This window comes from Zalophus californianus, chromosome 3, assembly GCF_009762305.2.
Source record: "Zalophus californianus isolate mZalCal1 chromosome 3, mZalCal1.pri.v2, whole genome shotgun sequence".
Lineage (NCBI taxonomy): Eukaryota > Metazoa > Chordata > Mammalia > Carnivora > Otariidae > Zalophus > Zalophus californianus.
The window spans coordinates 153,813,214-153,885,302 of NC_045597.1; positions in this window are offsets into that span (position 1 = coordinate 153,813,214).

Here is a 72,089-nt window from a genome sequence, read left to right on the forward strand (position 1 = left end):
GCTGAAGGCAGCAGCTTAACTGACTGAGCCACCCAGGTGCCCCTCGTATTGTAGTTTTAAGTTTGATTCATTTTCTTTAGTTTCTGCACAAGTGGGCTGGGGATAATGTCCAGGAACAAGAAATGGTGAGTCCTCCTTTCTGCTCTCAGTTCTTTCTAAGTACTTTCAGGGCAGAAGTGCTCCTCTAATAACCACTAAAGACTGTAATTCAGGTCATATTTTTATTTATTTTTTAAGATTTTTATTTATTTACTTGAGAGAGAGAATGAGAGAGAGAGAGCACATGAGAGGGGGGAGGGTCAGAGGGAGAAACAGACTCCCTGCTGAGCAGGGAGTCCGATGCGGGACTCGATCCTGGGACCCCAGGATCATGACCCAAGCTGAAGGCAGTCGCCTAACCAACTGAGCCACCCAGGTGCCCTCAGGTCATATTTTTAATAATCCTGTCTAACAATCATATACCATAGAGGGGGCAATAACACCAAAGCCTCAGTAGTTTTCATATTTTGAAATTTAATGTTTCATAGTCTTGCTACAAAATATTTTTTCCTTATGATTCTATTTTAAATAATCTCAAATGCTTGAAGCACCAGATGACTAATTTGTACTTAATTTTCATTGACTTGCAAACAGAAGAAGACAAATGATTCAAACGTTAGATACTTCTTGGAATCCAGGTTAACCCAAGGCAATGGACATCTGTTTATGAGAAACATTTTGTGAAAGTTAAAATGATATAATTCTTCATCTTAACAAGACTACAAATAGTAATTAGCAACATTAATTTTTGAACTTTTTTTGTTTTGCTTTGAGTAATGATTTTCCATTACAGTAAAATGTATTTATAAATATTATCATTTATAGTATTTTATAATATGGAAATTGCTAACAGTGAGAAATAATGCTATTCAGCATAGTGGTCATTTGTGAATACAAAAAAAATATTGATTCAGGCAACCTGGGTGGCTCAGTTCGTGAAGCAACTGCCTTTGGCTTAGGTCATGATCCCAGGGTCCTGGGATCAAGCCCAGTGTTGGGCTCCCTACTCAGTGGGGAGCCTGCTTCTCCCTCTCCCACTTTTTCTCCATCAAGTAAATAACATCTTAAAAAAAAAGAATATTGATTCCTTGTATTTTGAAGAGTTTAACATAATTGATAGAAAGCAAAAACATTGTAGAGACCAGTAGTTCATCCAGTCCTATAGATTTTCTCATACAGAAGACTCAAAATACATATATTTCTTATTTGTTTGATTTTGTGAAACAGCAGTAGTTGCCATCTTGGCTACCGATGCCAAGAATTTAGGGCTATAGCAGATATATTTCCAAAGACTTTAAAATGTTTGCTCTTTTCTCATTTTGTAGTTTCCAAAGGCTCACATCCATTGAAAGCTTTGTTTTTCCAACTTGTCAAATTGAAGCATGCTCTTTGCTATATTGCAAAGCACTGGTAAGGAAATATCCATAGCAGCTCTCCATCCATCCATATTACCCAGCAAACATGCAACCCAAATGATTAGAGAATACAAAGAATCATTAGCTTACTTAAGCTTTGTATCCTTTAAAATTATTGTATTTTTAAAATTATTGTATTTTTAAAATTATATTTGGCATCATTCTCTCTGGTAGGTAACACTGTTAACCATGTGTGAAGAAAAGGAAGACAATTATTTTTATTTGCCAGTTAGGAAGAAAAATGAAATACCGTTAAGCCAATAGAAACATGACCCTGTTCCTTCTTTAAATTATATAGGGAGTAAGGCACTAAATATGTCTTAGTTGACAGCAATGCATGTAAGTTGTAGATTCACAATTCTGAAGAGCTATTTAGGGATGTTAGCATCTAGAAAACAAATTGAGCTCTCATAGTTCCCCTCCCTCTCTCCCTTTCTCTTTCCAATAGAATTAGGATTTGTGGATTCTACATTCACATCCTAATGTAGATAGATATTCACACATAGAATATAAAAATATCATATAAATGTATACATTTTAACATAAATCTCTTATTTAAAGGTATTTATCCATGTATTTTATCTTTATATTGTTTTGTTGGTCCATGTCTATAACCTGGAATTTACTTCAGTTAACACTCTCTGCAAATAGGTATTGCCAAGTATTATAAAAGAGAATATATTTAAAGGATTGTTCTTTAACAATTAAAATGGAGGAAAATTATGACCTATTTAACAACATTGAAGGTTGTAAAAATTACATGCTAGTGACATATATATACACACACACACACATATATATTATTTATGACACATATTAAACTCTATTCTTAGAAGGGAATATGCAGTTAATCTTTCATGAGCCCTGGTTAAGTAGTCCTTTCCTATATACTGCCAATACTTGGAAGCTGACATTCAGTAAAGCAGTAATCACTGCAGCAACAGATTTGGTATTGCCTTAATAAGAATATAGCATTTGAACAAATTGACAGTTTGACTTAAAGTCCTGAAAGTTTGAATCACTGTTTAATTGTGTTTTAGTCAGTTGGGACATGTTAGGAAAAAAAGTGCCAGCATTCAAAAGCAATCTTTTTTTTTTTTAAGATTTTATTTATTTATTTGAGGGAGAGAGAATGAGAGAGAGAGAGCACGAGAGGGAAGAGGGTCAGAGACAGAAGCAGACTCCCCGCTGAGCAGGGAGCCTGACGTGGTACTCGATCCCGGGACTTCAGGATCATGACCTGAGCTGAAGGCAGTCACTTAACCAACTGAGCCACCCAGGCGCCCAAAAGCAATCTATTTTCAACGTTAATAACCTTTGAAGAGGTTAGTGCACCTGAAGAATTTTAGAGTCTCTCTATATTCCATTTGTGCACTCTGACTTATTTTTTCATGTGTCAGCCATATTCATCTGATGATTATATCCTTCTTTATTCTTAACTGATGAACTTGGAATTAAATCTCTATTTGGCAATAATATATTTCCCATGAGCAGCCTAACTAGGCAGAACTCTGTTCAAGAACTCTGAGCAAAGTTCTAAAACTTGGGGAGTTAAAAAATGGCAGTTAATATATACACTTCTTTTTTTTTAAGATTTTATTTATGAGAGGGAGCGAGTGAAAGAGAACATGGGGGGGTGGGGAGGCAGAAGCAGAAATAGATTCCCAGCCAACCAGAAAGCCTGACCTGGGGCTTGATCCCAGGGCCCTGGGACCATGACCTGAGCCGAAGGCAGACACTCAATCAACTGAGCCACCCAGGCACCCCACATTTACACTTCTTTTATATTTTTCTATTTTATGCATTAGAAGTATTGATTAAAAAAATTAAGTAATGGTATAAATTCCTAACAGGTACCAGTTTTTCAGGCTAGAATGTTCCTAAAGATATTGTGTTAAGTGAACATCATTCCTATGACATAAATTATTACCATTAATTTTGACCAGTCTTTTGGCATTAAGGTGAGTATAACTTTCATTCTCCCAAATCTCATGTACCCTTATTTAACCCATTGTGAGGTATAAAAACGAATCCTAGCTTTTATAATGAACTCAGAAATGCCTAACACATTTATCTCATTTTAGATTTGTTAATAAATGTTGGTGGTGATGTACGCAAAATAGAAAAATATATTCAGGGAAAGTTTTATTCTTATCTATGATATTTATTTTTTTGTTCACTTCCTGGAATATTAATTAGTCTTGGTGTTAACAATAAATTTTATTCCTACTTGAGCAACCTGTGCAGAGCCTTTCTAAATAAGAGTTTTTAAGTGAAGCAATGTATTCATGAGAATATCTTGTACATTACAATACACATTCCTCGCTATTTAGCTGTAGATGTACAACACCTAAAGGGAATCTGTCAAAGATAGACATCTTAAATGGAGATAAATCAATTTGGAAGAAGCCAATTATAAAACATGAGTTAATTCATTTAGGGCACTTTCCCCACCTCATCTATGAGGATAGTAGACTTCTAAATGTGCTCTTAGGCTGATCGGGTGCGCCAAGGTTTACCTGGGACAATTCTGGGTTAAGCTTGTTGTCTCTATGTAATTATTCGTGGAGTTCCCTTTTACTGTCAAAACTTTTCCTGTTCAGTTGATAAATTATGTGGTCACCTTAGCTACATGTAATAGGGACTTACAGAAAAGAAATGAAGTACCAGCTAAAACATAGCAAAAGAACCAGAAAGCAGAAGGGTTAGGAATGTATCTGAGAACAGAGTAGAGAGTGTACTTTCACAAATGCCACTAGATCGTTATTTCCCAAAGTATTATATATCGGTCCAGAAATGCTACATGAAAAAAAAATGTGTGTGAAATAAGATTTGCTAATATGTCATATCAAATTAACTTTGGGGGGAGAAAAAGCACAGCATATATTATCATAGTAAATTTTCAGAGAATACCTTTAGAAAATAAAAAGTAAATGAATTATTCAAATGTCTTTAATCCAGCATTCTTTGGATGTTTATGACCATCAACTATTATTTCTTATATATAGTATCTACTAATATCTATAAGGAATAATATTCTGGAAGTATGGTTATCATACTTATCCAAACCTGGATACTTCTGAAAGTGAGAGGGTACTGCCTCATGATTAATAATTAAACTGGGAGAACAGTGTAAATGGGCATTTTCCTGGGTAAACCAGAACAGGCTGGGGGTGATCCTGGAATTAAGATTGCCCTATACATTGTTCACATAAATCATGAACCACTGAATCCTTAAATTACTGTCAATATTGAATACAATGCCCAAACGAACAGTACCTGGTTGTCCCTTTTACACAGTATTATGTAAATAGTGGGATCGGGGTGCCTAGGTGGCTCAGCCAGTTAAGCGTCTGCCTTCAGCTCAGATCATGATCCCAGGGTCCTGGGTTCAAGCCCCCCATTAGGTTCCCTGCTCAGTGAGGAGCCTGCTTCTCCCTTTCCCTCTGCCCCTCCCCCTGTTTGTGCTCTCTCACTGTCAAATAAACAAATAAAATCTTTAAAAAAAGAGTAAGATCATCATTCCTGTTGTAGGGTGGTAGAAAATGAGAGTGAATAAGTGATGAGGCATTTTTTTTTTTTTCAGCAAACATTTGGCCTGGACAGTGTAAGCTGGGGAAGACATGTGATAGCAGTTTAATAAAACAGTAGTTGGGAAGATTTTAATGCCCTATGAAATACAAGTGGTCAAAATACAAGCCTTCAAATACCAAAATAAATTAACTCAGTAATTTGAAAGGTAACATGTTAGTTATTCTTAAATGTAATTAAATTTCACATTCTGAATATGAATACATACATGTATGTTTTATACATATAATCCAAAGCATTTCTTGAAATAAGCAATAATATTGTTACATAAAACATTACAAAATGCATAAATATCATAAAAATCTAACTTGCCTAAAATGTCCATGAAGGGATTTAAAGTCAAAAGAATAAGAGAAAAATTAAAGTCAGGTTTTTCAGATTATGTACCTTCATTAACTCATAGCCCTAAAAACCAGTTAAATTTGGCCATGAGGCTTACATTAAAACAGTCTGAAAACTACTTTTCTATATTCATAGCGGATTATTTCATCCTAAACCAGACTAGGAAAAAAAAAATCAGAGAACAGGTAATTAGACAAGTATTTGAAGTCACAACGCAGTACAAGAAACCATGAGGGAATGAGGGGAAAATATAAAATAAAAATAAAATAAAAATGGAGAAAAGAAAATAGCATTCCTATACCTAAGGGGTTTACAGAATGAAGGAATCCAAAGTAGTTTTTCTTGGTTAATTTAATTGAGCATGTGATGAATTTTTAAAGACTGAAGAGTCATTACAGGTTATTTTCCACGGGTCCTTTAGTTTTACCCTTATCCAACTGGTTCTTTAGGTGAATGGACAATATCAACAGTCTCCCTTGTCCCCCAGCTTCCCATTGGGTCTTCCAAGAGAAGCTTCTGCATAAGATCAGAGGAAGGAATGGGTAAGATTAGATCTTTGTTCTTCTAGTAACATGCATGTGGTATCACCTTGGTCTGCATCCTCTGACCATTTATGTCTTTCAAAGTAGCTTTTTTTCCTTTATTTCAATAACCATTCTGTCCTTGTCCCTCTGGGCCTAGGGGGAAAATGCTTTTCCATTTAGTGGCCTGAGTGACTGCATTATCCCTTGTGGGTCCCCTACACACACCTTTAATTTGTAAATAGTCCTTTTAATAAACATTTCTTAAATTACCTTAATTTGAGTGTGCCACATATTTCCCATTTGGACCTTGTTCAATTCTAGAAAAAATAATAAAACAACTGTCCAAAGGTCTATGTTTCTGTGACTGGCCTCTATGATTTTTTTTGAAAATTCTGTTTAATTCATATCTTTTTCTTCGTTCTTCAGGTTGACTTTTTGACAAATGAGAAATGTAGATGTGATCAAGTCTTAACGGTTATGTGGTATCAAATCTTTATTCTTGGTGACCTGGGGCAGAAAGGAGCAGGGACATAAATAGTGTTTTGTCAGTTTTCCGTCTCAACCAACACACACTTGTATCTTAGGGCAAGGATCCAGTTTAAAGAAAAATATCACATTTTCCAACAGAAAACTTTTGGCAGATTTGCTCAAAAATCACACACACACACACACACACACACACACACACACGTATATATATATATACATATACATGAAAACATCCAAATTGTTGTTTTTCTGGGTATGTTGAATCTGTTTAAATGTCCATCTTTCCTGATATGTATAATAATATACAGACTTTATGTATAATTTGACTTTGTCAAAAAGATGTAATGTGCTTCCTCTATTGTCATTCTATTATGAAAAAAAATCTTCGGTGAGCTAATGGCATGTTGGTTATTTAGACTCTTTGGGAAGTTATACATACTGTGTTTCTTTAATTTAGCAGACATTTAGTATCAGTTCAATACACAGGAGCTATCTGCCTTTACATTTAAGATACGTATAATAGGATTGTTGTTTCTTTATTCTCAGCTGTATATCATTAGAGAATATCCTCTGAGAAATTCTCAGTGCCAAACGCCTTTCTTTGGACACTAATCCTGAAAAATATCCCTGGGAAATAAAAAAAAAAAAAGGCATAATGAGATCATAAAATTCCAGGAGATAATGCGTGATATGTCCCAGACATGAGATTAACAATACACATTAAGGGGTCTGAGCTGTACTGTGTTAAAGAAGCCTCAACACCTATTTTTAACTCAGAGATATACTTTGTGTAAAACTTAACAGCTAAATTATTTTTTCAAAGAATATATTTTACACAAAATTGATTTATAAAGGTAATGATGCTAATTAGCAAGACTTTATAATTCCTTTTAAAATGTTTTACTTCTCAGTGAGATTTATTTCCTAAAGGGCAACAGGTTTATGATCCTTAACTGGTATTCTCCCCAAAATCCTTGAAAAATATCCAGGAAGGACAATAATTAAATTAGTTAAACCTTCAATTAATTGTTAATTTTCCTGATAATCAAGAAATACTCAAAAGGGAGGTTTAATTGTATACTGCCCCTTTACTGAATTTGCTTATTACTTTTAGTGTTTTTTTGGTAGAGTGTTTAGGATTTGTATTTATACTATCATGTCATTTGCAAATAGTGAACTTTTTACTTCTTTACCAATTTGGATGCCCATTTTCTGATCACTACAGCTCCAGTACCATGTTGAATAAAATTGGTGAGAGTGGATATCCTTGTCTTTCTCCTGACCTTAAAGGGAAAGCCACCATTGAGTATGATGTTAACTGTGGGTTTTTCATATATGGCCTTTATTATGTTAAGGTATGTTCCTTCTAATCCCACTTTGTTGAGAGTTTTTATAATAAATGGATGTTGAATCTTGTTAAATCTATCTCTGCATCTATTGAGGTGATCATATGATTTTTATCCTTCATTTTATTAAAGTGGTATATGATATGAATATTGAACCATCCTTGTAACCTGGGAATAAATCCCACTTGATTGTGGTGGATAACATTTTTAGTGTATTGTTGTATATGGTTTGCTAATATTTTGTTGAGGATTTTTACATCTATGTTCATCAGAGATATTGGCCTGTAGTTTTCTTTTTTGTGGTGTCTTTGTCTGGTTTTGGTATCTAGGTAATGCTGGCCTTGTACAATGTATTTGAAAGCTTTGTTTCCTCATATTTTTTTGGAATAATTTGAAAATAACAGGTATTAACTCTTCTTTAATGTTTGGTAGTGTTCACTTGTGAATCCATCTGGTCCTGGACCTTTATTTTAGTTTTTATTTTTCAAGTTTTTATTTAAATTCCAATTAATTAACACACATTGTAATATCAGTTTCAGGTGTAGAATTTAGTAATTCATCACTTACATATAATACCCAGTGCTCATCACAACAAGTAAACTTCTTCATACCCATCACCCATTTAACCAATCCCACCACCCATCTACCCTCCAGCAACCCTCAGTTTGTTCTCTATAGTTACAGTCTGTTTTATAGTTTTCCTCTCTCTCTCTCTCTTTTTTTTTTGCCCCTATGTTCATTTGTTTTGTTTCTTAAATTCCACATATGAGTGAAATCATATGGAATTTGTCTTTCTCTGACTGACTTATTTCATTTACCATAATATTCTGTGGCTCCATCCATGTCATTGCAAATGGTAAAATTTCATTCTTTTACATGACTAATACTCCATGTGTACATATATCACATTATCTTTATCCATTCATCAGTCAATGGACATTTGAACTCTCTCCATAGTTTGGTTATTGTTGATAATGCGGCTATATCAGGGTGCATGTACCCCTTTGAATCAGTATTTTTGTATCCTTTGGGTAAATACCTACTGCAGCAATTGGTGGATCATAAGGTAGTTCTATTTTTTTAACTTTTTGAGGAACCTCCAGACTGTTTTCCAGAGTGGCCGCACCAGTTTGCATTCCCACACACAGTGTAAGAGGATTATACTTTTTTTTACATCCTTGCCAACATCTGTTGCTTCCTGTGTTGTTAATTTTAGCCATTCTGACAGGTGTGAGGGGATATCTCATTGTAGTTTTGATTTATATTTCCCTGATGATGAGTGATGTTGAGCATCTCTTTATGTGCTGTTAGCCATCTATATGTCTTCTTTGGAAAAATGTCTATTCATTTCTTCTGCCCATTTTTTACCTGGATTATTTATTTTTTGGATACTAACCCTTTATCAGATATGTCATTTGCAAATATCTTCTCTCATTCTGAAGGCTGACTTTTAGTTTTGTTGATTGTTTCTTTTGCTGTGCAGAAGCTTTTTATCTTTATGAAATCCCAGTAGTCCATTTTTGTTTTTGTTTCCCTTCCCTTTGGAGACGTGTTTAATAAGAAGTTGCTATGGCCGAGCTTAAAGAGGTTGCTGCCTGTGTTCTTCTCTAGGATTTTGATGGTTTCCTGTCTCACACTGAGGTTTTACATTCATTTTAAACTTATTTTTGTGTATGATGTAATGAAGTGGTCCAGTTTTATTCTTCTGCATGTTGCTGTCCAGATTTCCCAACACCATTTGTTGAAGTGACTGTCTTTTCTCATTAGATATTCTTTCTTGCTTTGTCAAAGATTAGTTGATCAGGGGTGCCTGGGTGTCTTAACGGTTAAGCATCTGACTCTTGATTTCAGCTCAGGTTATGATCTCAGGGTTGTGAGATTGAGCTCTGCATTGGGATCCATGCTCTGCAGGGAGTCTACTTGAGATTCTCTTCCTCTCCCTCCCCATCTTCCCCTCCCCCTGCTCAAAGTCTCTCTCTCTCTTAAATAATACATAAATAAATCTTTAAAAAAATTAGTTGCCTATTTCTGGGTTTTCTACTCTGTTCCATTGATCTACGGGTCTGTTTTTCTGCCAGTACCATACTATCTTGATCACTACAGCTTTGTAATATAGCTTGAAGTCCAGAATTGTGATTCCTTCAGCTTTGCTTTTCATTTTCAAGATTGTTTAGGCTATTCGAGGTCTTTTGTGGTTCCATACAAGTTTTAGGATTGTTTGTTCTAGCTCTGTGAATAATGCTGGTGGTATTTTGATAGGGATTGAATTAAATGTGTAGATTGCTTTGGATAGTACAGATATTTCAACAATATTTGTTCTTCTGATCTATGAGTATGGAATGTTTTTTCCATTTCTTTGTGTCTTTTTCAATTTCTTTTATAAGTGTTCTAGAGTTTACAGAGTATAGATCTTTTACCTCTTTGGTTATGTTTATTCCTAGGTATCTTATGGCTTTTGGTGCAACTGTAAGTGGAACAGATTCCTTTTTTTCTCTTTCTGCTGTTTAATTATTGGTGTGTAGAAATGCAACAGATTTCTATACGTTGGTTTTGTATCCTGCAAATTTGCTGAATTCATGTGTCAGTTCTAGCAATTTTTTCTGTGAGACTATAAGTGTGTGTATATTAAATATTCAGATACTTAAACTATAAAACAAATGTTCTTTCACCTTTCCCCCCAATCATTCAGCTCCAGTCTTAGTTCATTTGTCCTCAATGCTTTCTTTGCTTGTAGCCTGCTTCTCACACATATCTGCATAATAGTTGGCTCATTTTATTCAGATCACTTCTCAAAGTTAATCTTAACAGACTTCTTTTTGGTTAAGGCAATAGTCTCCAGGGTTCACATCCCCTAATTATTTGCTTAAAGTGCTTGTCATTAACTGTTAACTCTTATTTACTTGCTCATTTGTTTGTCTGTCTTCTACCACTAGAAATGTAAGTTCCATAAGAAAAAGTTTTGTCTGTTAATAGCTGTATCAACAGCACCTAGAACAACATCTGCCATAAAGTAGATGTTCAATAAGTATGTGCTGAATGAACAAATTCTAGAGTTAATTCAACATAGCATATAGTAAGAGTCCACTTTGAACCAGACAAGTTAAGAAGGTGTAACCCTTAATTTCAAAGAGCTGGGTTGATAAATAATTTTATTTTTATTTTATTTTTTTAAAGATTTTTATTTATTTATTTGACAGAGAGAGACAGCAAGAGAGGGAACGCAAGCAGGCGGAGTGGGAGAGGGAGAAGCAGGGTCCCCGCTGAGCAGGGAGCCTGATATGGGGCTTAATTCCAGGACCCTGGGATCATGACCTGAGCTGAAGGCAGATGCTTAATGACTGAGCCACCCAGGTGCCCCGATAAATAACTAATTTTAATATACTACCTTATTACACATTGACTGAGAAGAAGCAAAAGCATTGTGGTCTAATAATGAAAATTACTACTCAAGGATTAAGGAAATCTTAAATGTTACAGATATTCCACCAAGATTTCTGACTTGTATTCTGTTCCTCTGTCTAGTATACCCTTTTCATTTTGTTTACAAATAGTAAAATAGGAAAGTAATTTTTTATATAGTATAACATATATATGTAGATGCATGTATATGTGTATATATGTATATGTCTACATTTTAGTACAGTCTGACAATGTCTTTTAAATATTTAAAATATATTTACAGCTTATTCTTATTATTTTTTTCATTATATCTGTGTTTTTAAAATTCCAATTAGGTAACAGAGTGTAATATTAGTTTCAGGTGTACAATACTTTTTTTTTTTTTACAATTCAGACTTTAATTTTTTAGAGCAATTTCAGGCTCACAGTAAATTGAAAGGAAGACACAGAGATTTCCCACATGTCCCCTGCCCCCATACAAGCATATCCTCCCCCATTAGTCTATTTATACTTAATTTCATTTTTGATACAATAAAGTTTGGCAGTTATATTCATTGAGCCATTAAAAGTTTTTATTACATTTTTATTTCTGGCTTCCATTGTTTATGCTTAGAAGACATTTGTGAATTTTACTGTTCCCTTAAAGGTGATGATCTTTGTTTTGTTGCTTTTAAGACATTGTCTTTGTATTATAGCATTACTTAACATTTAATATTGTTTATTTGTACGTGTGCTGCTAGCACTTTTAAAATCTGTAATTTTATTTTTTTTCCAGCTTTGGAAAAAAAAAATCAGACTTGTCTTTTACATATTGCTTGTATCATATTCATTCTTTAAGGGGATTCAATTACTCATATGTTAGGTATTTTCATTATACCCCATATGTCTCTTATGCACCTTTGATTTTTTTCTTATTGTTTTATTGTCTTCATGTTCCAATTCATAAGTTCTCTTATCTATCTTGCACTATATTAATTCCCTCTTCAAATCTATAATCCTAATTTGGTTCTTTTTTTAATTTCTATGTGTTTTGACAATTCTTATTCAATTATTTCAAGAATATCTTCATATTCTTGAGCCAAGTTATATAGTAAGATTTAACATATTTGTTGATTACAATATCTGGATCACTCAGAATTATAGTTCGTATGTGTTTTTTTTTTTCTGAGTTATGTTTCACATTTCCCCCACTTTTGTTAATCTTTAGTAATGTTTGGATTGTATGTTGAATATTTTGAGTGATACTTTCTCCAAAGAGTATTTTTCATAGTCATTTACACTGGCTGGACTCAGTTCAAACTCTACCTCCCTCACCATGCAAGAAAATCTCTAATTTGTTTCTCTGGCCTTAACTGGGCTTCTTGGAGTTTAATCCCCACATACATACTACAGGGATCAGCCAGAGATTTAGACCCAGTTTAAATGCAGAATTTGGGGATGAGTAGGAGATTAAAGCAGAGTTTTTACCCCAAATTTGCTATTTATCTATTCTGTCTAGAAACTGCACCTTTATCTCCAGCTGCTATATTCACCCTACACTCCACTCTAGTTGTTTAAGCCAGCTGGTATAGTGTCTATCTAATAGTGTCTATCCAAGATTTTACCACCCCACATGGTACTGATTGTTGTCAATTTTCAGAGAAGAAACTTTAGAAACATGTAAACATACCAATGTCTTTCCTTTCTTCCAAGTATCCAGCCCTTCAAATCCACCTTCCTTTGGTCATCTAACATTGCCCTTGAGTAATTGCTTTTTATATTTAGTCTAGGGTATTTAGTTGTCATCTATAAGGTAGTTGGTCTGATAGAAGTTACTTTACCATTACATGTAACCTCCAATTCCCTCTTCAGCTGAATTCATTCCACTTGATGGTTAATTTTAGTTATTTATAATAATTATGTAAATTAAGAATAAATCATTGAATGGAAATACGCTTTTATACCTAATCTTAGCATTTTTAATGTTTATGTAGGACCAACTTGTTTTAACTATTTTCACACAATTTTTAAAAACATATATAGTTTGGAGCAGTCACTACAAATATTATAGTTTCCTCCTTTATTACATCTTTTATTAAATCGTAGACTGAGGTTTGGATTTGCTGTATTTTTTTTCTTTGTACCATCTGTTTTGCCTTTTTTTTTCTGTCCCAATACCTAGTTCTTGCTGTCTTCTAATTATAATTTGTAATTTTGGTATATAGAAGTTGAAATTCTAATGTAGTTTTGCAAATCTACTTTTATAATCAAGGGAAATTTAAAATTTAGATTTTAGGATGTCTGCATTTATTCATATTTCTATTCAAAAAACACAAAAAATCTCCCATTCTAGAGAACTTACTAGTTATTATGAACACAGTGATGGATAGGAACCTAATATTTATCCTTAAGGATTGGGGCACATGCAATTAAACCATTACAACATAATCATTGTAATGCACTATTGTCTCACATTATCCCAAATTGATAGGTAAAAAGTTCTAGTGTCTGACTCAAATTCTATTTGTGGGAAAACAGTCTGCTGTATTTACCTGTAGATTCGACTATAAATTCCTTAAGATAGCTTTTAGTATTTCTCATTGATGTTTCGTTGCCCTTTCTAATAGAATCCCTGAGGATCTCTCTCATTTATTACCTTTTTACAAGGATTTTGCACATCGTGCAACATGTAACATGCCTTTAACCCAATTCTGTTTTTATACTACAAAATCACCTTGTGCTGTTCTTACCTAATGCTGAAATGATTGAAATGTTGGCAGTTCATTTATTATGATTTTAACACTTTGAAAGAAAGGATTTATAAAAGATGTTAAAAGCTCTAGAATACTAACACTCAAATCTCCCTCTGCTTCTAACTAAGCTAATATATGTACACATTTCTGCAAGGTCAACAGCAAAAGAGTATATCTACTCATTGAGAAAGGAATTGAAAGTTGTCTCAAAGACAGCAAAAACCACAGCAACAATGCCTGAAGGCCACTACTTCCAATAGAAACAATCATCAACTAGTTCTAATGAATTCATTCATCATTTCTTTCACTAAAGAGAGCAGGGACTCTCTTAGATGTATTTGTACTCTCAGTTCCTAAGTTTTACTTTCAAAGCAAGAGTTAGGAAATATCTGTTGCCCTAAAATGACAGCCTACTATGTGTCTAACTGAGCTCAGTAGGTGAGAGTTATGAGTAAATTATATGATTCTTGCCCTCAAGGAATTCACAAAATTGAAAGACAGATAAATAAGCCAAACATTAATTGTGATTATATAATTGTAATCACATTAATGTGATTGTGATCTGATACACAGGGTACTATGGGAAACAGTGAGGGACTAACCTTGGCCTTTTAAAAAATAGTTCCAAAAATTATGAGTCATTAATGACAAAATAGGAAATTTCCAACTAAACTAAGGAAGAAGTCCCAAATCAATGTGTAAATAGCATGGAAGCAAAAAAGAGCTGGACCCTTTTCAGGAAATTTCAGCAATTCTCTATGTTGGGAAGTCAAATGGTATCAGGTCAAAATGATTTATAGATTTATTCCTAAGGTAATATGGAATGATATAGCATACTTGAGTGAGAAAAAATCCGGTTGTGTGGTGAACTTTTCTGTTTGCTTACTCAGCACTCAGTTACACCCCTACCTCCAGGTGTTAGAACTCTTATTTTGTTATTTAGTTGCCTACATTTTTTTTTTTTGGCCTACATTTTTTAACTTAGTCATTTTGGTTCAGGGAGGTTAATCTCATTCTAGGTTCAGGGGTGAGCATTGATTGTTCTAAACACCCAGGACTTCCCAAATTGTCTTTTTAAATCACCACACACATACATAAGATGTCTTGTAGAATTTCAAGATACGTCAGGGTAAATGGCTGAGGCTGCTTTCAGCAGGAAGAACCAGATGAAGTTCCATTGACTATGCTTTGCTCAGTGCCTTGAAGGATAGAAAGATGACAATTTCTCAGCACCTCTGTAATGCAGTCACAGTACTTCACTGGAGGAATGACTCTTCTAAACAGTAAATATTATATTTTTTGTACTTCATTGGGGAATTACTCCTCTAAACAGTTTATATTAATTATATCTTTTTGAGTTATGAGCCCATTAACACAAGTCCATTAACACAAGCTTCATCTTACTGTTCTTCTTTCAGAAGTAGATACATGGACTCTGAGAAACAAACTGAGGGTTCTAGAAGGGAGGGGGGGTAAGGGGATGGGTTAGCCTGGTGATAGGTATTAAAGAGGGCACAGATTGAATGGAGCACAGGGTGTTATACGCAAACAATGAATCATGGAACACTACATCAAAAACTAATGATGTAATGTATGGTGATTAACATAACATAATAAAATTAAAAAAAAAAGTAGATACATGGCCCATGTTTGGCAATATTAGATTGAAAGGATGAATTGGAGCAGAGATTGATTTCTTTTTTTTGTTTAAAGGAACTCTATAGCCCTTGTTGATATGCATAGCCATCTCATAATCATGAAAGGAGCAAAGTACAGGAAGAAGCTGATACACAAAATACAGAATGGAGAGTGAGGGTCTTTGAGCAGTTGCAAAGCATCTGTATTAACCACCATGATACCTAATTCCATATACTACCAAATAAGCCTACCTAGTGTTCAAGTCCAAAAGCACATGAAGTAGACCACTAAGAGATTATTCATATTTTGCTTCCTAAATTCCATTTTTTAGGGGGAGGAGCAGAGGGAGTGAGTCTTAAGCAGGCTCCATGCCCAGTGCAGAGCTGGATGCAGGGCTTGATCTCATGACCCTGAGATTATGACCTGAGCTGAAATCAAGAGTTGGATGCTTAACTGACTGAACCACTCAAGTGCCTCCCGCAAATGCTAAATTAAAAAAAGTTGTAAATGTGAAGTTTTGACATCAAATTTTGTGGGAAAGAGGTTGCCTTTTCTCCACATGCTCACCAAGACTTGTTATTTCTTGTCTTTTTTATACTAGTTATTCCGACTGGTGTAAGATGACACCTCATTATGCTTTTGATTTGTATTTTCCTGATGATGAGTGATGTTGAGTATCCTTTCATGTGTGTGTTGGCCATCTGTATGTCTTTGGTAAAATGGCTATTCAGGTCCTCTGCCCATTTTTTAATTTGATGGTTTGTTGTTTTGGTGTTAAGTTGTATTCATTTCTTATGTATTTTGGATATTAATCCCTTATCAGATATATCATTTGCAAATATCTTTTACCATTCATTAGGTTATCTTTTTGTTTAGTAGATAGTTTCCTTTGCTGTGCAAAAACTTTTTATTTTGGTATACTTCTCATAAAATTGAAAATAGAAATACCATATAATCCAGTAATTCCACTACTGGGTATTTTTACACACATACACACACACATACACACACACACAAAATGAAAACACTAATGTGAAAAGATATCTGTATACCTATTTTTATTGCAGCATTATTTACAATAGCCAAGATATGAAAGCAACCCAAGTTCCATCAATAGATGAATGGATAAGGATGTGGTTATATATATATATATAATGGAGCACTGACATTTAAAATTCTGGTAGAGGCAGGGCACCTGGGTGGCTCAGTTGGTTAAGCATCCAACTCTTGCTTTCACATCAGGTCATGATCTCAGGGTCGTGAGACTGAGCCCCACATCAGGCTCCATGCTGGGTGTAGAGCTTGATTAAGTTTCTCTCTATTTCTCCCTTTCTTAAAAAAAAAAAAAAATCTGATAGAGGCGGACAAGTTTGCAAATGGAATTCAGGAGTGCCAAATATTCAGAAAGAATCCAAAGAAAAGAAGTATGGGTAAGGGAGAAATCAGGGGATACTTAACTAAATCAACTGCTAGAACAACTATAGATCAAAGGTATAGATGTGCCTATGTGAATACCAGCAGTGATAAAGTAAGGAAAATAGGATGTGAATAAGTTATTGTGTAGTCTAGTGTATAGGGATGTGGGGGGCTATTTTTTTAAGACAGGAAAAATATGAGCAATCTCATAAACAGCAAGAAAAAAATTGATACGAAGAAAGTGAAGATATGGAAGAAAAGAGAGACAAGCTATGTCTATTGGAAAGGATATTTTAAGTAGGCAAAAACAAAACAAAAAAGCCCTGAGTAGGTGAAAGAATAGACAAATAGATTAATAATAAATAGATCAATCGGTTAGAATAAAATGACCAGAAACAAATTCACATATAGTCAACCAGTCTTTGGCTAAGGGGCAAAATGCAATGTAATGGAGCAAATATAGTTTCAACAAATGGTATTGGAACAATAGGAAATCTGCATTCAAAAAAAAAAGAAAGAAAGAAAAGTCTAGACATAGATTTTATATTCTTCACAAAAAGTAACTCAAAATGGGCATAGACCTAAATGAAACAGTAAAAATATAAAATTCCTAGAAGTTAACATTGGAAAAAATCTAGGTGACCTTGGTTATAACTTTTTACATATGAAATCAAGGGCAAGATCCTGTGGGCAGTTCATTCCCAATAGAGGAATGGAAGAGGAAGGGCCCAGAATACACATGCTAAAGAAAAAATTGGTAAGCTGGACTTCATTAAAATTAAAAACATCTGCTCATGAAACCTGATATCAAGAGAGTAAGACAAGGCACAGGCTGTGATAAAATATTTGCAAAAAATATATGATAAAAGATGTTACCCAAAATATACAAAGAACTTAAGACTCAACAATAAGGAAACAAACAACCCACTTAGGTAATGGGCCATTCTAGTGAGGATTTAGGGATTTGCTTGACCAATAGATTGCGGTGTAAGTGAAACTAGGTCATAACAGGACTTGCAGCTTTTGCTTACATATTGGATACGTCTCTTGGAAGGATGCCTCTTGGAATGCAGTCATTGTCCATACTGAATGCTCAATAACCTTCAGAAGACCGTACCCCCATCTAACATCTGATTGAGTAAGAGATCCAAGCGAGAATCTACTCAGCTGAGTCCAGTCAACCAAAGAACTGTAAGAGATAAAATATAAAATTTTTCAGCCACTAAATTTTGGAGTGTTTTGATATATAAACAATTGGAACACATGAAAATATATTTTATATTCACTAATCTCCATTTAAAATTTATATTTCTTTTAGGCATATGTATAAATAAAGCATATAGTAGTATTAGAAATACTTTTGATCTATCACCAATACAAAACACAGGTAATTGTATATCACATACATAATAGACTTTTAAATGCTTTTTACAGATAACACCATTTTGAGATTGTAATATTACTAGGCGTGCAATAGATCTTACTTTATTAGTGTGTTAGTAAAACGCATGAAATTACACATTCATTTTTAGAATTTGCTAACTCTTTCAATATAATCAGTTTTCTTTGAATTCTATAAATTTAATTGGAGGCATTTAAAAACACTATTCTGAGAGAAGGTTCTTAGGTTTTAAAAGTCCTCTAAGAAGTTCATAACCCAAACATTGTTAAAACATCTGCTTTAAAACAAGTCTCTTTTAATTTCCCTATTTATTTATTTTCCTTTTGTTATTGGTTTCTAATTTTGTGCCATTGTAGTTGGAAAAGATACTTTGTATGATTTCAGTCTTTTTAAAATTTACTGAGACTTGAATTGTGGCCTAACATATGGTCTGCCTTGGAGAATGCAGCATGTAGACTTGAGAGGAATGTGTACTCGGCTGTTGGGATGGTGTTCCGTCTAGCTGGCTTACAGTGTTGCCTGAGTCCTCTATTTCCTTTGCTATTCTTTATTTCTTTTTTGATTCAAGTGACTGTCTAGTATCCTTTCATTTCAGCCATAAGGACTACCTTTATTTTTTTTTAAGTTTTATTTATTTATGGGGGGCAGTGCATAAGCAGGGGGAGCAGCAGAGGGAGAAGGAGAAGCAGGCTTCCTGCTGAGCAGGGAGCCCAGCAGGGCTCAATCCCAGGACCCTGGGATCATGACCTGAGCAAAAGGCAGATGCTTACCAACTGAGCCACGCAGGTGCCCCTCAGCCACAAGAACTACCTTTAACATTCCTTTAAGGCAGGTGTGATGGTTTTGGTTAATCCTGAACTGTCTTAATTTTGTCTGTATTTTCACAGGCAGTTTTGCTGGCTATAGAATTCTAAGTTAACAGTTTTGTTCTTCCAGCACTTTAATATATCATCTAATTCTTTCTGGCCTCTATGGTTTCTGATAAGAATCATGATAATCTTATTGTAAATCACATGTACCAATACTTAGGGTATGCAACAAAAACAGTGCTCAGAAGAAAATAGATAGCCTGCATTAAAGGAGAAATAAGTTAACCTAAACTTACACCTTAAGAAAACTAGAAATAAAGCAAACTAAACTGAAAGCAAGAAGAAAGAAATAATAAAGATTATGACAGACACAGAAAATATAGAATAAAAACATAGTGTTTCAGTGAATGGGTGTGCTAGCCATTCTGTAATGCATGTAGAGATGTGTTTGAATACACATGTAAAAATGTTTGAATAATTGTTTCTGTAATGCATGCACACCAGGATTTAAAGAAACATGTAAGATGTTTCTAGGCGTGTCCTTGCTCTTCATGTTGAGAAAAATGTTATTTCAGTTATTGGATGTGCTGACCAGTGTTACATGTAAAGAAGTTGTTATTTATAAACATATATGTAAAAAATAAAAATGAAGAATAGAAAAAAAAAGTCTCTTTTCAAAAATCTTAGCACTTCTATTACAAATGTCTACTCATTTAGATTTAACAATATGGTTAACAATATGGGAAGAAAATATATTTAGGTACGTTGTTAAATTGAAAATGTAGAGTCTATGAGTGCTTGTGTATGTGCATGTGCACAATGCATCTGTATCAGTTTATCTCTTGTAGATGCTACCAAATTTTACAATTGTGTGTACTTTAGCTATACCAAGTAGTATCTCTCTTTTATTCCAATAGTAGTATAAGTAACCACTACTCTAAACTGCTAATTCCCTGTACATATTTTTAAACAAATTTTATGTTGAGAGAACATAAGAAACAAAAATAGTTTTTTGACCACCAGGGAGGTTATCTGCAACCTAAATGAGTAATAGAATACATACTTCTTAAACTAACATTCTTTCCAACAATAAATATTTTTATAGTTCAGTGAACTATAAAACACCAGAATTAAATACTCGCACTGAGGGTGAAGCATGTCATATCATCTCACTTCAACAGAAGTATAATCATGCAGATATCCCATATGTCCAGAAGGGGGAGAACTGGAACTCTTGCTGAACAGTGTTAGTTATCTACCATAAACATGTTTACGAATGTTTAAAATTAACACAATTCTTAGGCTTAAAGAGTTATAGACAAATATTTAAACACAGGCTCTGAAGTAAAAAAAAAAAAAAAAAAGTTGACAAGAATATCCTCATACCTTTACACTGATTACCAGAAAGACAAAATAGATGTAACTTATGGTACATGATGGAGCACAGTAAATGTAATTCTTATGAGAAATTCACCTTTGTGTTATTATTAACTTAACAAGGCAGTATCTTTTAGCTCACAGGCTTGTCAGTATTCTATGTTCTTCATCTTTCTTGTCTCACACACACACACACACACACACACACACAAAAGACAACTTACATAGCGTTTGAATAACAACAGTATTGTTAGGTCCAATGCATATATGCAATGCTCTTGATTTATATCAAAATTGTGACTTTTCATAAAGGTTGAATGATGAGAGACTTATATATTATTTTATTAATAATTTGCCAAAGAGGGAGTCTTAATTATCTGATTGAATTATCTAACTGTCATTCTCAGCATACCACCCCCTCCCAAACACATACATACACAGCCAGACAAAGCCAAAGGAAGGTAAAGACAAAGGAATAGTCAGAACCATTTAGGGGAGGGAAAAAAAAAAAAAAACATTATCAGTAAAGAGTACAAATGAGTTCAAGTTCAAAAAGAGAGGATTTCTAAATTAAAAATACTTTTTAAATAGCAATCTAAAAAGGGGGAAAATGCCGAGCTTACCAGGTTTTAACCACTTTGTTCATAATGGGAAAAGAGCAACTTTCTCGTGTTTATTATTTTCATAAATATATGTATCCAGAGATAGAACAAAATCAGAGATAAATGTGTTATTCCTAAGAGGTCTAGGTTTGTGGAATAAGGTCAAGGATTCATTATTTTGGGGACCAGAAGCAGACTGAATGACCTCATTATTATTGGTTTATCTTGGTGTGAAAATGTTTATTTTTTTCTGACTGTGAAAGTGCCTAGCATAATAAAAGCAGAGTAAAGTGTCAGCTTCTGCTTCTAAAGCAAGTGTTGTGAATGTATATAATAGAAGAATTTCTGTATATAGAATAAGTAGCTATCACAGTGATTGAGTTGAAAAAAAAGAGTGATATCATTAGAGCCAGACTACCTGAGTTGATATCCTATCTTAACCTTTCTGTTTCCATAGCACGTGGCCTCTGAGCCTGTTAGATAATCTACATGCCTCAATTTCCTCATCAGTAACATGGGGATAATAACAGTACTCAACTCATTAAAATTTGGGGAATTAAATGATTTAACTTATATAGAGCTTTAAGTTACCCTAAACACACAGGCAATATTCACATCAAATAAATATTTCCTATTTATTTTCATCATGATCATCTTCCTCATCATGAGCCTCTCCCTTTATGGTCTTATAATTGTTTGCCTCTGACAGTTCTTCCCTCCACATGGACCATCCATTGTCCAGTCATTCCTCACAGCTTGACACACACAGAACTCGTGACTTTTCATAAAGGTTGACACACTATATCTATGATATAGATGTATCTATATCATAACATCTAGGTTATTTAAAAGTTGGCTGTTTACAGCATTTTCAAGCATTTGGTAAGATTTCAATATCTTTTGGAAGTTGCTTTATCATATTTCATTGAGGCCAGAATGTGGCTCTTTTTCCCATTTTTTTGTATCTATTTTTTGTTTGACAAAACTGTATATTGTAACATTATGCCTTGTATATAGAAAATTCAGTAATGCGCATATATTTTTGCACACAAAAGCATATGTACACATATGTATGTGACTGCTGGAAGGAATCTTTGACATAATATGCTTATTAAGTGTTCGTGGGCAAAATATTTTTAAGCACTTTAAGTGTATGATCTTGTTTGATTTTGCAATCACTCTGTGAAGTAGATATCATAATGAATCCTATTTTATAGGTGAGACACTGTAGCTTGGCCACCATTACATAGTAGCATGTTTTTCTAGGATAACTGACTTCATGGTCTGGGTCCTTAACCTTTATGTTATTGTACTTATAGCTTTATAATATTTGCCCCATACAGCAGGACTTTCATCTTATTCTCTGTTGTCTCTGTAGTGCTACAATACTGTCTACTATACTGTACTGCTCAATATGTTTAATGATTAAATTAATCTATTAGATTGACCTTCATCATTTTATTAAGTTGTCCAAACACTATTATTTACTTCTTGTCTTGATTTCTTTGTTTGTGAGAGAATTGTATTAATATCTTTCACTGTGGTTGTGGATTTGTTGTATTTTTCTCCACAATTTTAGCACATATGACTTGATTTTGTTAAGTACATTGTATTAGATTGTGTTGGAATCATTATAGTTTTTATTTATTGTTGATTTGTCTTTTCATCATCATTAAACGTATAGATTTCTTTCCTTTATGCTATGTTGTCTGATACTAATATTGCTCAGTTGTTCCTGTTCTTGCCATTGTACATCAGATGGGCACTGCCTGTCCTGGAAGACAGGGTCTCATTTGGGACTAATCTTGCCTCAGGAGAGTGTCAGCATGTGAAAACCCCATCCTGCTTTTGAGAGCAATCATCTGCATGCTGCTTGCTGCTTTTAGTCTCTGCTGCCTGCTGCTTTTAGCATCTGCAGCTCTGAGCTCCCATTACCCCACCTGCTGAGCTGAGCCCCTCTTGGGCCATGGTTTCTCCCATGGGCTCTGGCTGTCATCTTCAGGGCTGCTCTATTATACCCTGCCTGCTTTCAGCTTTGCTGAAATTTCAGTGTCTGGCCACTTGAGAATTCTCCTGGTTTGGGGGTAGTCATTTAGGCCTGGAACTTAGCATGGACTTGAAAAGGGACCTGCTCCTCTGTCTCTGGACAACATTGTTTGTTATTACCTAATTGTAAAACAAAAGATTTCAGTTCTTTGCTACTAAGCCATGTTCCCTTTTGAGACCAAAATAGGCATTGGTAATCATTCTGTTGTTTAATGTCATGATATTTCTACAAAGTATACGTTGAATTCAAAGTATTTTAGTAAGTAATGCTATTCCTATTAAAATCAGACATGAAATATCAGACCTGAAAAATCAGACTTCCATTTGATGATGGAAAACACTAAGACCTAGCTAAGGAACTTCATCACAATGTGTGGGAAGAGCTCCATATCTTAAAATAAGTTTCTTTGCCTTCTGTCACATAAATGAGCTTACCTGTAAATAGCAATTGACATTCACCTACGTGGACATATAAGACAGAGTCTGTATATTAATATGACTTTTATTTTGATATTTTATTTCATATCTAAAATTTTATATTCTTCAACTGGGTAAATCAGGGGTATTTTACATATTAATATACTTAAGAGAACTATTTCTTTTATTCTGGTTTTTAATGGACATGATATATTACACTCTATATTAAAAAAAGAGAGAGAATCAAATCATCATTTCCCTTTTTTCCCCCTAATAGCAAAGTTTTCAAGAGTAGACTTCTAAGTTGATTACTTTTTTAAATGAATTTTAGTCAGTCATCACTAATTCAGTTTTTTCACTAATACAAGTATTAACTTCTGAATTTGCAATTGGTTAAGTAATTCAAATAAGCATTTAAGGATCCTGTCTCCTGGGCCCAAGGAACCAAAATTACTTGATAGTAGTATATTTTAGTGCTTACTTTATCAAGGAGATTTGCCATGATACTAAGTAGAACATCCTCATGTCAAATATGTTAAACAAACAGAGTCTCTCAACCAGTTTATTGCCTTGGCTTAAGGCTAGCTCTGAGTTCCCAGCAAAGGATGAATTTAGCATGATTTGTGATGTGGCAATATTCAACTTTAGCTGTTTATATGTCTGACTTCTTTCTTGGAGACTTACTGAACAAGTTTTCTGTCCTTCCTTCCCTCTTCCATCTAAGGCTGTCAGAACTTCATTTACATTTCATTCCTTGATTAAATACATGTATTTTGGGTTATGAAGAATTCTTAGATGGCAGAATTGGAATAAGCATATCCATTTTATGATCTATTGATGTATTAGGTACTCCATTTCTTCCTCTTCTAAGTGCTTGTCTAGTATGTGTTTGTATATATGTGTGTATGCATACACTATGCACAACTATACATACAAACTTTATTTTATTGAAGGATGATTAACATGCAATGTTATATTAGTTTCAGGCACACAACATATTGATTAAACAATTCTATGCAGAACTTAATGTTTACCACAATAAGTGTATCATCATCTGTCACCATTCAATACTATTGACTATATTCCCTATGCTATAGTTTTCACCTTCATGACGTATTTAGTAACTGGAAATTTGTACATCTTCATCCCTTTCTCTTCATGTGCCTGTTGGCCACATGTATGTCATCTTTGGAAAAATGCTTATTCAGTTTCTCTGCCCATATTTTAATCAGATTTTTTGTGTTTTTGGTGTTGAGTTGTGGAAGTTCTTTATATATTTTGAATATGAACCCCTTATCAGAAATTTCCAACTACCTTCTCCCATTCAGTAGGTTTCCTTTTTGTTTTGTTAATGGTTTTCTTTGCTGTGCAAAAGCTTTTTATTTTGGTATAGTCCCAATAGTTAATTTTTGTTTTCCTTGACTGAGGAGACATGCTCATATATATGTTGCTAAAGGTGATGTCTAAGAGATTACTGCCTATGATTTCTTCTAGTATTTTTATGGTTTTAGTTTTCACATTTAAGTTTTTAAACAATTTTTAGTTTATTTTTGTGTATGGTATAAGAAACTGGTCCAGTTTCATTCTTTTGCATGTAGCTGTCCAATTTTCCCAACACCATTTACTGAAAAGACTGTTTTTTTCCCTCACTGTATACTCTTGCCTCCTTTATCATAGATCAATTGACCATATAGGTATGGGTTTATTTCTTGGCTTTCTATCCTATTCCATTGATCTAATGTCTGTTTTTGTGTAAGTACCACACTGTTTTGATTATGACGGCTTTGTAGTATATCTTGAAATCTGGGATTGTGATGCCTCCAGGATTCTTCTTTTTCAAGATTGCTTTTGTTATTCAGGGTCTTCGGTGGTTCCATACAAATGTTAAAATTATTTGTTCTAGTTCTGTGAGAAACTCTATTGATATTTTGATAGATACTGCACTGAATCTCTAGATTGCTTTGAGTAGTGGGGACATAGTAACATTATTAATTCTTCCAATCCATGAGCATGGTATATCTTTCCATTTGTTTGTGCTTTTTTTTTTTTTTTTCAATGCCTTACAGTTTTCAGAGTATAGTTCTTTCACCTCCTTGGTTAAGTTTATTCCTAGTTAAACCCCACTAATTTAAAAAATTCTTAAAGTTAAGACCTACTGGTTTCAAAGCCAGATGTTATGGGGACTCCTCTTCCCACTGTGGGGTTCATGGTGCTGGGTGTGGGGTTTGATCCTTTTACTTCCCTGCATGTGTGGTATCTTTCCTGTTTGTAGTTAGTATCACCAAGGGTTTGGTTCCCAACCATGTCTCTGCCCTCCTACCCTTTTCAATGTGGCCTCTTCTATATGATTAACTGTGAAAGGTCTGGTCTGCTAGTTTTCAGGTCATTTCAGAGTTAACTGCATATATGTAGCTATTATCTCAGTGTGTTAGTGGGGCAAGGAGAGCTCAGGAACCTCCTATCCACCATCTTCCCTAAACTCTTCTATATACACAAACTTTTGATGCTTTATTTAAAAAAGAAGATGTAATTTATTACCAATATTTTTATTGAAGGATAGCTTTAACTTTGGTTTTACAATTATTTTGACTTTGCAAACCTAAATATGGTTGTTGCTTGAGTCTTGGCATTTCTTCTAAGAAGCACTTGTGTTATTAGAATTGTATTTTAAAATCAGATTTTTTGACATATTATTTTAACTGATAACATTTTTCTTAAAATAAATGTTTTTAGAGATTACTCCTAACATGCAGTTTATTCTGATTTGTTTTACTTAACAGACCATAGAAGAGTTCGTATAAATATGCCTATCTTTCCTTTCATAATAATCTAAATTCTTGGTAGTATGTTCCTTGTTTCAGGTAGCTATGGCCTTAGACAATTAGTATCCATTATTTTCAAATCCACTGATCATGTAAATATAATTAAAATATTTTTAGTTTGTAAAATATAAAATATAATGAAGGCTGATATGAAAGTATTTGTATTAAGATTTAATCTTGAGTTTTCCAAGAGTTCAATATTAAATTAGTTGGGTCCACCAGAATGTAATATATTTATATATCTATATACTTATATATAGATATATAAATTCTGTATTCTAAACAGGGCACCAAATAACATTTCTTAATCTAAATGTTATTAAAATGTTCTCCATAATTTCTAACTCTAAAAATGTAGTTTAATATCAGTTTATTTTAGACAGTATAAACCAGATGATTTTCTTAATTGTTCACCATCTATCTGTTGCTTATAAAACTTGGACTCAGCCTGTATCTTCAGAAGGATATAGAAGGAACACCAAAAACTCATCAGTTGGTTTAAATAGTATGTGTGAATTTTTGCCAGTTTTTTCCTCCTTGAATTCAGTGAAGAAAATGACTGACAATTAGACAACAAGAAAAATAACTAGTCATTAAAAAAAAAAGAACACTAAGTGACATAGTGCTCTTAGAGTAACAGACAGTAGAGAAAGTAGGAAATATGCCATGATTAAGTAAGTTAAATTATGATAAAAAATTCCATCACAGAGGTCAACTTTTAATACAATATAGGATATTTTAGACAAAAAGGAAAATGTGAAAAATAGGAAATGGGTATGTAAAAACTTAATAAAGCATTCTGTTCTAACATAGACCTTAAATATAACCTTGTGTTCAGTATTACTTTTAAATTATCAAAAAATTGTGTTTTTAAGTACTTAAAGCTTTAATAAGTTTAAGGTGTTTATAAGCATTGCAACCTCAAAATAGCATAAATAAATGGTTTTCTTTTTTAAAAGTTATCTTTTTAGCTTCATCATAATTTACTTAAACATAGATTTTTAAACTTTTTTATCTAAAACAAATATAAACTAAAAAAACTATAGTAGAAAGACAGAATGGTCTGGTAGACTTTTTTTTTTTTTTTTGCTTCTCAATATTTTATCCTTCAGTATGCTAATAAAAACAGTTTCCTTTCTGGAAGTGGAGAAAAAGTAGTGATACCTGGGGAGACCTCCCCCCTCCTAAACATGTAGCACTTTCTTCCATTCTGTAGGTTTAGAAACACCATTGAGATTACTCAATAAAAAGTAATCTCATTTATCAAGTAGTTGGCACATGACCCAAATCAGGACAACCAGAACGCTTATTTAAGAGTAATTCTTCTTCTTTGAGTTAGAGACTTTTCCTTTCCTATGGGATCTTTAGCTGAAAGGACAGTAAATAATTTTAACCAAAATTGTACTCCTATTTTTTTAAATAAGAAAATGAAAATAAAAAACTCTGAATAGAAATCTGGAAGAGTTGTGTTGCAAGTGACATAACCTAAAATAATGGACTTCCTCTATGTCAGTGTGGGATTGACACAGTGAGTCTTCCTCATTTATTCCCTGGGAGGTCATTGATCAGTGTAATGTGGTCAAAAAAACGTTGGCTAAACTGTTGTTTTTAGTTTCATTAGACAGAACAGGTGGCAACTGAGGCTGAATTTTTAGGAGATTTAATATAAAAATATCAGAAGAATGGAGCTAGTAGGCTAATTTTCTCAGCTTTTAATGAATTTATACATAATAAATTTCATCACATTGGCCCCTGTGAAATTACAGAGGAAAGGAAATACAACCAAGTTAATGGTTGACCTTTCAGCTTGAGGTCAGAAAGACAAATGAGGAAATGTCAATTTTTGTATGCCTTGCAGAGTTGGAAAACTCCAACTTTGGGGCCCAAAGTAAATTCAATATAAGCTAAGGCAAAGTGGTGGAAAGCACCACGGGAAATACATTTAGAGAAGAAGTAACCTGCAACTGAAAGAAATTTGATTTGCAGTGCCTCCCCCACCCCCCACTCTGTATTTCTCATGACTACATGTTCCCTTGTTTATAAATATTAATACCTACTTATAAAAAGCCATCATTTCAGTTACATCTATGGGCAAGTAGCAAGTCACCATAGCCTCAGTACATTATTTCATTAGCAGAATTAAGAATTAAGTCAAACACTTGGTGCATAGACAGACCAAACCCCATGGCAACCACAATTTTGAGACTATGTATTCACTTCAATGTAAATTCAATAAAACCTCCTAAAGTTTGAAGGAGACTTTTTGTTGTTGTTGTTAGTTATAATTTAGTTTTGGTTTGTTTTTCAAAGTAATGTCAGGCCCATTAAAGAAAGCTACATATCATTGTTGTCCTTAAGACAATCTCCTAGTCATTAAACCTATATACTAAGAGGAAGTAGCTTGTTCAAGTGGTTCAGTGTTTGAAAGAGAAATCCTCTGCATCACCCTCTCAGATATGGCCATTAAAGACATAGGTATTGGGGCTCCCATAGTTCTAAGCCATCCATGGATTTGCTCAGATATCATTTTCTGCTGATGTTACTGAAAACCCTCCAGGAAGATTACCTAGTACCATCCTGCTCTTGAAGGCCACAGGGTGCATGTTTCAATATTCCCCAAAAGGATAACTTTTGAGTGCTCTTTCTACCTTTTATCTTCTTGTACCTGCTTGGCTTCCTAGGCACACTGCAGTGGTTGCTCTTTTCCTTCATGACTCCTGGGATAAGACCCCAACATTTCTCACTTACAACTCATGCTATAAGCTTCTTTTTCCAAACACTTCTCGGTTGCCATTGAGTACAAAATGCTATTCTACCTGTTAGACATTCACAATGCATGTTTGTAGGACAGAATGTGTGGAGCTGTATCCTGCAGACTGCTGCATTCATGCAGGCAGGGCATGATGATTGTTCTTTTTTGCTTGCTGCCTTGCAAAGAGGATGCTGTCGTTAAACATGTAGTATCTAGTTTCCCTAATGACCTCTGGTGGGATTGGCTGGCATATCTCTGAAGTACATGAGGGCTGATATCCTGTGAGCCAACATTGACCAATGTAAGATAAGAGCCAGAGGGCCCCTGGGTGGCTCAGTTGTTAAGCATCTGCCTTCAGCTCAGGTCATGATCTCAGGGTCCTGGGATTGAGTCCTGAATCAGGCTCCCTGCTCAGCAGGAAGCCTCTTCTTCCTTGCCCTCTGCCCGTCCACCCCACTTGTGCTCTCTCTCTCTCAAATAAATAAATAATATCTTTAAAAAGGAAGATAAGAGCCAGGGCTAAATTCCCTCTCCTTCCTGCCATGGTTGAACCATTCAAAGATTGCTACCTCTGAAAACAATTCAGAAGTCTAAGAAAAGAACTCAGGAACATATTTCTTTTTATTTTTCCCTCCTTTATTTTTTGCCCCCTTTCTCTTGCTTCCTTGGGATTTCATTTTATAATAAAGTATTAGCATCTAGGTTTTCTCCTGAAACTATATTCTCTAGAAAATTTAACCTAAAATCTACAGTAACAAAACCTAGGGGAGCAGATTAGCAGACAAGTCTAACTAACAGGTCTCTGCCAACAGGTTTGGACAGAGAGCTTTCTCTGTGGCTTTTTTGGGGGCATATTATATCATGGATTGGGGAACCCCATGCATTTTTTTTAAACAAGTGAGACTGTTACTATTTCTGTTATCTTTCTACCATGACATAGTGGGTATGACAAGAAAAGCATAGTATTTTAGTCGTAGGTTTCCAAACCAGGGAAACCATAAGTAGAACTGTCTACAAAGTGATTTGTTCAGCAATTCTGGCCTTGGATTCAGTAATCTTTTGAAGCTGGGGAACAGTTGGTCATAGTAAGGAGTATGAACTACAGGCCAAAGTTTTTTCTTCCTCTCATGTAGTAAGTTCTTGTAGGAAATATGTTAATCAAGATCCAGCTATAGTGCAGTCATTGTTCTTTGACATGACTATGGATATCAATTTAAACTGAGAATAATCTTCTCATTCTCCCTCTCTTCTCCTCTCCTTCCCTCCCTCCTCTCCTCTGCTCTTCTCTCTCTCGTTTAATACCCATTTTCATCACAATGTGGCACCTAGTTTATAAGTTCCTCCTAGATGCACTTCTTGGATTGAAGTACGTCCATCACATTCTATTAGTTGCCTGCTCCCAAATCTAAATATTATTCCTATGTATTAACTAGGAGGGTCTTGCTCAGACTCTTATATGAAAGTTGCCAGTACTATTCATTCTTAAAATAAATGGAGTTGAGGGGCACCTGGTTGGCACAGTCGGTTAAGTGACCTACTCTTGTTTCAGCTCAGGTCTTGATCTCAGGGTCCTGAGATTGAGCCCTGCATCAGGCTCATGCTCAGCGTGGAGTCAGCTTGAGATTCTCTCTCCCTCTGCCCCTCCTGTTCATGCTCACTCTCCCTCTAAAGTGAATAAATCTTTAAAAATAAATAAAAAGAGTTGAAAGATAATCCTTTGTTCAATCTGGTGCTATTTATTATATTTTTTTGCTCAACTTTCTTGAGTTCTCTGGCAAATGCTTATGAAGAATTATGCCATTATAATTTTTTAAGAGGTTTTATTTATTATTTATTTGAGAGAGAGAGGGGAAGAGAGCACACGAACAGGGGCAGAGGGGAAGGGAGAAGCAGACTCCCCTGCTGAGCAGGGAGCACGTCACAGGGCTTGATCCCAGGATCCTGGGATCATGACCTGAACTGAAGGCAGACACTTAATCGACTGAGCCACCCAGGCGCCCTTATAATTTTATATGTATATAAAATTGATAGACTTTTATATAATTTTGCCACCAAGAATTTAATAAGAATTTGGGAGTAGGGATTGGCTGCAGGATACATTTAATAAATGTTTGTACTGCCACCTTAATCAGTTATCTAAGTGGTCATATAAGTTCTGGTAGAAACAACTTGAATTTGTGCACATGCACATAAAGAGGAATTCTCTTTTATATAAAAATTACTTGTAGAATTTATATATTTTTCAATATAGAAAAGCGAAAAAAGCATTTCTCTCTGTTAAAAGTATAAATAGTCATGAGTAAAAAACATAAATTTTTGTCATGTGATAAGAGAATTTTATTTTTTTATTTTTTATATTTTATTTCTTTATTATGTAATGTTAATCACCATACATTACATCATTAGTTTTTGATGTAGTGTTCCATGATTCATTGTTTGCATATAACACCCAGTGCTCCATTCAGTACGTGCCCTCCTTAATACCCATCACCAGGTTAACCCATCACCCATGCCCCCTCTAGAACCCTCAGTTTGTTTCTTAGAGTCCATAGTCTCTCATGATTCGTCCCCCACTCTGATTCCCCCAGCCTTCATTTTTCCCTTCCTGCTATCTTCTTCTTCTACTACTTTTTTTAACATATAATGTATTATTTCTTTCAGAGGTACAGGTCTGTGATTCAACAGTCTTACACAATTCACAGCGCTCACCATAGCACATAGCCTCCCCAATGTCTATCACCCAGCTACCCCCATCCCTCCCAATCCCCACCACTCCAGCAACCCTCAGTTTGTTTCCTGAGAGTAAGAATTCCTCATATCAGTGAGGTCATATGATACATGTCTTTCTCTGATTGACTTATTTAGCTCAGCATAATACCCTCCGGTTCTATCCATGTCCTTGCAAATGGCAAGATTTCATTGCTTTTGATGGCTGCATAATATTCCTATATATATATATATATATATATATATATATATATATACCCCACATCTTCTTTATCCATCCCTCTGTTGATGGGCATCTTGGCTCTTTCCATAGTTTGGCTATTGTGGACATTGCTGCTATAAACATCAAGGTGCACATACCCCTTCGGATCCCTACATTTGTATCTTTGGGGTAAATACCCAGTAGTGAAATTGCTGGGTCTTAGGGTAGCTCTATTTTCAAATTTTTGAGGAACCTCCATACTCTTTTCCAGAGTGGATGCACCAGCTTGCATTCCCACCAACAGTGTAGGAGGTTCCCCTTTCTCCGTATCCTCACCAACATTTGTTGCTTCCTGACTTGTTAATTTTAGCCATTCTGATTGGTGTGAGGTGGTATCTCATTGAGCTTTTGATTTGGATTTCCCTGATGCCGAGAGATGTTGAGCACGTTTTCATGTGTCTGTTGGCCATTTGGATGTCTTCTTTGGAAAAATGTCTGTTCATGTCTTCTGCCCATTTCTTGATTGGATCATTTGTTTTTGGTGTTGAGTTTGATAAGTTCTTTATAAATTTTGGATACTAGCCCTTTATCTGATATGTCATTTGCAAATATTTTCTCCCATTCTGTCGGTTGTCTTTTGGTTTTGTGGACTGTTTCCTTTGCTGTGCAAAAGCTTTTTATCTTGATGAAGTCCCAATAGTTCATTTTTGCCCTTGCTTCCTTTGCCTTTGGCAATGATTCTAGGAAGAAGTTGCTGTGGCTGAGGTTGAAGAGGTTGCTGCCTGTGTTCTCCTTTATGATTTTGATGGACTACTGTCACATTTAGGTCTTCCAACCATTTGGAGTCTATTTTTGTGTGTGGTGTAAGGAAATGGTCCAGTTTCATTCTTCTACATGTGGCTGTCCAATTTTCCCAACACCATTTGTTGAAGAGACTTTTTTCCATTGGACATCCTTTCCTGCTTTGTTGAAGATTAGTTGACCATAGAGTTGGGGGTCCATTTCTGGGGTCTCCATTCTGTTCCACTGATCGATGTGTCTGTTTTTGTGCCAGTACCATACTGTCTTGATGATGACAGCTTTGTAATAGAGCTTGAAGTCAGAATTGTGACACCACCAGCATTACTTTTATTTTTCAATATTCCTCTGGCTATTCGGGGTCTTTTCTGGTTCTATAAAAATTTTAGGATTATTTGTTCCATTTCTTTGAAAAAAGTGGATGGTATTTTGATAGGGATTGCATTGAATGTGTAGATTGCTCTAGGCAGCATCGACAGCTTCACAATATTTGTTCTTCCAACCCATGAGCATGGAACGTTTTTCCATTTCTTTGTGTCTTCCTCAATTTCTTTCATGAGTATTTTATAGTTTTCTGAGTACAGATTATTTGCCTCTTTGGTTAGATTTATTCCTAGGTCTTATGGTTTTGGGTGCAATTGTAAATGGGATTGACTCCTTAATTTCTCTTTCTTCTGTCTTGCTGGTGGGTAGGAATGCCACTGATTTCTGTGCATTGATTTTATATCCTGCCACTTTACTGAATTCCTGTATGAGTTCTAGCAGTTTTGGGGTGGAGGTTTTTGGGTTTTCCACATAAAGTGTCATATCATCTGCAACAGTGAGAGTTTGATTTCTTCTTTGCCGATTTGGATGCCTTTGATTTCTTTTTGTTGTCTGATTGCCGTGTCTAATACTTCTAATACCCATGTTGAATAGCAGTGGTGATAGTGGACATCCCTGCCATGTTCCTGACCTTAGGGGGAAAGCTTTCAGTTTTTCCCATTGAGAATGATATTCGCTGTGGGTTTTTCATAGATATTGAGGTATGCACACTCTATCCCTACACTCTGAAGAGTTTTAATCAAGAAAGGATGCTGTACTTTGTCAAATGCTTTTTCTGCATCTCTTGAGAAGATCATATGGTTCTTGTTCTTCCTTTTATTAATGTATTGTATCACATTGATTGATTTGTGAATGTTGAACCAACCTTGCAGTCCAGGGATAAATCCCACTTGTTCGTGGTGAATAAGCCTTTTAATGTACTGTTGGATCCTATTGGCTAGTATTTTGGTGAGAATTTATGCATCCATGTTCATCAAGGATATTGGTCTGTAATTCTCCTTTTTGATGGGGTCTTTGTCTGGTTTGGGGATCAAGGTAATGGTGGCCTCATAAAATGAGTTTGGAAGTTTTCCCTCCATTTCTATTTTTTTGGAACAGTTTCAGGAGAATAGGTATTAATTCTTATTTAAATGTCTGGTAGAATTGTCCTGGGAAGCTATCTGGCCCTGGGCTCTTGTGTGTTGGGAGATTTTTGATGACTGCTTCAATTTCCTTAGTGGTTATAGGTCTGTTCAGGTTTTCTATTTCTTCCTGGTTCAGTTTTGGTAGTGATACATCTCTAGGAATGCATCCATTTCTTCCAGATGATCTAATTTGCTGGCATAGAGTTGCTCATAATATGTTCTTATGTTTGTATTTCTTTGGTGTTGGTTGTTCTCGCTCCTCTTCCATTCATGATTTTATTAATTTGGGTCATTTCTCTTTTCTTTTTGATAAGTCTGGCCAGGGGTTTATCAATCTTGTTAATTCTTTCAAAGAACCAGCTCCTAGTTTCATTGATCTCTTCTACTGTTCTTTTGGTTTCTATTTCATTGATTTCTGCTCTGATTATTATTTCTCTTCTCCTGCTGGGTTTAGGCTTTATTTGCTGTTTTTTCTCCAGCTCCTTTAGGTGTAGGGTTAGGCTGTGTATTTGAGACCTTTCTTGTTTCTTGAGAAAGGCTTGTATTGCTATGTACTTTCCTCTTAGGACTGTCTTTGCTGAATCCCAAATATTTTGAAGAGTTGTGTTTTCATTTTCATTTGTTTCCATGATTTTTTAAAATTCTTCTTTAATTTTCTGGTTGACCCATTTATTCTTTAGTAGGATGCTTTTTAGCCTCCATGTATTTGAGTTCTTTCCGACTTTCCTCTTGTGATTGAGTTCTAGTTTCAAAGCATTGTGGTCCAAAAATACGCAGGGAATGATCCCAATCTTGTGGTACCAGTTGAGACCTGATTTGTGACCTAGGATGTGATCTGTTCTGGAGAATGTTCCATGGGCACTAGAGAAGAATGTGTATTCCGTTGCTTTGGGATGGAATGTTCTAAATATATCTGTGAAGTCCATTTGGTCCAGTGTGTCATTTAAAGTATTTATTTCCTAGTTGATCTTTTGCTTAGATGATCTGTCCATTTCAGTGAGAGGGTGTTAAAGTTCCCCACTATTATTGTATTGTTGTTGTGTTTCTTTGCTTTTGTTATTATCTGGCTTATATAATTGGCTGCTCCCATATTCGGGGCATAGATATTTACAATTGTTAGATCTTCTTGTTGGATAGACCCTTTAAGTAGGACCTAGTGTCCTTCCTCATCTCTTATTATAGTCTTTTGTTTAAAATCTAATTTGTCTGATATAAGGATTGCCACCCTAGCTTTCTTTTGGTGTCCATTACCATGGTAAATGGTTTTCCACCCCCTCACTTTCAATCTGGGGGTGTCTTTGGGTCTAAAATGAGTCTCTTGCAGACAGCATATTGATGGATCTTGTTTTTTTTTTTTTAATACAATCTGATAGCCTATGTCTTTTGATTGGGGCATTTAGCCCATTTACATTCAGGATAACTATTGAAAGATATGAATTTAGTGCCATTGTATTGCCTGTAAGGTGACTGTTACTGTGTATTGTCTGTGTTCCTTTCCGGTCTATGTTACTTTTAGGCTCTCTCTTTGCTTAGAGGACCCCTTTCAATATTTCTTGGAGGGCTGGTTTCATGTTTAAAAATTCCTTTAGTTTTTGTTTGTCCTGGAAACTTTTTAACTTTCCTTCTATTTTCAATGTCGGCCTAGCTGAATATAGTATTCTTGGCTGCATATTTTTCTCGTTTAGTGCTCTGAATATATCATGCCAGTCCTTTCTGGCCTGCCAGATCTCTGTGGATAGGTCTGTTGCCAATCTAATGTTTCTACCATTGTAGCTTACAGATCTCTTCTCCCAAGTTGCTTTCAGGATTTTCTCTTTGTCTCTGAGACTCATAAGTTTTACTATTAGATGTCAGGGTGTTGACTTATTTTTATTGATTTTGAGAGGGGTTCTCTGTGCCTCCTGGATTTTGATGCCTGTTTCCTTCCCCAAATTAAGGAGGTTCTCTGCTATACTTTGCTCCAATATACCTTCTGCCCCTCTCTCTCTTTCTTCTTCTTCTGGGATCCCAATTTTTCTAATGTTGTTTTGTCTTATGGTATCATTCATTGCTTGAATTCTGCCCTCGTGATCTGTAGTTATTTGTCTCTCTTTTTCTCAGCCTCTTTATTTTCCATTATTTGGTCTTCTATATTGCTGATTCTCTCTTCTGCCTCATTTATCCTAGCATTTCACACCTCCACTTTTGATTGCACCTCATTAAGAGCCTTTTTGATTTCAATTTGGTTAGATTTTAGTTCTTTTATTTCTCCAGAAAGGGTTTCTTTAATATCTTCCATGCTTTTTTCAAGCCCAGCTAGTGTCTTTAAAATCATCATTCTGAACTCTAGTTCTGATACCTTACTAATGTCCATATTGATTAGGTCCCTGGCAGTCGGTACTGCCTCTTGTTCTTTTTTTTTGAGGTGATATTTTCCATCTTGTCATTTTGTCCCAAGGACAATAGATAAATGAGAGAACAAAATGCTAATAGGGTAACAATGACCTCAGAAAAATATACACTAAACAAATATGAAGAGACCTAAAACTGTGGGAAAAGAAAGGGAAAGAAAGAAAAAAGAAAAAAGATAAAGATATAGATTAAAAACAAAGAAACGAACAAACAAAAAAAACCCAGAATATGATCAAATATGATGAGACTGGTGCATAGATCAGTGCCACACACTAGATTTTGGGCGTATTTTGGTCTGTTAGAAGAAAGTGTCTCCCAAAATTTTAAAGAAAGAAAAGCTTATATATGTACAAAAATAAGGGTAAATACAATGAAGGGATGGAATATGAATGTAAAGATGAAAATTATAAAGGATTTTATAAAAGGAATTGATAAGAATTTGGTTGAAAAAAGAAAGAAGAGGTTTAAAAAAAAAAAAGGAGAGAATGTGATCAGTCAGGAGACTAGAACAAAGCCATATACTAGAGATTCAGAGTATATTTTCGTCTGTTAGAAAAAAACCATATCCCAGAATTTTAAGGAGAGAACAACTTATATATGTTTACCAAAAATAAGGTTAACTACTATGAAGGGATAGAATATGACTCAAAATGAAAACTGAAAAAGATTTTTTTAAAAAGGTATTGATAAGATGTTGGTTGAAAAAGGGAAAAAGAAAAATTCAAAAAAAATTTAAAAATTAATTTTGAAAGACTAAAGAATCATGGGGAAAAAAAGCATGAATTATTTTTGTTGTATTCCCCAAGTGCTGGAGTTCTGTTGTTGTCACTGATTGGTAAACTTGGTCTTGGCTGGCCCTTCTTACTGATCTTCTGGGGGAGGGGCCTTTTGCAGAGTTCTCAAATGTCTTTGCTGGAGGTGAAATTGCCCCACCCTTGCCCAGTCTGGGCTAAGTAATCTGCTTGGGTTTGCTCTCAGGAGCTTTTGTTCCCTGCAAGCTTTCTGTACAGCTTTGGAGGACGAGAGTGAAAATGGCGGCCTCCCAATCTCTGCCCCGGGGGAGCTGAGAACTTGGGGCCCCACTCCTCAGTGAGCCCCCAGATAAAAGCAGTCAAACACTCCCGTCTCCCCGTCTCCAGCCACACTCTGTGCTCCCCCGGCCTGTGACCGAGCATTTCTGTCCCTGGCACACGACCCCATGTGAAGTCCCCAAACCCAGCAGATTCCTGAGGTGCACTCCCGTGCTGCTCTTATGGGGGGAGGAAGGGGAGTCTCACTGGATCTGCCACTTGTTAGGTCCCTGCTGGAAAAGCAGTGGCCTGACTGTGCTGTGGATCATAGTTTGTGGTAACCCTGAGCTGAGAGCCCACTCCTCGGCTCCATCTCTGCAGCCGGCTTCCCCGCTCCGATACCTGGGAGCTCTGCTGCACTCAGGCACCCCTGGTCTTTCTGTGACCCCGAGGGTCCTGAGATCACACTGTCCCAGTGAGGGTTCCACCCCCTGCTTAGCCACTGGAGTGACGTCCCTCAGCGGAGCTGACTTCTAAAAGTTCCGATTTTGTGCTAAGCTGCTCTATCACTTGCCAGAAGTGGCCAATGGAGGCCCCTCCCCCGCCATCTGTCCTCTTGAATATCGCCTTGGATTCACTTCTCTACACGTCCTACCTTCCAGAAAGTGGTCGCTTCTCTGTTCAGAGAGTTGCTCTTATTCTTTTCTTCGATCTCCTCTTGAGTTTGTAGGTGTTCAGAATGGTTTGATCCCTATCTAGCTGAATTCCTGGGACCAGACGAAATTTAGATCTCCTCCTCCACCATCTTGTTCCTCCCCCGAGAATTTTATTTTAAAACTTAAAATAACATGAACTGTCCTACTTGGAAAAGATAAAAATGAAATTGAGAATTTACTTGTTAACTTCCACCTATTTCTAAAATTCAGTAAGCTATCATTTCAAATTTCAGTAGTGTCAATTTATTTTGATTAGTTATGAATATATTTTCATATGCTTTTCAAACCCTGTGGGTGATGACCACTATATTTATTTTACTTGGAAATTAATAGAAATGCATAATTTAAAACAGAATATACTTTTTAACATTCCATAGATATCATTTTTACAGTTTAGGGCTGCACCTAAATATTTTCAACCTTGTTAAATCTTACAAACATTAGATGAAATCAATAAAAGAAGTAATCTTTAATATATAAATATATTTTTATTAAGACAGCACTTCCATACAAAATATTTAAAATGATCTTAAATGAGGGTTATAAATGAATCAGGAAAACATTAATGAAAAAGTTTGTGTATTGTGTGTTTTCTACCTATTATATAAGTTAAAGTTGATATAAATCTTTATGATTAAAGATTTCTTCCAAGTTCTGATATTGGAACTTGTGTTCTGTGGGATGGGTTATACTTATACAATTTTGGAAAACAAAATTTTAAATTAGAAATAATTGATTTTAAAAGTCACATATTTTGTTTTCTCACTGTAGAGGCTAACTGAAGAGCAAGGAATGATTTTTATCTTTCATGTGCCATAAAGACTATAATTATTAGAATTTTTTCCTTTAACTTTGATATCCCTCCACCAATCTGAGGGTGTCTCCTTAAAACATTAAAACATGGAATGAAATGGGTTGATCCCAATTCTGTTTGTTTTATATGTTAAATATCTCTAAGTATATCATAAATGCATATATTACATATTGATTGTATGGAAACCCTTAACCTTTCTGGATTATTTCAAATTCTTTAATCATGTAGATGTGTCTTTTTTATCATTTTTTGAAATAGGAATTGGGCTGATTTTTCCAAAGATAATGAATTTAAAGAAGTATTTCTGTATATATATAAAAATTCTTCTGTGTTACCTACCCATTCTTTTTTCTCATCCTCCAAAATGAGCTTGAAGATTATCTTTGTGGAAATTAAGAACTACTTACAGAAGCTCTTATAATAATATCAGTAGAAGAATTTACTTTTATCAGTGCTTCTCCATAGATTTGAAGGAAGAGACTATTTTTTAGACATCTCATACATGACCCTATACTTTTCCTTGATTTTGGAATTATGAGTTCCCTGATGGTTTTCTTTTTATACAGTGTATTCTATTATGTTTCCATAGACATAATGAGCTACAAGGAAGTATGTAAACTAAACTGGCAGAAGTTAGATTTTTGTCATGTGAAAAAATATGGGTTATTATTTCAAGTTTGCATTTTAAGATGAAGAGCAAAACATCTGTAGACTAAATCTCAAGTTAGGTACCAGGGAAAAGATCCTACAGCTTATATGAGATACACACACACACACACACACACACACACACACACACACACGTATAATCTCCTATTAGAATAATCAATGATATGCCGCAGTAATAAACAATCCCAGTTCTTTGTGGCTTATAATAATAAATGCTTACTTCTCGGGCTCCATGTTGATTGCAGATCATTTGGAGATTCTGCTCTGCAGCTCTTTCCCAGGCTGACAGGGCAATTGTCTAAAACATTTGCCATCACTATAGCAGGGCAAGAGAATGCAAGAATGAGTCACATCCATAAACTTCATGTTTGTTGAACAGACATAGTGATAGACCCATCCAAGAAGACCAGGAAATGCATTCCTGTCCTTTGCCTAACAGGAAAAATGTAAATATATAATATAGATGGTACTGGTTACTATTGCAATAAAATCATCATTTCCTATAGTTGCTGTAACAACCTCCTCATTTAAGTTTGTTAAGTATTTAATTTTAATCTATAGGGAAATTTTTTTTAATCACCCTTAGGCCCAAAGGAAATATTTAAGATGAATGGCTAAAAAAAAAATCAGCAAATTGAAAATGCCCTAATGATCTTAGGTAACAATGTTTAAGTTTTAAAATCATCAATAGATAATTTTCAGTAGTGGATTTAAATTAGCAGATCTCTAAGTTATAAACATTTTTTTTCTTTAAAGAAAAATAAATGTATTACCCAAAAGACCAGAGCAAAAACTGATTTATAAATGAAAAGAAGGGTCATCCTACTAGTAGGAAGTAAGGAAATTATATGTCTAGTCCCATACAACTGGCTACTCATGAAACATTAAAATCAAATCACTTCAGGCAACTACTTTGTAATGGATTAACCTGTCTGTGATGTAATCGAGTTTTAGAATAATACCACAAATGCCAAACAAGACTTTTAAACAGCAACATTACTAGACCCTGTGCCAGCTGAATCCATTACTGTAGAAAGAAATCCTTCAGGCAATGTTAGGTCACTGATTATAGCAATTTATTTCTCATTAGCTTATAACTACCTGACCTCTTCATCTGTTTCTGCTCTATGAAATCACACTTCAGAATTTATACATACAAACTCATAAGGAATCAGTTTATTGCTTTCACTCAAAAAATGAATATTCTCTGGAATTCTAGTCAATAATGCCGAGCAGTTGGCTCTTATAGGTGGGATTTCACAAGAGATTAATATTCTATGCAATACATAAAATCAGAATCAGACCCTCTAAAAGTGCATAATTATAATACTTATTAAAGTATATTCAAAAGAGTTCATATTGGTATAAAAATTGAAAATTTAACATCTTCAGTAAAATTCTAAAGGTATACAGCAAAACTTAAGGAGTAAGTCGTTTTAAAAAACAAAAGCATAGGAAGTATAGAAAATGATGGTAAAGATTCTAATTTATCATTAAAACTTAGCATAGCCTTGCTATTAAAACTAATGATACATAAATACAGAGAACAAACTGCTGTTTGACAGAGGAAAGGGAAGTAGAGTGATGTGCAAAATGGATGAAGAGGAGTGGGAGATACAGGCTTTTAGTTATGGAATGAATAAGTCACAGGGACTAAATGAATAGCATAGGTAATATAATCAATGGTTAAGTAATAATATTGTATGGTGATAAATGATAGCTATACTATGATGAATATAGCATAATGCATAGAGTTGTAGAATCACTATTAATACATCTGAAACATGTAACATTATGTGTTAACATACTTAAAAAAAAACCCAAGTGTATATATGTGTGTGTGTATGTGTATAGCATTAGTTTCTATGCCTGCTTTAACAAAATTACCAAAATATGGTGTCCTAAAACAACACAGATTGGTATTCTTATAGTTCTGTAGATCAAAACTCTGAAATTAGTTCATTGGACTAAGTCAAGATATGAGGAGGGCAACCTCCTTCTGAAGCCTCTAGAGTAGAACCTATTTCCTTGCCATTACCATCTTCTCCAGATCATTACCATCTCCCCCTGTGTTCCTTGGGTCATGCACATTCCTCCATCTTCAAAGCCATCAGCATAGCATCTTGCTTCAGTCATCATATTGCCTTCTTCACTTTTTTGGACTTTCCTTCCCTTCTTATTCTGTGATTTAGGTGCTTTTCTTTAAGCTTTAAAGGAATGAAAATTACTGGACCAGACATTTAAGGAACCTAAAGGATTAATCAAAGAAAAAACTGTCCCTGAATTTGGTTTGACATTTCCAGGAAAATATTTTAATATTCTCTGTTTGTATTATATGCCTACTATTTTAACCAAATTCTGTGAGCAGGAAGATGTTTAAAAATAATTAACCACGATTTGGTCACATGTCCACCACTATGTCAACAGTAGTGTACTATGATCAACAATCCTATCAGAAATGTATAGACTTGGGGGTTCATGAAAGGCAAGTGGAATTCCTATTACCAAAATAAGAAATGCTCAGTACAGAGACTGTTCCAAAATTGACAAATGAACCTGATGTCTGTATATCACGGTCAGGTGGGTAAATTTTGACAACACTGTGCTCGTTTCAAAAATACCAAGTGTTGGGGTACCTGGGTGGCTCAGTTGGTTAGGTGGCTTGTTCTTGATTCGGCTCAGGTCATGATCTCAGGGTCCTAAGATTGAGCCCTCTGATGGGTTCTGCACTCAGCAGGGAGTCTGCTTTAGGATTTTCTCTCTCCCTTTCCACCTCCTCCTACTCAAACTTTCTCTCTCTAAAATTAAAAAAAAAAATTTAAGTGTCAATTTCAAAATAGGCATTGCCATTCTTAGGAAAAGTTCCAATGTTTTAAAAGGAAGACTGTTCTGTGTTAGCTCTCAATGTTAGCCACCTTGTGTCTAATAGTAATGACTAATAATAATGTCTACAAATTGTACCTAAGAATGGAGATCTTGACTTATGAATGGATTCATCAAACACAGTGGTTCTATCATATTCCTCTATCCTGGATGCTTCCACTCTAAATTAAAATGTCACTTACCATATCTGGATAATTTTAACAACATCTTGTTTGAACTATTTCACATTATGATTTGCAAACTATCCTCCATATAAAATCAAGTTTCCACGTTTTCTCATTTCTTTTCATATAATCATCAGATTATGTTCTTTTCGTTTGAAAAAGGCAGAGACACTCTTAGGTATATTAAAGCATGGGAGGTTCTTGTAAGAGGAAAGAATGGTACACAATCTAACCAAACTTGGTGAATACCAGAAAATAAGATTCATTTCAGTTTTAGTGATACAATAATCTTGTTGCCTCCTCAGACATGTATTTATTTTTGTAGTTTTTAACTTGGTTGACTGTCTTATTAATGATAGTCTCTGCATCAGGTTCTCAATTCCCTGACAATAATTTTCATGAGGACAAGGAGTGTCAATTCTGTAAAGCAAATGTATCTCTAATATCTGGAGAGCCACATACAGATTTTCACACTAGAAAAAGATGAAGGATAGATTTGGAGGTAAATATACAAACATTATTTGGTCATAAATACCAACCAGAATCAAGAGTGGAAAGAAGAGAAGCAGCAATTGTAATTAAAATTATTAATCACAGTCATCTGTTCTCCAGTAGATGCAAAATCACCACACAATATCTGTGCTAAAGCAGACTTCATTGAGAGCTATGAATGGCAAAGACCCAGCTAAATGTAATTACTAGCCCTGAGAAGAGAATAAGACAGATTGAAAATAGTATATATTAACAGATATATGAGAGAAACAACACATTTTGAAATGCAGAAAGACTGAAATTGTAGGGGGGAAAAGGACAAGAATGTTCTAGAATAGAGAACAGCTAACATTGAGATATAACTTGGTGAATTTATTCAACTTCATGGTAAAGAAAATTTTCTGCTGTTACTGGAAGAAGAACACAAAGACAATGGACTAGGATAAAATTGGAATGGAAACATATAGATGCAAAAAATGGAGCGAAGTTAAATATTTTAAGTAAAAGGGCATGTAATTCAGTTAAAAAGTAAACACAAATATGCAGTCTCTAACCTCACTGAGTGATGGTTAATAAATTGAAAAGAAATCAGAATGTATTTTAAATTAACAGATTTTTTTAAAAAGAAAGAAACAAGAAAACCAAATAGAAGTATAAAACTGAGCAGATTATTATTATCAGAGAAAGGAGGAAAAGAATAGTGCCAAGGGGTGCCTGGGTGACTCGGATGAGCGTCTCTGTCTCTCTCTCTCTCTCTCACACACACACACACAAAAAAAAACTTGACAAAAACAGATATAGGCAAATATCAGTTATGATACAAGACAGATTCCTAAATCAGATGTTCACAGGTATAATCCAAGAGCATACTAAAGAATAATAAACTATACATTCATGCAGTGCTCCTACTCAGAATTCAAGGATAGCTTGGGGTAAAAGATATATCACATTGAACATATATATATATATATCATATATATATACATATATATACACACACACATTGAATATACATTGAACATATATATATATATCAAATGTCTAAAGATCATTGAAATCTTTTGAATGAGTCGCCCAAAAGAGGGAAATAAATAATATTTTATAAGTAGTGTTAATAATTACCCCATTCTACTTCTAATCATCAAATATTCAATATATCTTCCTCCACACAAAATACTTTTCAACCCTCCCCAAAGCACAATATTCAAATATCACAGCTTGTATCAAAATGGTAAAATAAATTTTTGCTTAAGAATGAATCGAGGAACTAGAGCAGATATGTAGAAAATAAACAGGTTTAACAACCCCTCTAAAAAGTTAATGGTAGAGCCCCAAAGCAAGAGTTTTAATGTTTAGCATGCACTTTTTTTTTTTTTTTTTGGTAGATGATACATTTGTGGTGGTAGGCAGAGGGGTAGATTTTACCTCTATAAATTTGATTCATTTGTAAAATGTACCTGTTCAGCTTATTGGCCTAGTCTTTGCAATCAACAAATAACTTGGTAAGTAATTAAGTAGTTAATTAATGTGGGATAGATTAATAATTTTATAATCCAAGTTTGAGATCTTTATGTTAATTTTTTTGATGAAATATTTTAACATTTTACAGCATCTTTCCCTAGCTGGAAAAGACCAAACCGAACAGCATATATCCCTAGCACTGAATGTAAAAATGAAAAAAAAAAAAAACAAAAACAAATTTTGCATTTAACTATTTTGGTTTTATATGTAAGTCATTATAAATATGTTTTTAATGTTTCATGGTTTCATGATTTCATGATAAAATTCCAGTTTTATCATTATCCAACAATTTATTTATATTCCTTGTGATATCATTTTATATAAAGAGGTCAGTCTTAAAATATACCATTATTAACATTTAGTAATTCTATGTTTTCTACTAGAGAGTATTATAAAATTGAACATACCATGATTATATTGTTTATACCTTATTTCTTCTAAACTAATTGCTTCTATGAGTGGATTTCAAATACTGATGGTAGGCAAATATAAAAATAAGATTTTATATTGTTTCTACTAATGATTTTTAAGACTATACACATTCTCTCATTAATGCAGTCACCATGTCCTTTAAATTAAATGTGTTTTGAAGGATGGAATCTAACATAGTGAATATGTCTGAGGTAAAATTACAGAAATAGCAAGAGAAAAAAAAACAGAATAAATAAAATATCTCAGTGTTCTAGAATGTGGAATTAATGCTGACAATAAACTCTGTAGTGTGTTTATAGTATCTTTATTGTTGTCATCTGTAGTCTAGAGGTTCTCTTGGGATTGCCTTTTCTTGGTCATGGAATTTTGTTGATACATTAGATGTCAACTGCTAGAGAATTTACGGAGTGGAACAGGAGGGTGTTTCCTTCTTAAAGTTTCATATACTCCAGTTTTCTTCTCCTGATGTGGCAGCTGGGATTATCTTTGGATCATACACTGAGATTTTTGCCAGAGTATATTTAAAGAGGAAAATGAATAACAGAATACCAAAGTTTCAAATGGGCAGCAAATCTTCAAGTTTGAAAAAATTAGCAATTTTTTAGGGGAAGTCCAAATAATATAGATATCAATTTGATGACTTTAGCATATCTTGATATTTTATATATTTAATTTAACATTTAATTTTGCATAATTAGTTCACATATTTAATTAGCTTATTTTGATTCTTTTCTACTTGTCTGTTATGCTTTGACCATGATGGTTTTGCATACAGTACTTTAAAGCTAATTCAGTGTATTTGATCCAAGATATTGGGGAGGACATTTCATCTCTTCATCAAATGTCACTGGCTTAGCCTACACAGAGGACAAAAACCTAGGCCAATTAGCTTCCCACCTGAACCCTTGTCTCTGAACCCTTTTATACATTTAATCTCCCACTTATGAGAAATAGCTAAGTTAGTGGGATTAAGCCCAAATTTTACATGCTGTATTTTACTACATGCAGAATTTAGTACATGGCAGAATCACTACATGGCAGAATTGAAGCAACTGTTGATGCTTTTTGTTACATACTGCTTACAACTGAGTGTTGTACAGTGTCCTAGGTCAGTATAAATGAATATAATACATTTACAGGCAGAAAATGTTTCTGATCAATGTAAGAATCATGAATGGACCAGGAATTCCTTTTTAGAATTTCATGGAAAGAAAATCTTTAATTGTGGAAATTGACCATATGTATTAAATATTTTATTCACTGATTTTGTTAATGGAAAAATAAACTTCTTCAAATTATTCAGGAATAAATTATCTTCACATTAGAAAGAAACACTCGTGGGTAAAATAGATTTCACTTTAGTTCAGCAGAGCCTTATATGAAACTTATAGCTACGCAGTGAAAAATTTGTCCAATGTGTCCACCTATCAATCAGTCTTGTAGATTAATATCCAAGGCAATAAATAATGATAAAGAAAACATAAAACCTTTTTGGAGGGAATGTATTTTTACTCAAAAATAAGCTAATGCATCCCTCAGTATTCACCATCACAATATAACCCTATGGGTTTATTTCAAACTTTGTTGTATAAAAGGAAGTAAGTATTGCACTGAAGAGTCAGAAATTAGTCCTACTTTAACACTTTTATGTGGGAAACAGATAATATGGAAAAGGATATGTTATATGTGATTTATACAATTTTAGAAAAAGTTTAAAGCATAGAACAAAAAATTAAAAATGACAGAAAAAGATAAAAAGAAACTGGCTAGAAAGCCAAAGAGAATTTAAGGGAAAAGTGGTAAGGTAACAGGAATGAATGACAGATGTTATTATCTATAAAGAAAACTGACAATACAGAAAATTTGACCAGTGACATGAAAGACTAATTTTCAAACCTCTTCCTAAATAAAGAAGAAAAAAAATGAAGGGTAAGGAGAAGTAATTTTACAAAAGAACAGTTTAGGCTCATGTTTTTTATTTTATATTTTCTAGATAGTAGTCTACTGACAGCCACTTTTCATCAGTGAATACAAAAACCCCAAAATTTGAAACCTCTTTCTTCATGTAAAATGAATGAGTAATATCTTTTATTCTTTTAAGTATTTTGCCTTAAAATATTCAATGTACTTCTACCTGATACAATTTTAATCATTATTCCTACTTCATCATTAACTTTCTGTAAAGATTCTATTATAAAGATGTTGATTTTGGGGATTTAGCCATATTAATGACATCCCGGAGTTGGATTTAACTTCCTTATTGCAATAGTCCCTGTGAATAGTGTGGTGCTTTCATTTATATTACTGGATAATCCATATTCCAAATGATTATTTCAAAAATATTTGCAGAATTCTAGTTGTGGCAGTTTATTTTTACTTATCTATCTATCATCTGCCTATCTATCTATCTATCTATCTATCTATCTATCTATCTATCTATCTATTTTAGAGGGAGAGAGAGAATGCTAAGCATGCTCCACGCTGAGTGCAGAGCCTGACACGGGGCTCAGTCTCACAATGCTGACTGAGATCATGACCTGACCCCAAATCAAGAGTCAGACGCTTAACCAACTGAGCCACCCAGGTGCCGCTAGGTGTAGCAGTTTAGATGGTTAGTGTTCTTTGCCACTGTAATGTAGCTAATGAAGAGCATATACTAGGATAAGGAACACACACGCACACACACACACACACACACACACACACAGTAAACTGACTTATTTTTGCTTCATCATATTTGTGTATTTGCTATAATTTTTTTATTGAAGAATTTTCTAAGTCACATGACAGTTTTGTGAGAGTTAGTGGAGTTAATATTAGTGAAACTACTTTAAACACACTTCCCAAGGTCCATACAATGGCATATTGTAAGGCTCCAAAGGCAAAGGGAGGAATGAAGTTGCTTCACACTGTGGAACTTATACTCAGGAATGCCTGTGAATTGTGATACATGATGGCTGGTCAGCTGGAGCCAATGAGGGCAATGGTACCAAACCGTACATTAAATATTAATACAGCACAATGTCTTTGTTAATTTTTATTTAATTTTTTTCTTTATTAATTTTTAGATAAAATATGTGTAGATGTTCTAATATTTTTCCCAAGGACTCATTTTTTTTTTTCTTGCATACAGTGGAGTCCATGGCTGTTAGGGGTATGGCCCTTAATCAGGACAGCATATGAGGTATAGGTTACAATCTTTATGTAAAACTGCTTGGATTTCAATCCTGGCTGCAACAGGCATTGGCTGTGCCATAGATTCCTACATTTAATATTATTTGGCAAAAATCTTATATAATATCCATAACACTTGGAGGAAGTATTACCTCTTTTACAGAAAAGGAAAGCAGATACTGAAAAGCCATGCACATGACCTATGTGCACAGGGCCACAGAGCTAGGAAGCAACTGGGATGGAATTTGAGCTAAAGTAATCTGGTTTCTAACTTCTATGATAATGCTGCCTCTCAAAATCCAGATCACATTAATATTTACCTTATAGGCATATTGCTATGGGATTCAATGACACATGAAGCATGAAGAACATTTTAGCACACAGCACTCATTGTGTGCTAGTTATTGTAGTAGATGTTTTATTACCATGTGGTTGAGACTTCATGTGGGGTGGGAGCTGAGAAGGGTAAAGATATTTAGAGAAAAGTGGAGCAAGAGACTGAGAAAAAGCTTGAAAGTATCCCAAGGTATTAACCATCTTGTTACTAATCATACTTCAGATCTGGCTACTTTCCTACCCTTTCTTTGGTTTGCTTCTGTATTGTTAATGAAGACAATTCTTAGATTAGAAGCATGATAGTTTTATTTCTGTGTCCCATTCACATTATCTATAATAGTCTTGTGTTACTGATTTTATTGAATAAAATACTTAAAGAGAAGAAAGGAAAAGAAATGAAGGAGAAAGCACATTCAGTTCTTTTTCTTTTTTTTCCTAGCACATTCACTTCTGACCAGAGTGAAAATTTGTAAGCAGATAGAACAAGCAGTATTTATTTAGCATAAAAAACAATAAACACGAGTAATTTTACTGATGGCATATATACAAACATTTCTATTTACTTAAATATTTGGAAAAAGAAATATTAGATGAAAAACTATTGCTGAATATTACACAAAACATTTGGGTCACTTCTGTGTGTGTATAAATGTATATATGTGTTTGTCAATCTTTCACTTTTAAAAATTTCGGCATTTTGTTCATACAGTCTAAAAGAATAAAGTAAGAACCCTCATCCCATCATGGAGAGGACCATAATTTAATCATAGGGAAAATTCTCACATACTTCACCTACTTATTCAGGGCATCTATTACTTCATAAATTAGGTAAATCATTAGCCTTACTTGAGGCAAATCAAAGTACGCTGTATAAGGTTGTTCCAGTTCATATTCTCACTTTGCCTATAGATTTGACTTGAGGTATCTGAAATAAAAACCTATCTCACTTTTCTCAAATAAAACTCAGATGAAAACTTATCAGTAAGAGACAAAATAATATGACATCCATTGATGATGTGAGTAATGCTGGTTTGCATTATACTAGTGGGAATGTCTTAGAAATTGATATTTGAGGGTGCCTGGGTGGCTCAGTTGGTTGGGCGGCTGCCTTTGGCTCAGGTCATGATCCTGGAGTCCCGGGATCTAGTCCCACATCGGGCTCCCTGCTCAGCTGGGAGTCTGCTTCTCCCTCTGACTCTCTTCCCTCTTGTGTTCTCTATCTCTCATTCTTTCTCTCAAATCAATAAATAAAATCATTAAAAAAATAAAAATAAAAATAAAGAAATTGATATTTGAAATATTTTTCTAATGCCAAATATTTTCCCAGTGGTTGAAAGGGAATATATAATTAAAGGGAAAGACACAGAATATGGCAGGAGGTGACCACTGCTGTGTCATACAATATGTGTTCACTATTAATTGGCCCTGCCAAATGACCATGGTTGGGTTAAGAAAAATAGTTATGACTGATCTTCTATTAACTCAAGATGCAATAATTCAGCCATTAGGATATCCCATGCATCTTACTGGCTGAAAACTTTTGCTTGATTATCTGATCATGAATATTTAACATGAAAGAATAATAGCAATATCAATCTTTGGATTTGTTAGGAAGATTAAGTAAAATATATGTAAAACATTTAAATGATGCCTTGTACATATTAGGCACTTGATAAATCATACTAAGAGGAGTAATACCATTCTCACTATTAATAATGATATAGGGGCCGAGCAAGATGGCAGAGGAGTAGGAGACCTAGATTTCGTCTGGTCTCAGGAATTCAGCTGAATAGGGATCAAACAATTCTGAACACCTACGAACTCAACAGGAGATCGAAGAAGAGAGTAGCAACAACTCTCTGAACAGAGAAGCGACCACTTACTGGAAGGTAGGACGTGCGGAGAAGTGAATCCGAGGCGATATTCGGGAGGATAGACGGCGGGGGAGGGGCCTCCGTCGGCCGCTTCTGGCAAGTGATAGAGTCGCGGAGCACAAAATCGGACCTTTTAGAAGTCGGCTCCGCGGAGGGACGTCGCTGCAGTGGCTAAGCAGAGGGTGGAATCCTCCCGGGACAGTGTGGTCTCAGGACCCTTGGGGTCACAGAAAGACCGGGGGTGCCTGAGTGTGCCAGAGCTCCCAGGTATCGGAGCAGGGAAGCCGGCTGCAGAGACGGAGCCGAAGCTCGGGCTCTCAGCTGGGGGTTGCCATAAACTGTGATCCGTGGCCCAGTCGGGCCACTGCTCCTCCAGCAGGGACCCAACAAGCAGCAGAGCCGGGGAGACTCCCCTTCTCCCCCGGGAGGAGCGGCGCGGGAACGCACCGCAGGGATCTGCTGGGTTTGGAGACTCCACACAGGGTCGGGTGCCAGAGATAGCAACGCTCGGTCATAAGGCCGGGTGAGCGCGGAGAGCGGCCGGAGACCGGGGACAAGGGACTGACTGCTTTTCTCTGTGGGTGCACTGAGGAGCGGGGCCCCGAGTTCTCAGCTCCTCCAGACAGAGATTGGGAGGCCACCATTTTCGCCCTGGTCCTCCAAGGCTGTACCGAGAGCTTGCAGGGAACAAAAGCTCCTGAGATCAAACCCGAGCAGCTTGCTTAGCCCGGACCAACAAGGGCGGGGCAATTCAGCCTCCGGCAAAGACATTTGCAAACCACAGCAACAGGCCCCTCCCCCAGAAGATCAGCACGAACAGCCAGCAAGCCAAGACCAAGTTTACCGATCAAGGAGAACGGGAGCACTCCAGCGCTAGGGGAATACTGCACATAGGATTCATGGCTTTTTTTTACCATGATTCATTAGTTCATCAAACTTAATTTTTGTTAACTGTTTTTTTTATTTTTATTTTTCCCTTTTTCAACCAACATCTTATCAATCTCTTTTTTTAAAAAAAAAACATTTTTTATTTTTCATTTTTAGAGTCATATTTTATCCCTTCATAGTAGTTACCCTTATTTTTGTCATATATATATATAAGTTGTTCTCTCTTTAAAATTTTGAGATACAATTTCTTCTAACAGATCAAAATAAACCCTAAATCACTAGTGTATGGCTCTGTTCTAGTCTCCTGCCTGATCACATTCTCTCCCTTTTTCCTTTTTTTTTTTTTCTTAAATCTTCTTCTTTCTTTTTTCAAACAACTTCTTAACATATCAAGTCCTTTTATAAAACCTTTTATAATTTTCATATTTACAGTCATCTTCTATCCCTTCATTGTATCAACCCTTATTTTGTACATATATGTCTTTCTTCCTTTAAAATTTTAGGAGGCACTTTTTTCTAACAGACCAAAATATGCCCAAAATCTAGTGTGTGGCACTGATCTATGCACTAGCCTGATCATATCTGATCATATTCTGCTTTTTTTTTATTGTTCTATTTTTGTTTTTATCTTTTTTTTTCTTTTTTTTTTTTCTCTTTCTTTTTTCTTTCTTTCCCTTTCTTTTCCCCTGGTTTCAGGTCTTTTCTGATTTGTATAGAGTATATTTGCTGGGGATGTTGTAAACCTGTTAGCATTTTGTTCTCTCATTCATCTATTCTCCTCTGGACAAAATGACAAGACGAAAAAAATCACCTCAGCAAAAAGAACAAGAGGTAGTACCGTCAGCCAGGGACCTACTCAATACAGACATTAGTACGATGTCGGACCTAGAGTTCAGAATCATGACTTTAAAGATACTAGCTAGCTTGAAAAAAATGTGGAAGTTATTAGAGAAACCCTTTCTGGAGAAATAAAAGAACTAAAATCTAACCAAGTTGAAATAAAAAAGGCTATTGATGAGGTGCAATCAAAAATGGGGGCACTAACTGCTAGGATAAATGAGGCAGAAGAGAGAATCAGCAATATAGAAGACCAAATGATGGAAAATAAAGAGGCTGAGAAAAAGAGAGAGAAACAACTACAGGATCATGAGGGCAGAATTCAGGAGATAAGTGATACGATAAGAGGAAACAACATTAGAATAATTGGGATCTCAGAAGAAGAAGAAAGAGAGAGAGGGGCAGAAGGTATATTGGAGCAAAGTATAGCAGAGAACTTCCCTAATGTGAGGAAGGAAACAGGCATCAAAATCCAGGAGGCACAGAGAACTCCTCTCAAAATCAATAATAATAGGTCAATACCCCGACATCTAATAGTAAAACTTACGAGTCTCAGAGACAAAGAGAAAATCCTGAAAGCAGCTCGGGAGAAGAGATATGTAACCTACAATGGTAGAAATATTACATTGGCAACACACCTATCCACAGAGACCTGGCAGGCCAGAAAGGACTGGCAAGATATCTTCAGAGCACTAAACGAGAAAAATATACAGCCAAGAATACTATATCCAGCTAGGCTGTCATTGAAAATAGAAGGAGACATAAAAAGCTTCCAGAACAAACAAAAACTAAAGGAATTTGCAAACACGAAACCAGCCCTCCAAGAAATATTGAAAGGGGTCCTCTAAGCAAAGAGAGAGCCTAAAAGCAGCATAGATCAGAAAGGAACACAGACAATATACAGTAACCGTCACGTACAGGCAATACAATGACACTAAATTCATACCTTTCAATAGTTACCCTGAATGTCAATGGGCTAAATGCCCCAATCAAAAGACACAGGCTATCAGATTGGATTAAAAAACAAGACCCGTTGATATGCTGTCTGCAAAAGACTCATTTTAGACCCAAAGACACCCCCAGATTGAAAGTGAGGGGGTGGAAAACCATTTACCATGGTAATGGACACCAAAAGAAAGCTGGGGTGGCAATCCTTATATCAGACAAACTAGATTTTAAAACAAAGACTATAATAAGAGATGAGGAAGGACACTATATCCTACTTAAAGGGTCTATCCAACAAGAAGATCTAACAATTGTAAATATCTATGCCCCGAACATGGGAGCAGCCAATTATATAAGGCAATTAATAACAAAAGCAAAGAAACACATTGACAACAATACAATAATAGTGGGGGACTTTAACACCCCCCCCTGACTGAAATGGACAGATCATCTAAGCAAAAGATCAACAAGGAAATAAAGACTTTAAATGACACACTGGACCAAATGGACTTCACAGACATATTCAGAACATTCCATCCCAAAGCAACGGAATACACATTTTCTCTAGTGCTCATGGAACATTCTCCAGAACTGATCACATCCTAGGTCACAAATCAGGTCTCAACCGGTATCAAAAGATTGGGATCATTCCCTGCATATTTTCAGAACACAATGCTTTGAAACTAGAACTCAATCACAAGAGGAAAATCAGAAAGAACTCAAATACGTGGAGGCTAAAGAGCATCCTACTAAAGAATGAATGGGTCAACCAGGAAATTAAAGAGGAATTAAAAAAAATCATGGAACCAATGAAAATGAGAACACAACTGTCCAAAATCTTTGGGATACAACAAAGGCAGTCCTGAGAGGAAAGTATATAGCAATACAAGCCTTTCTCAAGAAACAAGAAAGGTCTCAAATACACAACCTAACCCTACACCTAAAGGAGCTGGAGAAAGAACAGCAAAAAAGGCTAAACCCAGCAGGAGAAGAGAAATAATAAAGATCAGAGCAGAAATCAATGAACTAGAAAGCAAAAGAACAGTAGAAGAGATCAACGAAACTAGGAGCTGGTTCTTTGAAAGAATTAACAAGATTGATAAACCCCTGGCCAGATTTATCAAAAAGAAAAGAGAAATGACCCAAATCAACAAAATCATGAATGAAAGAGGAGAGATCACAACCAACACCAAAGAAATACAAACAATTATAGGAACATATTATGAGCAACTCTATGCCAGCAAATTAGATAACCTGGAAGAAATGGGTGCATTCCTAGAGATGTATCAACTACCAAAATTGAACCGGGAAGAAATAGAAAACCTGAACAGACCTATAACCAGTAAGGAAATTGAAGCAGTCATCAAAAATCTCCCAACAAACAAAAGCCCAGGGCCAGATGGCTTCCCAGCAGAATTCTATCAGACATTTAAATAAGAATTAATACCTATTCTCCTGAAACTGTTCCAAAAAATAGAAATGGAAGGAAAACTTCCAAATTCATTTTATGAGGCCACCATTACCTTCATCCCAAAACCAGACAAAGACCCCATCAAAAAGGAGAATTACAGACCAATATCCTTGATGAACATGGATGCAAAAATTCTCACCAAAATACTAGCCAATAGGATCCAACAGTACATTAAAAGGATTATTCACCACGACCAAGTGGGATTTATCCCTGGGCTGCAAGGCTGGTTCAACATCCACAAATCAATCAACGTGATACAATACATTAACAAAAGAAAGAACAAGAACCATATAATCCTCTCAATAGATGCACTAAAAGCATTTGACAAAGTACAGCATCCTTTCTTGATCAAAACTCTTCAGAGTATAGGGATAGAGGGGACATACATCAATATCTTAAAAGCCATCTACGAAAAACCTACAGCAAATATCATTCTCAATGGGGAAAAGCTGAGAGCTTTTCCCCGACGGTCAGGAACGCGGCAGGGATGTCCCCTATCACTACTGCTATTCAACATAGTATTAGAAGTCCTAGCCACAGCAATCAGACAACAAAAAGAAATCAAAGGCATCCAAATCAGCGAAGAGGAAGTCAAACTCTCACTCTGCACATGATATGATACTGTATGTGGAAAACCCAAAAGACTCCACCCCAAAACTGCTAGAACTCATACAGGAATTCAGTAAAGTAGCAGGCTATAAAATCAATGCACAGAAATCAGTGGCATTCCTATACACCAACAACAAGACAGAAGATAGACAAATCAAGGAGTCGATCCCATTCACAATTGTACCCAAAACCATAAGATACCTAGGAATAAATTTAAGCAAAGAGGCAAAGAATCTGTATTCAGAAAAAACTATAAAATACTCAGGAAAGAAATTGAAGAAGACACAAAGAAATGGAAAAACGTTCCATGCTCATGGATTGGAAGAACCAACATTGTGAAGATGTAAATGCTACCTAGAGCAATCTACACATTCAATGCAATCCCCATCAAAATACCATCCACTTTTTTCAAAGAAATGGAACAAATATTCCTAAAATTTGTATGGAACCAGAAGAGACCCCGAATAGCCAGAGGAATCTTGAAAAAGAAAAGCAAAGCTGGCGGCATCACAATTCCGGACTTCCAGCTCTATTACAAAGCTGTCATCATCAAGACAGTATGGTACTGGCACAAAAACAGACACATAGATCAATGGAACAGAATCGAGAGCCCAGAAATGGACCCTCAACTCTATGGTCAACTTATCTTTGACAAAGCAGGGAAGAATGTCCAATGGAAAAAAGACAGTCTCTTCAACAAATGGTGTTGGGAAAATTGGACAGCCACATGCAGGAGAATGAAACTGGACCATTTCCTTACACCACACACAAAAATAGACTCCAAATGGTTGAAAGACCTAAACGTGAGACAGGAGTCCATCAAAATCCTAAAGGAGAACACAGGTAGCTACCTCTTCGACCTCAGCCGCAGCAACTTCTTCCTAGAAACATCGCCAAAGGCATGGGAAGCCAGGGCAAAAATGAACTATTGGGATTTCATCAAGATAAAAAGCTTTTGCACAGCAAAAGAAACAGTCCACAAAACCAAAAGACAACCGACAGAATGGGAGAAAATATTTGCAAATGACATATCAGATAAAGAGCTAGTATCCAAAATCTCTAAAGAACTTATCGAACTCAACACCCAAAGAACAAATAATCCAATCAAGAAATGGGCAGAAGACATGAACAGACATTTTTCCAAAGAAGACATCCAAATGGCCAGCAGACACATCAAAAAGTGCTCAACATCGCTCAGCATCAGGGAAATCCAAATCAAAACCTCAATGAGATACCACCTCACACCAGTCAGAATGGCTAAAATTAACAAGTCAGGGAACGACAGATGTTGGCGGGGATGTGGAGAAAGGGGAACCCTCCTACACTGTTGGTGGGAATGCAAGCTGGTGCAGCCACTCTGGGAAACAGTATGGAGGTTCCTCAAACAGTTGAAATTAGAGCTACCATTCAATCCAGCAATTGCACTACTGGGTATTTACCCCAAAGATACAAATGTAGGGACCCAAAGGGGTACGTGCACCCCAATGTTTATAGCAGCAATGTCCACAATAGCCAAACTGTGGAAAGAGCCAAGATGTCCATCGACAGATGAATGGATAAAGAAGAAGTGGTATATATACACAATGGAATATTATGCAGCCATCAAAAGGAATGAGATCTTGCCATTTGCAACGACGTGGATGGACCTGGAGGGTGTTATGCTTAGCGAAATAAGTCAGAGAAAGACATGTATCATATGACCTCACTGATATGAGGAATTCTTAATCTCAGGAACAAACTGAGTGTTACTGGAGTGGTTGGGGGTGGGAGGGATGGGTTGGCTGGGTGATAGACATTGGGTAGGGTATGTGCTATGGTGAGCGCTGTGAATTGTGCAAGACTATTGAATCACAGATCTGTACTTCTGAAACAAATAACACAACATATTTTAAGAAAAAAGAAAAAGAAGAAGATAGCAGGAGAGGAAGAATGAAGGGGAGTAAGTCAGAGGGGGAGACGAACCATGAGAGATGATGGACTCTGAAAAACAAACTGAGGGTTCTAGAGGGGAGGAGGGTAGGGGGATGGGTTAGCCTGGTGATGGGTATTAAAGAGGGCACATTCTGCATGGAGCACTGGGTGTTATGAACAAACAATGAATCATGGAACACTATATCAAAAACAAATGATGTAATATATGGTGATTAACATAACAATAAAAAATTTAAAAAATAAATTAAAAAAATTAAAAAACTGGAAAAAAATAATGATATAACACATTTGGAATTTTTATTCATCTCCTGGACAACCAACACAAAAACCAAGTTTTTTTTACAACTCTAATTTGTATCATGCTCTAACATGGCCCAACAACTACTTTTTTTGAAAACAAACGGCAACTTTGTCTATATAGAACTGGAAGAAGTGATATAAATAAACGCTTTTATTGTATTATCTGAATTAATATTTTTTATTTTCTTTCTTACTCCTGACAGTAGAACTTGATAGATAGGAAAATAATATTTATCTTTTCCTAAAATACAGTGACAGATAAGAAATTTGAACTCAGCCATAGGTCTCCTCTTTGCTGCTTGAGTTACTTCATTGTAGCCATGGCAGTTTTTTTCATATAGAAATTTTTTGAAAACTTTATAGCCTTGCACATCACATCTAATAATACCAAAAGGAATCTGGTATGATCAGTAGTGATATAATGAATGCCATATGAATTAATAATATTTGGCCACTTCTTGAAGTTTTAATGGCTCCATCTGTCTCTTAGTTCATTGGAAATAATTAATATTCTCTTGCTTTTTCTTGTGACAGTAATTCATACATTGTAGCCTCTAATGGTTATATTAATCCCTGAAAATAGAACCAATTATTTGAGTTAAAAGGGGATGTGGAAATTACCTTCCTATTTTCCTAACTAATCTGAAGAAGAAATGATACCTCTCTCTTACCAGTTTGATTTTTATTTGTGAAATTCAACCACAAGGTTGCCAGGATGGCATCAAGAAGGAAATAAATGTAATGCCTCTAACAAGCACAGTCATTGCTACTGCAGCTAAGAAAACAAAGTGACATAAGTAAAGTAGCTTATCATGTATTTATCTGAACTTCACATTTTCAAAATATCTTGTAGATTGGCATATACAGAATGCAATGCTCATTCAATTGTCAGTTAGCTGACTTTTTTTTTCCAGGTTTTGATTTACTTAGTTATTTAAGGCACAATGCTCACTTGAAAGCTAAGCCTAAGAATACCAACTTAAAAGATACTTTTTAAGAAAATATTTTTAAACTGCACTTTGACTGAAAAAGTGTTATGAGAGTGAAAAGAAAATTATAGAAACAGAAGCTTAACTTGGTTTCAAGTGGCATTAGCACAGCTAGGGGGAATAGTGCAATATAAATTAGTGAGTGTTTTAAAAATTTTATTTATATATTTTTTTAGAAACAGAAGTTCTAATTGCAGGATTGCACTATACGGGGATTTGGAAGCCTGTGCCAGACATCAAAGCAGATGCTGTACAAAAAGTTGCTGACCTGACATCTGAAACACAGACTTTATTGATTGTGCAGAGTTTAAAATGTCTGGCATATTAGTCTTCAGTATCAACAGATTCATACTAACAACTGATATTTAAAGGACAATTACTAATTGAGCCACACCCAAGAATGGCCTTATAAGTAAAGTCTAACCTTTTAGAATACACATGGGAAATTTAATAAACAATAAAAATAATGACAAGTTTATGCTTAGATCTCAAGCTAAACCCGAATGTTTGAAGGCATATATCGATAAGGAATTCCAAATACCCATGACTTGTCAAACGTGAGGGTGAAAATGCAACATATATAGATTTTTTTCTTTTGTCACTTCGCATTTTTTTATCACAAATGTACTCTTTAATCACTATCCTCATTTTTTGTTATTTGTTTCTTAAATTCCACATAGGAGTGAGATCATGGTATTTGTCTTTCTCTGACTTATTTTGCTTATTCATGTTGTTGCAAATGGCAAGATGACATTCTTTATTATGGCTGAATAGTATTCCATTGTTATATATATATATATATATATATATATATACTACATCTTCTATATTGATTCATCTATTGATTGATGACATCTGGACAGCTTCCATATCTTGGCTATTGTAAATAATGCTATAATAAATATAGTGGTGCACGTATCCCTATGAATTGGTATTTTTGTATTTTTTGGATAAATATCCACTAGTACAATTCCTGGACCATGAGGTAGATTTGATTTTTAACTTTTTTGAGGAAACTCCATACTATTTTCCACAATGGCTGCACCAGATTTCAGTGCCACCAATGGTGCAAGAAGTTTTCTTTTTTTCCACATCCTCACCAAGACTTGTTTCTTGTGTTGTTGATTTTAACCATTCTGACAAGTGTGAGGTGAAATCTCATTGTAATTTTGATTTGCATAATGATGAATGAAGTTGAGCATCTTCTCATGTGTCTGTTAGCCATCTGGGTGGCTTCTCTGGAGAAATATCTGTTCATATCTTCTGCCCGTTTTTTAAATTGGATTATTTATTTTTGGGTATTGAGTTGTATAAGTTCTTTATATATTTTGGATACTAACCCTTTAGAATATGTCATTTGCTAATATCTTCTCCCATTCAGTAGGTTGTCTTTTTTTGTTGTTGTTGATTCTTTGCTTTGCTTGAAAGAAGTCTTTTTGTTTTTGTTTTGTTTTGCTTTAATTTTGATGTAGTCCCAATAGTTTATTTTTGCTTTTGTTTCCCTTGCCTCAGGAGACATACTTAAAAAAGAATGTTGGCTATGGATGAAGAGAGATTACTGCCTGTGCTCTCTCTAGGATTTTTATGGTTTCGGGTAACACATTTAGGTCTTTAATCTATTTTGAGTTTATTTTTGTGTATGGTGTAAAAAAGTAATCCAGTTTCATTCTTTTGCACACAGCTGTCCAGTTTTCCCAACACAATTTGCTGAAGAGACTGCATTTTTCCCATGGCATATTTTTGCCTCCTTTATCAAAAAATCAATTGACCATATAATCCTGGGTTTATTTCTGGGCTTTCTGTATGTTATATGGATCCATGTATCTATTTTTGTGCTAGTACCAAACTGATTTGATTACTACAGCTTTGTAGTAGATCTTGAAATCTGGAATTGTGATGCCTCCAGTTTTGTTGTTCTTTTTCAAAATTGCTTTGGCTATTCAGGGTTTGCTATGGTTCCATACAAATTTTAGGATTTTTTTTTCTAATTTTGCAAAAAATACTGTTGGTATTTTTATAGGGTTTGCATTAAATCTGTAGATTGCTTTGGCTAGTATGGATATTTTAATGATATTTGTCCTCTCAATCTGTGAGCATGGAATATCTTTCCAGTTGTGTCATCTTCAATTTCTTTCATCAGTATTTTATAATTTTCACAGTACAGGTCTTCTACCTTCTTGGTTAAGTTTATTCCCATGTATTTTGTTATATTTGGTGCAATTGTAAATGGGATTTTTTTTCTGATTTCTCTTTCTGCTACTTTATTATTAGTGCATAGAAATGCAATAGATTTCTATATACTGCCTTTGCATCCAGTGACTTTATTGAATTTATTTATCAGTTCTGTTATTTTTTGTTTGTTTGTTTGTTTTGGTGAATCTTTAGAGTTTTCTATGCATAGTATTATGTCATCTGCCTATGCTGTACTTTTCATGCCTGTGATTTTGTACCTCTTCATCTTCTTCAGCTATTTTGCCTAACTCCCCACACAGCTCTGCTTTGACAACCAGTTTGTTCTTTTGTTCTCTGTATTTATAATTGTTTCTGTTACATTTGTTCAACTTTTAAGGTATTTTTAGATTCCAGAAATAAGTGAAATCATATGGCATTTGTCTTTTTATGTCTGACTTATTTTGCTAGGTCTATCCATGTTGTTAAAAACGGCAAAAATCTCATTCTTTTTATGGCTGAGTAATATTTCATTGTAATTATATACCACAACTTTATCCATTCACCTATCAATGAACACTTGGGCTGCTTTTGTATATTGGCTTTTATAAATAGTGCTTCAATAAATATAGGGATGCATATATCTTTTCCAATTAATGTTTTAATGTTCTTGGGTAAATATCTTACAGTGGAATTACTGAATCATATGGTATTTCTATTTTCAATATTTTCTTGCAAATCTTCCATCCTGTTTTCCACAGTGGCTGCAACATTTTACGTTCCCAACAATGATACACAAGGTTTCCCTTTTTTCCACATCCTTGCTAATACCAGTTATTTCTTGTCTTTTTGATACCAGATATTCTGACAAATGTAAGGTGGTATCTCGTTATAGTTTAATTCACATTTCCTTAATAATTAGCAATGTTGAGCATCTTTTCATGTGTCTGTTGGCCATCTGTATACGTTTTTTGGGAAAATGTCTGTTTCGACTGTTCATTTTTTTTTAAAGATTTTATTTATTTATTTGACAGAGAGAGACACAGCGAGAGAGGAAACACAAGCAGGGGGAGTGGGAGAGGGAGAAGCAGGCTCCCCGCCGAGCAGGGAGCCCAATGCGGGGCTTGATCCCAGGACCCCGAGATCATGACCCGAGCAGAAGGCAGATGCCTAACGACTGAGCCACCCAGGCGCCCCTCGACTGTTCACTTTTAATGAGATTGTTTTTTGGATGTTGACTTTTGTAAATTCTTTATATATTTTAGACATTAACTTCTTATATATTATTTTCAAATTATTGCATATATTTTTCTTCTATTCAGTATGTTGCCTTTATATTTTCTTAATGGTTTGCTTTTACTGTGCAAAAGCTCTTTATTTTCTTGTAATCCTAATAGGTTATTTTTATTTTTGTTTCTCTTACCTGAGGAGATATAGCTAGAAAAGTGTTGCTAAAGATATGTCAAAGTTATTAGTGATTATGTTTTCTTTTAAGATTTTTTATAGTTTTAGGTCTCACATTAAGTCTTCAAACATTTAGAGTTTATTTTTGTGTGCAGTGTAAGAAAGTAGTCCAGTTTAATCCTTTGCATGTAGCTATCCAGTTTTCCCAATACCATGAATTGAAGAGACTGCCATTTCCCCATTGCATATTCTTACTTCCTTTGTCATAGATCAACAGACCATATAGTGCAGGTTTATTTCTGAGGTCTCTGTTTTGTCCCATTAATCGATGTGTCTGCTTTTGTGCCAGTACAAAACTGTTTTGATTACTATAGTTGTATAGTATAGCTTGAAAGCTGAGATTGTGATACCTCCAGTGTTTTTTCTTCTTTGTCAAGATTGCTTTGGCTATTCAAGGTCTTTTGTGGTTCCATAAAGCTATTAAGAATATTTGCTCCAGTTCTGTGATAAATACAATTGATATTTTGATAGGGATTGTATTGAATCTGTAAATTTCTTTGGTAGTATGGCCATTTTAACAATATTAATTATCCCCATCCATGAGCATGGTATATTTCCATTTGTTTGTGTTATCTTCAGTTTCATTCATCAATGCTTTACGGTTGTCAGAATGCAGGTCTTTCACTTCATTGGTTAAATTCATTCACAGTTTGTTTTTCTTTTTGGTACAGTTGAAAATGGGATTGCTTTCTTTATTTCTCTATCTGCTATTTCATTATTTGTGTACAGAAATGTAACAGGTTTCTCTATACTAATTTTGTATCATGCAACTTTACTGAATTCATTCTAATTTTTTCTTGGTTGAGTCTTGACACTTTTCTTTATATAGTATCATGTCATCTGTAAATACTCACAGTTTTACTTCTTCCTTACCAATATATGTCTTTTATTTCTCTTGTCTGATTGCTGCAGCTAGGATTTCCTGTTCTATGTTGAATAAAAGTGTGAGAATGGACATCCTCATCTTTTTCCTGATCTTAGAGGATTTTAGTTTTCACCATTGAGTATAATGTTAGCTGTCTTTTTGTCCAATATGACCTTTATTATTTAAGGTATGTTTCTCCCAAGCCCACTTTGAGAGTTTTTATCATGAATGGAAGTTAAAATTTCTCAAATGTTTTTGATGTATCTATTGAGATGATCATATAGTTTTTATCTTTTATTTTGTTAAAGTGATATATCATGTTGATTGAATTGGGGATATTGAAACATCCTTTCTTCCCCGGAATAAATACCACTTTATCATGGTGAATGTATTGTTTGCTAATACTTTGTTAAAATCTATGTTTTTGCACCTATATTCATCAGGGATATTGGCCTATAGTTTTCTTTTTCTGTAGTTTCTGGTTGGTGTCAGGATAATGCTGACCTTATGGAATGAATTTGGAAGATTTTGTACCTCTAGCATTTTTTTTTAATAGTGAGGACAATGGGTATTAACTCTTTTTTTTTAATTTAACTTAATTTTGTTATGTTAGGTTAGTCACCATACAATACATCATTAGTTTTTGATGTAGTGATCCACGATTCATTGTTTTCAAATAACACCCAGTGCTCCATGTGGTGTGTGCCCTCCTTAATACCCATCACCAGGCTAACCCATCCCCCCACCCTCCTCCCCTCTAGAACCTTCAGTTTGTTTTTCAGGGTCCATAGTCTCTCCTGGTTCATCTCCCCCTCCAATTTCCCCCCTTCATTTTTCCCCTTCCTTCTCCTAATGTCCTCCATGCTATTCCTTATGTTCCACAAATAAGTGAAACCGTATGAAAATTGACTGTCTTTGCTTGACTTATTTCGCTTAGCATAATCTCCTCCAGTCCCATTCATCCTTTCTGATGGCTGAGTAATATTCCATTGTATATATGGACCACATCTTCTTTATCCATTCATCTATTGAAGGGCATCTCAGCTCTTTTCACAGTTTAGCTATTGCAGACATTGCTGCTATGAACATTGGGGTGCATACGGCCTTTCTTTTCACTACATCTGTGTCCTTGGGGTAAATACCCAGGAGTGCAATTGCTGGGTCTTAGGGTAGCTCTATTTTTAATTTTCTGAGGCACCTCCACACTGTTTTCCAAAGTGGCTGTACCAACTTGCATTCCCACCAACCGTGTAAGAGGCTTCCCCTTTCTCCACAAACTCTCCAACATTTGTTGCTTCTTGCCTTGTTAATATTTGCCATTCTAACTGGTGTGAGGTGGTGTCTCAGTGTGGTTTGGATATGAATTTCCCTGATGGCTAATGATGATGAACATTTTTTCATGTGTCTGTTAGCCATTTGTATGTCTTCTTTGGAGAAGTGTCTGTTCATGTCTTCTGCCCAGTTTTTGACTTGATTATTTGTTTTTTGGCTGTTGAGTTTGAGAAGTTCTTTATAGATCTTGGATACCAGCCCTTTATCTGTAGTGTCATTTACAATGATCTTTTCCCATTCTGTGGGTTGCCTCTTTGTTTTGTTGACTGTTTCCTTTGCTGTGCAGAAGCTTTTTATCTTGATGAAGTCCCAAAAGTTCATTTTTGCTTTTGTTTCACTAGCCTTTGGAGATGAATCTTGAAAGAAATTGCTATGGCCGATGTCAAAGAGGTTACTGCCTATGTTCTCCTCTAGGATTTTGATGGATTCCTGTCTCACATTGAGGTCTTTCATCCATTTTGAGTTTATCTTTGTGTACGGTGTTAGAGAATGGTCGAATTTCATTCTTCTGTATGTAGCTGTCCAGTTTTCCTGAAGAGACTGTCTTTTTTCCATTGCATTTTTTTTCCTACTTTGTCAAAGATTATTTGACCATAGAGTTGAGGGTCCATATCTGAGCTCTCTATTCTGTTCCATTGGTCTATATGTCTGTTTCTGTGCAGTACCATGCTGTCTTGGTGATCACTGCTTTGTAATATAGCTTGAAATCAGGCAGCGTGATGCCCCCAGCTTTGTTTTTCTTTTTCGACATTTCCTTGGCGATTTGGGGTCTTTTCTGATTCCATACAAATTTTAGGATTGCTTGTTCCATCACTTGGAAAAATGTCCTTGGAACTTTGATCGGGATGGCATTGAAGGTATAGATTGCTCTGGGCAGCATAAACATTTTAACAATGTTTATTCTTCTGATCCATTAACATGGAATGTTTTTCCATCATTTTGTGTCTTCAGTTTCTCTCATCAGTGTTCTGTAGTTCCTCGAGTATAGATCTTTTACCTCTTTGGTTAGGTTTGTTCTGAGTAATTTATGCTTTTTGGTGCTATTGTAAATGGAATCGATTCTCTAGTTTCTCTTTCTACAGTTGCATCGTTAGTGTATAAGAAAGCAACTGATTTCTGTGCATTGATTTTGTATCCTGCCACATTACTGAATTGCTGGATGAGTTCTAGTAATTTGAGGGTGGAGTCTTTTGGATTTTCCACATAAAGTATCATGTCATCTGATAAAAGGGAACGTTTCACTCCTTCTTTGCCAATTTGAATACCTTTTATTTCTTTTTGTTGTCTGATTGCTGTTGTTAGGACTTTCTAGTACTATGTTGAACAATAGTGGCAAGAGTGGGCATCCTTGACATGTTCCTGATCTTAAGGGAAAGGCTCTCAGCTTTTCCCCATTGAGGATGATTTTCGCTGTGGGTTTTTCATAGATGGATTTTATGAACCTGAGTAATGTTCCCTCTATCCCTATACTCTGAAGAGTTTTAATCAGGAAAGTTTTAATCAGACAATTATTTGTCAGATACTTTTTCTGAATCAATTGAGAGGACCATATGGTTCTTCTCTCTCCTCTTATTAATGTGTGCTATCACATTGATTGATTTGCAAATGTTGAACCACCCTTGCCTCCTGGGGATAAATCTCACTTGGTTGTGGTGGATGATCCTTTTAATGTATTGTTGGATACTATTAGCTAGGATTTTCTTGAGAATTTTGGAATCCATATTCATCAAGGATATCAGTCTGAAATTCTCCTTTTTGATGGGTCTTTGCCTGGTTTGGGGATTAAGGTAATGCTGGCCTCATAGAATGAGTCTGGTAGCTTTCCTTCTGTTTCTATTTTTTGAAATAGCTTCAGGAGAATAGGTATTATGTCTTCTTTGAATATTTGGTAGAATTCCCCAGGGAGTCTATCAGGCCCTGGACTCATTTTTTGGGAGGTTTTTGATCACTGCTTCCATCTCGTTACTGGTTATTGGCCTATTCTTGTTGTCAATTTCTTCCTGTTTCAGTCTTGGTAGTTTATAGGTTTCCAGGAAGTCTTCCATTTCTTCCAGGTTGCTTAATTTATTGGCATATAGTTGTTGATAGTAATTTCTAATAATTATTTCTATTTCCTTGGGGTTACTCGTGATCTCTCCCCTTTCATTCATAATTTTATTAATTTGTGTCCTTTCTCTTTTCTTTTGGATAAGTCTGGCCCATGGTTTATCGACCTTATTAATTCTCTCAAGGAACCAGCTTCTAGTTTTGTTGATATGATCTACTGTGTTGATTGTGCATTGATCTCTGCTCTATTTTTAATTATTTCTCTTCTAATGTGTGGCTTGGGCATCATTTGTTGTTTTGTCTCCAGTTCTTTAAGGTGTAAAGTTCGTTGGTGGATTAGGGGTTTTTCTCTTTCTTTGAGTGAGGCTTGGATGCTATGTATTTCCCCCTTAGGACTGCTTTTGAAGTATTCCACAGGGTTGAACCAATGTGTTTTCATTCTCATTGGTTTCCATGAATTGTTTAAGTTTTTCTTTGATTTCCTGGCTGACCGAAACCTTCTTGAGCAGAGTGGTCTTTAGCTTCCAAGTGTTTGAATTTCTTCCAAATTTTTTTCTTGTGATTGAGTTCCAGCTTTAAAGCATTATAGTCTGAGAATATGTAGGGAATGATCTCAGTCTTTTGGTATCAGTTGAGACCTGATTTGTGACCTGGTATGTGGTCTATTCTGGAGAAAGTTCCATGTGTGCTCGAGAAGAATGAATATTCTGTTGTTTTAGGGTGGAATGTTCTGTATATATCTATGAGGTCCATCTGACCCAGTGTGTCAATTCAAGCTCTTGTTTCTTTGTTGATTTTCTGCTTAGATGATTAATCTTGCTGAGAGTGGAATGTTGAGGTCTCCTACAATTAACATCTTATTATCAATATGACTCTATTTTGGTTAACAGTTGGCTTATTTAGATAGCTGCTCCCATGTTGGGGGCGTATTTACAATTGTTAGATCTTCTTGTTGGATAGACTCTTTAAGAATTATACAGTGTCCTTCTTTGTCTCTAACTGCAGTCTTTAACTTACAATCTAATTTGTCTGATATAAGAATTGCTACCCCAGCTTTCTTTTGAGGTCTGCTGGCATGGAAGATGGATCTCCATCCCTTCACTTTCAGTCTGGATGTATCTTTAGGTTAAATGAGTCTCTTGTAGACAGCATATGGATGGGTCCTGTCTTTTTATCCAATGTGCAACTCTGTGCCATTTTATGGGAGCATTTAGGCCTTTCACGTTGAGAGTGATTATTGAAAGGTATGAATTTATTTTCATCATGTTGCCTGTGAAGACCTTGTTTTTATAGATATTCCCTGTAAATTTCTGTTGTATATCACTCTTGGGGTTTTTCTCCTTTTATAGAATCCCCCTTACTATTTCTTGGAGGGCCAGCTTAGTGGTCACATATTCTTTCAGTTTCTGCTGGTCTTGGAAGCTCTGCGTCTCTCATCTATTCTAAATGAGAGCCTTGCTGGATAAAGTATTCTTGGCTACATGTTCTTCTCTTTTAGAACACTGAATATGTCTTGCCAGCCCTTTCTGGCTTGCCAGGTCTCTGTGCATAGGTCTGACATTATTCTGATGTTCCTCTCTCTGTATGTAAGGAATCTCTTCCCCCTAACTGCCCTTAAGATGGTTTCCTTAGTTCTAAGATTTGCAAGTTTTACTATTACATGCCGGAACATTGGCCTGTTTTCCTTGATCTTTGGAGGGGTCCTCTCTGCCTCTAGGACACGAATGTTTGTTTCATTACCCAGATTAGGGAAATTCTCAGCCACAATTTGCTCAAGAATGTCTTCTTGTCCTCTCTCTCTCTCCACCCCCTCAGGGATCCCAATAATTCTGACATTGGAACGTTTCGTGGTGTCACTTATTTCTCTGATTCTATTTTCATTGATTCTGAGTTGTTTTTTCCTGGCCTCCTCTTTTTCCTTCTTTTCTATTAATTGGTCTTCTAAATCACTAATTCGTTCTTCTACCTCGCTTACCCTAGCTGTTAGATTATCTAATCAGATTGGATCTCATTGATAACATTTTTAAGTTCTGCCAGTTCAGCTTTTATTTCTGCCCCTAGAGACTCTATGTTGCCATTAATCAATTTCTCCATTCTAGCTGTTGTCTTCACAATTGCTACCTTTAAGTCCATTTCCAACATCTTGATTACATATGTATCCATTTGTAGATCTGTGGTAGAAGTCACAGTCTCTGAGTCTTTCCTCTTTTGGGGGTTCTTCCTCCTAGTCATTCTGTTAAGGGGCGGTTGAGGGAATGTACGAAGTCCAAATTATTGACCGCAACCCAAGCAAGATGCACCTGTTTTTTAGGGACCTTAGGGTTGCTGGTCTCTTTTTCTCCCAGCCTGTCTTCTGGGGGAGGGTCCTGTCACACTGTTAGTCAGGCAACCCTGTTTGGGCAGAGTTGCTCTGCCGCCTGTGATGGGAGGATGGGCTCAGTGAAAACCAGTTTTGGGGGGCTTTTCTTTTCTGGCGGCTTTCCCTGGTGGCTTTCCACATCCCTTCCAGGAGTTAGAGCATAAGTGATCTTTTCCAACTCTCTGCCTCAGAGCAGAAACATTGCAGTCTGTTCTTCAGTGAGTTCTCCCGGCCACACTATCTTCGTTTCTGTCTGTGCTGTATAAACTGCAGCATCCTGGGTTGTGAGCCCCTCAGCAGCTCTCCCAGTTGCCTCAGCCCTTTGTGCTTCTAAAACCGCCAGCCACTCCCAGTTTGCACCTGTGGCCCCGCTGCTCCAGGTTTCAGTCTGGGGGGCTGCCCTAAAGTCCTTTCACTGTTGCTACCTGTCTGCGAGTCTGTGCCTGGTCCCCAGCATAGGAGGATTTGCATTCCTTTGTTATTTCGCCTTCCCAGTGCCAGCACTTATGGCAGGTCCCTACCCCTTCCATTTATCTTCCAATATTTGTCCTCGGAATCACGGCTCCCTGCTTCTTACCTTGAAACCACCTGCCTGCAATATTCTGTTTTTAGAGATCCAGATATATTTTCTCACATCTCAGGCTGATTTCATGGGTGTTCAGAGTGGTCTGGTAGATATCCACCTCAATTCCAGGGACTGGTTGGAATAGGGTCCCCTACTCTTCTGTCATCTTTTCCAGAACCACTGTATATTAAATCTTCTTTAAGTGTTTGGTAGAAATCACCTGTGAAGCGATCTGGTCCAATACTTTTGTTTGTTAGGAATTTTTTATTATTGATTCACTTTCATGTCTAGTAATTTTGTATTTCTTTCTGATTCAGTTTTGGAAGATTGTATGTTTCTAGGAATTTATCCATTTTTCTAGGTTGTCCAGTTTATTGGTGTATAATTTATCATATGTCTCCTAATTTTTTTTTTTTGCATTTCTGTAGTGTCATTTGTTGCTTCTTTTTTATTTCTGATTTTAATTGAGTCCTTTCTTGATGAGTCTGGCAAAGGCTTAGCAATTTTATTTGTCTTTTCAAGAAACTAGCTCTTAGTTTCCTTGATCTTTCTTATTAGTTTTAGTCTCTATATCATTTATTTTCACTGTGATCTTTATTCATTTCTTTACTCTAACTTTGGGCTTAGCTGTTTTTATTTTTTCAAGGTATAAAATTAGATTACTAGAATTTTTGTCCTTCGAGGCATACCTATATCACTATAAACTTCTCTCTTAGAACTGCTTTTACTTCATCACAATGATTTTGGACCGTTGTACTTTCATTTTCATTTGTCTCTCTCTCTCTCTCTCTCTTTTTTTTATGTCCTCTTTGATTTCTTTGTTGACCCATTCGTTGTTGAGTAGTATGTTACTTAGTATCCACAGGTTTGTGTTTCTTATCATTTTTTTTTCTTGTAAATGATTTTTAGTTTCATACCGTTGTGGTGAGAAAAGATTCTTGATATGATTTCAGTCTTCTTACATTTATTGAGACTTACTTTATGGTCTAACATGGAATCTGTCCTGGAGAATATTCTATGTGCACTTGAAAAGAACGTATGTTCTTATTTTGGATGGAATGTTCTGTATATGTCTTTAAATGCATTAGGTCTCATGTATTCTTCAAAGTCATCATTTTGTTCTTGATTTTCCACCTGGATGATCTATCCATTGATGTAAGTGGAGAGTTAAAGCCGTCTATTATGTTACTGTCAAGTTTTACTTTTATGTCTGTTTATATTTTCTTTTTTTTTAAGATTTTTATTTATTTATTTGACAGAGACACAGAGAGAAAGCACAAGTAGGTAGAGTGGTAGGTAGAGGGAGAGGGAGAAACAGGCTCCCCGCTGAGCAGGGAGCCTGATGCGGGGCTCAATCCCAGGTCCCAGGGATGGTGACCTGAGCTGAAGGCAGCTGCTTAACCAACTGAGCCACCCAGGTGCCCCTGTCTGTTTATATTTTCTTTATGTATTTAGGTCCCTCTATGTTGGGGGTATATTTACAATTGTTGTATCTTTTTGTTGGATTGTTTCCTTAATCATAATGTAATACACTTTGTTTCTTACAGTTTTTGTTTAAAATTTGTTGTGTCTATGTATCACAACCCTGGCTTTTCTTTTTTTCTGTTTCCATTTGCATGAAATATATTTTTCATTCTTTTCACTTTCAGTCTCTATGTGTCTTTAGGTCTGAGGTGAGTCACTTGTAGGCAGGATATAGATGGGTTTTACTTTTTTATTTGTTCTTTCACCCTTTGTCTTTTGATTAGAGCATTTAGAACATTTACATTTAAAGTAATTATTGATAATTATGTACTTATTACCATTTTTTTGTCTCTGGTTGTTTTGTAGTCCTTTTGTCTTTTCTTTTTTTGCTCTATTTCCTTGTGATTGATGACTTCCCTGGTATGATGCTTATCATTACCATCAGGTTCATACTTAACGTTGTAAGTATATAGCAGTGTACATTAAGTTGATGGTTGCCTAAGTCTGAGCACATTCTAAAAGAACATTTTACTCCCCTTCTGCACATTTTATGTATATAATGTCTTATTTTTCATTGTTTCATTTTGTGAATCTTAACTAATTGTTACATAAAATTGATTTTTACTACTTTTGTCTTTTAACTTTCATACTAGCTTTATAAGTGATTGATCCACTGCCTTTACTGTGTTTGCTTTACTTGTGAAATATTTTTCCTTTCATATTTTTTTTTTTTTAACGTCCGACCTTTTCTTTTTCACTTAGAGAATTCTCTTTAACATTTCTTCTAAGGCTAGTTTAGTGGTGAAGAACTCCTTTAACTTTTGTTTGTCTGGGAAACTCTTTATTGGTCATTCAATTTTGAATAATAACCTTGCCACGTAGAGTATCCTTGGTTGCAGTTTTTTGTTTTTGTGTTTTTTTTTTCTTTTTCTTTCTTTTTTTTTTTTTTTAGCACTTTGTATATATTATGCCACTCTCTTCTGGCTTACAAAATTTCTGCTGAAGAGCAGCTGATAGCCTTATGAAGTTTCCCTTATATGTAATT